General features: G+C 47.6%; 1 protein-coding gene across 1 annotated transcript; it reads left to right on the top strand.

The window, feature by feature from the left end:
* The first annotated feature begins 57053 nt into the window (after positions 1 to 57053).
* Positions 57054 to 71826, top strand: GPR26 (G protein-coupled receptor 26). The gene is made up of 3 exons (XM_073681350.1): positions 57054 to 58066; positions 61162 to 61275; positions 70972 to 71826. Exons 1-3 carry the CDS (start codon positions 57399 to 57401, stop codon positions 71309 to 71311), a joined length of 1122 nt encoding a protein of 373 aa, XP_073537451.1. The 5' UTR covers positions 57054 to 57398; the 3' UTR covers positions 71312 to 71826.
* The last annotated feature ends 263 nt before the right edge of the window (positions 71827 to 72089 follow it).

Below are 72089 nucleotides of genomic sequence, written 5' to 3'. Positions count from 1 at the left end.
CAACAAAGGGCATGCCACACCCTTAAATTGCACAGAATGCAAACAAGTCAAAAAACCAGACAATGTGAACTGAGGTCTAAGATGGCAGACATACAAGAAACAGAGGCATGTTCACACTAGCAAAAAAGAAGCAAGACAAAAATATATCTCATACCCTACCATAATTATATATAAATGTAAAGCAAAATTGCATAATAAATATAGGGTACTTAGTGAACTATTTTTGATCAAAAAAAGTATACAAGCCGTCCCACCAGCGGCAAGGTGACCCTAAATTGGGACGGTACCTATACTGCCTATATTAAAAACCTTACTGTATATCAAAGTTGAAGTAATGCATATAAAAGGGTAGACAAATAGGACCGGGTCCCAACTCCAGACCACCTAGGCCCGTGGTAAGCTACATATATACCAATCAGCTCAACAAAGGGCATGCCACACCCTTAAATTGCACAGAATGCAAACAAGTCAAAAAAACAGACAATGTGAACTGAGGTCTAAGATGGCAGACATACAAGAAACAGAGGCATGTTCACACTAGCAAAAAAGAAGCAAGACAAAAATATATCTCATACCCTACCATAATTATATATAAATGTAAAGCAAAATTGCATAATAAATATAGGGTACTTAGTGAACTATTTTTGATCAAAAAAAGTATACAAGCCGTCCCACCAGCGGCAAGGTGACCCTAAATTGGGACGGTACCTATACTGCCTATATTAAAAACCTTACTGTATATCAAAGTTGAAGTAATGCATATAAAAGGGTAGACAAATAGGACCGGGTCCCAACTCCAGACCACCTAGGCCCGTGGTAAGCTACATATATACCAATCAGCTCAACAAAGGGCATGCCACACCCTTAAATTGCACAGAATGCAAACAAGTCAAAAAACCAGACAATGTGAACTGAGGTCTAAGATGGCAGACATACAAGAAACAGAGGCATGTTCACACTAGCAAAAAAGAAGCAAGACAAAAATATATCTCATACCCTACCATAATTATATATAAATGTAAAGCAAAATTGCATAATAAATATAGGGTACTTAGTGAACTATTTTTGATCAAAAAAAGTATACAAGCCGTCCCACCAGCGGCAAGGTGACCCTAAATTGGGACGGTACCTATACTGCCTATATTAAAAACCTTACTGTATATCAAAGTTGAAGTAATGCATATAAAAGGGTAGACAAATAGGACCGGGTCCCAACTCCAGACCACCTAGGCCCGTGGTAAGCTACATATATACCAATCAGCTCAACAAAGGGCATGCCACACCCTTAAATTGCACAGAATGCAAACAAGTCAAAAAACCAGACAATGTGAACTGAGGTCTAAGATGGCAGACATACAAGAAACAGAGGCATGTTCACACTAGCAAAAAAGAAGCAAGACAAAAATATATCTCATACCCTACCATAATTATATATAAATGTAAAGCAAAATTGCATAATAAATATAGGGTACTTAGTGAACTATTTTTGATCAAAAAAAGTATACAAGCCGTCCCACCAGCGGCAAGGTGACCCTAAATTGGGACGGTACCTATACTGCCTATATTAAAAACCTTACTGTATATCAAAGTTGAAGTAATGCATATAAAAGGGTAGACAAATAGGACCGGGTCCCAACTCCAGACCACCTAGGCCCGTGGTAAGCTACATATATACCAATCAGCTCAACAAAGGGCATGCCACACCCTTAAATTGCACAGAATGCAAACAAGTCAAAAAACCAGACAATGTGAACTGAGGTCTAAGATGGCAGACATACAAGAAACAGAGGCATGTTCACACTAGCAAAAAAGAAGCAAGACAAAAATATATCTCATACCCTACCATAATTATATATAAATGTAAAGCAAAATTGCATAATAAATATAGGGTACTTAGTGAACTATTTTTGTTCAAAAAAGTATACAAGCCGTCCCACCAGCGGCAAGGTGACCCTAAATTGGGACGGTACCTATACTGCCTATATTAAAAACATTACTGTATATCAAAGTTGAAGTAATGCATATAAAAGGGTAGACAAATAGTTGAGCTGATTGGTATATATGTAGCTTACCACGGGCCTAGGTGGTCTGGAGTTGGGACCCGGTCCTATTTGTCTACCCTTTTATATGCATTACTTCAACTTTGATATACAGTAAGGTTTTTAATATAGGCAGTATAGGTACCGTCCCAATTTAGGGTCACCTTGCCGCTGGTGGGACGGCTTGTATACTTTTTTTGATCAAAAATAGTTCACTAAGTACCCTATATTTATTATGCAATTTTGCTTTACATTTATATATAATTATGGTAGGGTATGAGATATATTTTTGTCTTGCTTCTTTTTTGCTAGTGTGAACATGCCTCTGTTTCTTGTATGTCTGCCATCTTAGACCTCAGTTCACATTGTCTGGTTTTTTGACTTGTTTGCATTCTGTGCAATTTAAGGGTGTGGCATGCCCTTTGTTGAGCTGATTGGTATATATGTAGCTTACCACGGGCGTAGGTGGTCTGGAGTTGGGACCCGGTCCTATTTGTCTACCCTTTTATATGCATTACTTCAACTTTGATATACAGTAAGGTTTTTAATATAGGCAGTATAGGTACCGTCCCAATTTAGGGTCACCTTGCCGCTGGTGGGACGGCTTGTATACTTTTTTTGATCAAAAATAGTTCACTAAGTACCCTATATTTATTATGCAATTTTGCTTTACATTTATATATAATTATGGTAGGGTATGAGATATATTTTTGTCTTGCTTCTTTTTTGCTAGTGTGAACATGCCTCTGTTTCTTGTATGTCTGCCATCTTAGACCTCAGTTCACATTGTCTGGTTTTTTGCTCACACCATTCGCAGGACCATTACTCCCATCATTCACTCCACTACTTCTCCCACCATTTGCTGCATCACTACTCCCACCATTTGCTGCATCACTACCCCCAACATTTGCTACACCACTACTCCCACCATTCCCACTACTCCCAGCATTCATTCCACCACTACCCCCACCATTTGCTGCATCATCATTCACTGCACCACTACCCCCACCATTTGCTGCATCATCATTCACTGCACCACTACTTCCCCCATTCCTACTACTCTCACCATCTGCTCCACCATTACTCCCACCATCTGCTCCACCATTACTCCCATCATTCACTGCACCACTACTTCCATTCCCTTTACTTGTCACCCCATTACCTCTGCTGTTCTCTGCACCTTCCACAGTCACCTCCATTCCTTCCTCCCTTGTGTCTGGGGTCTCTGCACTCACACCTGCTGGGCTGGGGGAGGGGAGCACTTCCAGAGACTCCTTTCCCTGCAGCACCACACCCGTTTCCCTTTGGTTGCTGCTGGCTTTCTGCAGGTCGTCTCCTGGAGTGCCCCGCCCCCCTACTGGAGCATTTTGGTCCTTGTGCTGGGCAGACTGTTTGTTGGGCACGGCTGCCCGCCCTGCACCCACAGACTTTGGGGCCTTAGTGTCCTTTTTGGGCGCTGGGGCACACTGCCCCCCTGTCGCAGCAGTGAGCCCAGTGTTCCTCGCAGATGTGTTTTTCACATCCTTCCCTGCCCCCCCAGCCCCGGTGATAACCGGCTTAGCCGCAGAGAGCAGGGAGGGAAACTGCACAGAACTCCCTATGTCCGGCGCTGTGAGTACCTCCACAGCCTCGCCCCCTGCACTGTTCCCCGCACAGATGACAGCATCGCCAGACGTCCTTCTCCTCTCCCCACCTTGCCTCTGCCTCGAGCCCACTGCAGAGCCCGTGTGTTATGCACACGCCCGGACTGACTGGCGTGTGCGGGTGTTGTGGTTCCACTGGACCATGGACCGGAGAGTGCCTGGAGGGGCGTGACTAAGTATCTGGCCGATCCGACCAAGGTGGCACAACGGCATACGACGCCAGTGCACCAGGGAGAAACCGGGCAGAGGGACCAGGTGCTACTCCAGGTCAAACTCCGGACACGGGGGTTGACCCACACTGGAATTACTGGAACAGGCAGGTTAGGCTGGCACAGACTGGTGGATGTAAGCAAACACGGCAGGTATGCAGAGGGGTGGATACAGGCGAGTATGCAGGCAGGGAGGTACTGGCCGAAAGGACGGGCTGGAGCACAGAAAGGTTAAGACCCAGTACAGACTGGGTCACAGAACCGCAGATGCGGTAGACAACCACAGCAGAGAGGGAACGCCCAAAGCGGTGGGCAAGAACAGAGCAGGACGGGGCTGCAGGAGCAGCGAGCACAAGCAGGGCAGGACAGGACTGCCGGAGCAGCGGGCAGAAGCAGGGCAGGACAGGACTGCCGGAGCAGCGGGCAGAAGCAGGGCAGGACAGGACTGCCGGAGCAGCGGGCAGAAGCAGGGCAGGACAGGACTGCCGGAGCAGCGGGCAGAAGCAGGGCAGGACAGGACTGCCGGAGCAGCGGGCAGAAGCAGGGCAGGACAGGACTGCCGGAGCAGCGGGCAGAAGCAGGGCAGGACAGGACTGCCGGAGCAGCGGGCAGAAGCAGGGCAGGACAGGACTGCCGGAGCAGCGGGCAGAAGCAGGGCAGGACAGGACTGCCGGAGCAGTGAGCAAAAGGGTAAGAGCGGAGCAAGGCTGCCTGAGCAGTGAGCAAGGAGTCAGAGCAGGACGGACAGGGCTCTGTTCACACGGAACAGACAGGAAGGGAAAGGCAGAGCCAGATACCCACAGGGTACTTGCAGTGAAGTAGCGAGGGGACCACAAACTCACAAAAGGGAGTACAGAGACAACAAGCAGGAGTTAGGTACGAGTTCAGACTCTGCAGAAAAAGGAAAGGAACGGACATAGAGGCAAAACAGGTAAAGGATAGGAGAGAGTTCAGACTGGAACTGAGTGTACGGAAGAGACCGACACTGCAGCGGGATACAGGAGCGGGTCTGGGAATACGGCCCCCAGAGAGGCAGGACGAACAGGCAAGGAGCGTGTTCAGACAGGACAGACAAGATACAGGAACGGATCTAGGTAATCGGCCCCTAGAAGGCGGGAGGAACAGGCAAGAAGCGTGTTCACAAGAACAGACCACAGTTCAGACACAGAACTGGAAAACAGGCAGGAAAACAGGATAGGACCTGGCATGTCAGAGACAAAAAGCCGACTGACAGGACACAATGCTCAGGCCATCTTGAGGAAGAAGGTGGTATAAATACCCAAAGATGGACAGCAATAGGCTGAAGGTGCAACAGGGGCGTGTCCGCAGCAGGTACAAGAAACAGGAAGTTCAGCGGGCGTCGCCCTATGCAGCCAAAACAGACAAACAGACAGCAAAGAGGGAAGCCAGAGAGACATTCTGGACTGGAGATCAAGTGCGCGCTCTTGCACAGTGGGAGATGGACCACCATGCAAGGACGCCGCCAGGTATGTTACACCGTGCCTTTAGGTTTGGTGGGGTTTAAACAGAAGGTGGCAGGCGCAACATCAGACATTGGTACACACTTGTAACTCACCACCTCCTGTGCGGCTCCTCCGGTCTTCCTCTTCCTCCTCTTGGTCTCCTCCATTGGTTTGTCCTCACCGAAGGAAAACCGTGTCAGGTCCACTGGAGACTCCAGCAGTCGGATCTCCCTCAGCAGTCCTCCTTCCTCTTCCTCCCCCGACACTCCAGCCTCTGCTGTCGGAGTCCTCTGCCCTGCAGGGAGACCACTGGAACTCCGGCTCTGCCCCTCACTGGCTCCAGCACCTGGCACTCCAGTCACCTCTTCATCCCCCCCCCTCCTCTTCACTAAGGACGCCGGCTGGCGGTTCTCCTGAGGTGTTTAACCCCTTCATTTCTGAGAACCGCCGCTGGTTCTTAAACCTCTCCAGGAAGGGACCTGCGCTTTTCTCAATCCCCTCCCGGAGGAGCACTAACCTGACCACCTCGTCTCTGAGGGCTTTAAACCTCTGGGAGGTCGCAGGTCTTTCCTTGTTGGACGCCCGGGTGTTCAGGATCCGGGCCTCCCTCAGCTCCTCTTTCAGCTGGGTTAGTGCTTTGCCGGCATCCTCGTACTCTCGCAACGTGGCGACCACTCGGGAGGAGAAGGAACTTGTGGACTCGCTGGAGCTCATCTCTCCCCAGGATCTTGCTGAGCTCTTGTTCCTGGGGCCTGGGGTGCCCCGGTCTCCCTCTCTGGGCTGGCGGGGAACAGTCTCGGGGTTGGAGCAGGTGGATGTACTCTTCCTCACCCTTCCCGATCTCCTCACTCCCTCCTGGGCCGGTTGTTGAGGCTCCTTCTCCCCCGCCGGCATAGACTGGGGGATAGGAGGCTGGGAAGCCATGCCGGCCTCCCAGTAGGCCTGCCTCTCCCTGGGGAGAAGAGAGGCAGATGACGACCCTCCTCCTGGAAGTGCTTGAGCTCAGGAGGCAGGTGCTACTCTCAGCACCACTCCTCCTGTCCTGTGTGTATACACTGCACAGTACCACTCCTCCTGTCCTGTATATATACACTGCACAGTACCGCTTCTCCTATCTTGTATATATAAACTGCACAGTACAGCTTCTCCTGTTCTGTATATATACACTACACAGTACCGCTTCTCCTATCCTGTATATATACACTGCACAGTACCGCTTTTCCTCTCCTGTATATATACACTGCACAGTACCACGTCTCCTATCCTGTATATATAAACTGCACAGTACTGTTCTCTTCTCCTGTATATATACACTGCACAGTACTGCTTCGCCTCTCCTGTATACATACACTGTACAGTACTACTCCTCCTCTCCTGAATATATACATTGCACAGTACCTCTTCTCCTCTCCTGAATATATACATTGCACAGTACCACTTCTCCTCTCCTGTATATATACACTGCACAGTACCACTTCTCCTGTCCTGTATATACACACTGCACAGTACCGCTTCTCATATCCTGTATATATAAACTGCACAGTACAGCTTCTCCTGTCCTGTATATATACACTGCACAGTATCGCCTCTCCTATCCTGTATATATACACTGCACAGTACCGCTTCTCCTGTCCTCTATATATACACTGCACAGTTCCACTTCTCCTATCCTGTGTATATATACACACTGCATAGTACCACTTCTCATATCCTGTATAGATAAACTGCACAGTTCCGCTTCTCCTCTCCTGTATATATACTGCACAGTACCAATTCTCCTATCCTGTATATATACACTGCACAGTATCGCTTCTCCTATCCTGTATATATAAACTGCACAGTACTGTTCTCTTCTGCTGTATATATACACTGCACAGTACCACTCCTCCTCTCCTGAATATATACATTGCACAGTACTACTCCTTCTCTCCTGTATATATACACTGCACAGTACCGCTTCTCCTATCCTGTATACATACACTGCACAGTACCTCTTCTCCTATCTTGTATATATACACTGCACAGTACTGTTCTATTCTCCTGTATATATACACTCTACAGTACCACTTCTCCTCTCCTGTATACATACACTGCACAGTACTACTCCTTTTCTCCTGTATAAATACACTGCACAGTACCACTTCTCCTGTCCTGTATACAGTGCCTACAAGTAGTATTCAACCCCCTGCAGATTTAGCTGGTTGAATTAACTTGGCATTGTGACATTTGTACTGTAGATCAGCCTGGAAGTGGGAAATGCACTGCAGCAAATTTTTTTTTTTTTTTTTTTTTTTTTAAAACGTTAAAAGTTAATTCAGAGTGTCATTTATTATTCAACCCCTCAAACCACAAGAATTCTGTTTGGTCCCCCAAAAGTATTAAGAAGTAGTTCAGGCACCAAGAATAATGAGCTTCACATGTGTGGATTAAAGATCTCTTTTGCCAGCCTTTTCTGACTATTTAAGACCCTCCCCAAACTTGTGAACAGCACTCAGACATGGTCAACATGGGAAAGACAAAGGAGCATTCCAAGGCCATCAGAGACAAGATCGTGGAGGGTCACAAGGCTGGCAAGGGGTACAAAACCCTTTCCAAGGAGTTGGGCCTACCTGTCTCCACTGTTGGGAGCATCATCCGTAAGTGGAAGGCTTATGGAACTACTGTTAGCCTTCCACGGCCAGGACAGCCTTTGAAAGTGTCCTCCCGTGCCGAGGCCAGGCTTGTCCGAAGAGTCAAGGCTAACCCAAGGACAACAAGGAAGGAGCTCCGGGAAGATCTCATGGCAGTGGGGACATTGGTTTCAGTCAATACCATAAGTAACGTACTCCACCGCAATGGTCTCCTTTCCAGACGAGCCCGTAAGGTACCTTTACTTTCAAAGCGTCATGTCAAGGCTCGTCTACAGTTTGCTCATGATCACTTGGAGGACTCTGAGACAGACTGGTTCAAGGTTCTATGGTCTGATGAGACCAAGATCGAGATCTTTGGTGCCAACCACACACGTGACGTTTGGAGACTGGATGGCACTGCATACGACCCCAAGAATACCATCCCTACAGTCAAGCATGGTGGTGGCAGCATCATGCTGTGGGGCTGTTTCTCTGCCAAGGGGCCTGGCCATCTGGTCCGCATCCATGGGAAGATGGATAGCACGGCCTACCTGGAGATTTTGGCCAAGAACCTCCGCTCCTCCATCAAGGATCTTAAGATGGGTCGTAATTTCATCTTCCAACAAGACAACGACCCAAAGCACACAGCCAAGAAAACCAAGGCCTAGTTCAAGAGGGAAAAAGTCAAGGTGTTGGAGTGGCCTAGTCAGTCTCCTGACCTTAACCCAATTGAAAACTTGTGGAAGGAGCTCAAGAATAAAGTCCATGAGACACCCAAAGAACCTAGATAACTTGGAGAAGATCTGCATGGAGTAGTGGGCCAAGATAACTCCACAGACCTGTGCCGGCCTGATCAGGTCTTATAAAAGACGATTATTAGCTGTAATTGCAAACAAGGGTTATTCCACAAAATATTAAACATAGGGGTTGTATAATAATTGACCCCCACTTTTATGTTTAAAATTTAATAAAATTCAACTGAGCAACATAACTTTTTGGTTTGTAAGATTTATGCTTCTGTTCATAAAACCTACTCTCGTTTGCAGTTTGAAGGCTCTAACTCATTTGCATCTTATCAAACCAGCTAAATCTGCAGGGGGTTGAATACTACTTGTAGGCACTGTATATACACTGCACAGTACCACTTCTTCTCTCCTGTATATATATACTGCACAGTACCACTTCTCCTGTCCTGTATATATACATTGCACAGTACCACTTCTCCTCTCCTGTGTATATACACCGCACAGTACCACTTCTCCTCTCCTGTATATATACACTGCACAGTACCACTCCTCCACTCCTGTATATATATTGCACAGTACCACTTCTCCTGTCCTGTATATATACACTGCACAGTACCACTCCTCCTCTCCTGTATATATACATTGCACAGTACCACTTCTCCTCTCCTGTATACATACACTGCACAGTACCACTCCTCCTGTCCTTTATACTGGGTGTAATTCTCAGTATCTGTATATGCACACTGCACAGTATCTTGGAAATCCTGTTTAAATGGTTATTTCCTATCCTACGGATAAGGAATAAATTCCAATCGCTGGGGATCCCACCACTTGGGACACCACGATCCCGAGAACCAGAGCTCTGAAGAGCACCATGTAAATAGAGCTGTGGTGGATCATACGCACGGCCGCACCATTCACATGTGGCTCTTCAAATAACTCCTTTAAGACAGTGGTGTGGGCCATGACAAGGTATAGCAAAATTCATTGATCGTGGGGTGAGGAGTAGTATAGTATGTGGGCGGGTTTGTGTGGCAGGGCTGCTTTTTTGTCCCAGATTGTATCTCTAAAGCCTGGTATTTGCTAAAAAAATGTATAATAATTTCAAATTTGAATGCTTTTTCCTCTGAAACTTACCACTCCCAGCATGCCCTGTCAGATTCAAACCTTCAGGGCCTGCTGTGAGTTGTAGTTTTGTATCACCACTGCAGTAACGGGAACAGGTGTTGCATCTGAACCCGCAGCATTAATTCATTCATACTTTATGGCTACTTTTACACCTGCGTTGTGAAATCCGGCAGGCTCTTCTGTCTGGGAAAGGATGTCACAGGACCCGTCTGATGCAGCCAGACGCTCCCATTGACTATAATAGGAGGTCGGTTGAGAGCCAGCAAAACAGGTGGCCGGAAATCGCAGCATATTGATGTTTGATCTCCGGTCGTTTTGTCTGATCACTTCCAGATTCGGGTGGCCTGGCATCAGGCAGGTCCTGTGAAATTCGTCCGGCTCTTCCCATACAAAAGAGCTTGCCGGATTTACACAATGCAAATGTGAAAGTAGCCTATGACCTCTTTCACTGATCTGTGTTTCCAGTAAGTGTGGTGCCGCAAAACGTCCCACACGGATGACACACTGATGACACACTGATGACATTCGTGTGTTATCAGTGTGACACGTACCGGCGCCTGGGAATCAGCGGTACAGTTAGCGCTGTTCCCAAGCATCGGGTGCTGAAGGAATCTCTCATCATTGTCCCCTGCTTGCGCTGCGATCAGCTCTATCAAGGGACAATTTTGAGAGTAGTATTCACCTCCCATTATCTCCAAAACCTGTAAAAATAATAATAAAGTTAAAAATCCTTGTACTCACCTGGCTTGAGGTGACCACACATGCTGAAGAGCAGAGGAGAATGACTCGCTGCCCCTCAGGTGCCAGAACAGCAGAACCCCCCCATAAGTGACCCTATTTTACAAACTACACTTCTCAAAGAATTCATCTAAGGGTGCAGTGATCATATTGACACCAAGGGTGTGTCACAGAATTTTATACCAATTGGAAGTGAAGAAAAAATAATTACATTTTCACCACGAAAATTTTGTTTTAGCCCCAGGTTTTACATTTTCACAAGGGGAAATGGGTAAAAATGGCACCAAAATTTGTCACACAATTTCTGCTGAACGTGGAAATACCCCATATGTGGCTGTACAGTACTGCTTAGTCACACGGCGAGACTCAGGAGGGATGGAGCGCTATTTGCCTCCTGGAGCGCAGACTTTCCTAGAATAGTTTGTAGACTCCATATACAGAGCCCCTAAGTGCTAGAAGAGCAGAATCACTCCTCAAGTGACCTTATTTTGGAAATTATACCCCTTTGGGAATTTATCTACCAGTATAGTGATGATTTTGACTCCATGGGTGTTTTTCAAAAACAAGCAGCAGTGAAAGTTACTGTGTGAAAATTGCAAATCTGGCATTGTAGTGCCCATACATTGTAGTACCCAGTATGTTGTCGTGCCCAGTACCTTATGCCCAGCTCTTGCTTCTGGAGACATGCACCTCTTATCACTACCAAAATGCCAAACATGTGTTAACGGTAAATGTGGTTTAGGCACACTGTGAGGCTCAGAAGGGAGGGGGGAATTTGGATTTGGGAGTGCAGAATTCTCTGGATTTCATTTGGGGGCGAGGAGCCATAGTGCTTTTCCAGAGCCTTTGTGCTACCAGTAACATGGAAGGCCCCTCATTAACAGATCTGAATGGGGACTTGATTTTTTGTGTGGATTGAGTTGAATCTTTTATTGGGAACATTTTATATAACGCTTGGGATCACATTTATCCGACACTTTACTATGAGCCCTTATATCGGGGTTTCCATCTATAGCTCCAAATAACGTGATTCAGATGAACCCTCGAGGGATCCATTCACTATAATGAGACAGTAGAGTTACTCTGGACTCCGTCTGGCCTCTGTTCAGCGGTGTCTTTCTTTTAAGAGGTCCCCAAAACTGTGGCGGACCGCACTTTTATGCAAGCTGTGAAGAAACGGCACCAGGGGGGCCCCACAGAATCCTGCTGTCGCCGCTTCTTCCGATGGATCCAGACCCTGCCACCAGCCTGACGTCACACTACGCCAGACGGAGCACGTGATACGGATCTACCCTTTGCACCAACGTGACATTCTGCACCCCCTCAAGAATGCGTAAGGTCAGATCGGCACAGTTCTACACCGTCACCTCCTGTTCACACGGGTACAGAGAGGCACCAGGGAGTGGGACAAGGTGGTCCAATCAGATGCTGACATGGCTCCACACTCTCCCATACTCCTGACGGGCTGAGAGGCTCTTTCACTACTCCAGTGAAGCAGAGCGTTGTTGGCCTGGATAGAGCTGCCACCAGTTTCTATTTGATATAACAGACTTATATCGGGCTACAAACCAGCCAGGTAGCGCATCGTTGGATCGAACAACAGACGTGATGTTCGTGGTTCGAGATAAAAGACCAGCCCAAGATTAAATTATATATTTAATCGCCATAAGGGCTCACTAAACAATCTACTATATACATCAGGGTCATATATACAGTGGTCAGAGTTACAAATACGAAAGCATGCTACATCAAGCATAACTGATCTTAAAGTCAATTACCAGTTAGATGCAAAGCATGGCTCGGGGATTGGATGACCACATGGGGAAGAATGTGTGCCCTGCTTGGTTGCTGGACTTGTCCCTCACGTCTGCATGTCAGGAGCTTCCCCAGGGAAAAGACAATAGGCTTTTGCTACACAGACCTTCCAACTCTCTGGGAATTCCCACTACCTGCCCCCTGTTCAGCCCTAGTCTCCACCCCCTGTTCCTTCGTGGCTAAGAGACTCCCAGAACTAACGTGGCCCATACCTCCTTATTGGATGGTCCCAGGGAACCGGTTCTGGTGTCAACAGACCCGGCCGAGCCCCTGCTACATACCAAACACAGCAGTTGTAGGAGGTTCCAAAAGGCTGGGAAGTGTATCTCCTCATCCCTACACGCTAGAGTGGGCTAGGATGCAGTCTGGCATTTGCTATCTTCCCCTGAGCTAGAAAATCCATTTTGTAAAGAGCTGGGACATACAGTTCTTCCACAGCTCGGTATTGAAGTATAGTACCTTAAACAACATAGCACATGTTGAGAACAACGAGAGGATCTCAGCAGGTGGCTTGCCTGTCAGCTCAGCTCACACTGCAGAGGGACACTTATACTGAAGCCCCCCTCCCTTCACTCTTACAGCTGGGAGTCGGGTTACACTGTGCCTGGAGACCTGACAACCAGGGAACATGTGATTATTCTAGAATATCCTTCACACCTACCCCCTTTAGAGGGTGATAGGGGCAGCAGCACTCGGCGTTCCCCCACGCGCCCATCCGCAATTTCCCCTTGTCGGGACAAGCCGTCAGCATTGCCATGCTCGCGGCCCTTTCTGTGGTGAATGTCGAAGTGGTACTGCTGGAGCGCGAGGCTCCATCGCAGCAACCTCCCATTCGTTCCGGACACGGTGTGTAACCAGCTGAGGGGATTGTGGTCTGTTTCCGTGGTGAATTGGCATCTATACAAGTATGGCTGCAGACGCTGCAGGGCCCACACAATTGCCAGACATTCCTTTTCCATCGTGGAATAGGCCACCTCCCTCGGAAGGAGCTTCCGGCTCAGGTACAAAACGGGGTGTTCATGGCCTGTTGTGTCGACCTGGCTGAGCACCATGTGGCACCTCAGGTCTGGTCGCCACAGTGGCAGCAATGTCATGTCTGAGAGCAGGTGGGAGGTTCCCTGGTTGGGGACAATTAGCTTTCAGCACCTCTTGCCTCAGTCCAGGGAGGGGAGAAATCTGCCCTTTATAAACTGGATCTGGGGCGGGGTTAGAGAGACAAGTTCGAGAGAAGTTCCAGACAAGTTCCAGTGAAGTTGCAGATAGGGACAGGTCAGCAGCAGGCTGAGGAGTCCCTTTAGGCAGAGGAGGGTTATAAGCCCAGCAGCAGAAAACCACCACGCAGGGGACTTCAAGTCCTCTGGCCCAAGGAAGCCCGGAGGCTCAGCCACATGAGAGGGGCCACTACTGCCCCGGAGGGGTGAGAAGTACGGAAGGCCCGAGTCGCCAGTCATACGGGTGAGAACAACACGGTACACTCAGAGACGTGGGCTACCACTACACTACAGCAGGATAGCCAAGAAAGAGTGAAGTCAGCACGGTAGGCCTACAAACTCCCCCTGACCAGCGGGATTTCCCAGGTGCTCTCAGACTGACCAGGCCTCCATTGTTAACCTGTATTCCGGACGGGTCCCTTAATACCACCAACAGTAAAGACCCTGAATTGCATGACAGACTCCGTGTGGTTACTGCTGCTCCCGCGCACCATCACCACCAACATCCCTATTTACTGCCCTGAGGCTATACTCCTCCCGTGGGGAGTTATACTATCCTCTGCTGCACCCACAACACCAGCCTCAGCGGTCTGCCCTGCAGCGGCGGTTCACTCTGACCTCAATCCACGGGTGGCGTAGTCGGACATTCAGCATATAGACTGCCATTTGGTTTGACCGTCCTGAGACACGGGACCGGGTCCCCGCCACGCAAGGACTACAACCCCCAGCATCCACAACGGGTCCGGTTCCAGGTATCCCCACACTCACACGGCCCAGGGGGCGAGTCAACCGCACCGAGGCCAAAGTCACTGGCGTCAGTCTGCACTACAAACGGTCGCGTGAAGTCGGCTGCCTGTAGTACAGGGGAGCTAGAAAGGGCGGTCTTCAGCGCCCGGAAGGCCGTCTCACAGTTATTTGTCCAATCGACTGCGGAGGGCAGCTTCTTCTTGGTGAGGTCCGTCAGGGGCTTCTCCAGGCTGCTATAGTGAGGGACGAACCTCCTATAGTACCTGGCGGTGCCTAGGAAGGACATTACCTGTTTCTTTGTCCTGGGGATGGGCCAGGAAACGATGGCATCCACCTTCCCGGGCTCTGGCTTCAGATCTCCCCAACCTACTCGGTGTCCCAGGTAGTGGACCTCACTCATACCCAGCTGGCACTTTTCCGGCTTAATGGTCAAGCCTGCCCATTGGATCCGCCCGAGCACCTGCGCCAGATGCTCTAGGTGATCCTCCCAGGTGGGACTGAAGATAGCAATGTCATTCAGGTACGCGGCCGCATATCCTTTGAGTCCCTTGAGCAGCGTGTTGACCGTCTGCTGAAAAGTGTCAGGGGCATTCTTCACCGTGGACTCGTACAGTCTGAATGGGATGATAAAGGCAGAGCATTCCCATGCCTCGGGGGTCAGGGGAATCTGCCAATACCCCCTGCTCAGATCCATGATGGTCAGGTACTTAGCCCCGGCCAGCTGATTGAGCAGGTCATCGATGCGCGGCAATGGGTACACATCGGTGACCGTGACAGCGTTGAGCCTCCTGTAGTCCACGCAGAACTGGGTTGTCCTGTCCTTCTTTGGGACGGGGGCCACAGGCGAGGCCCAAGCACTGCTGGAGGGTTGGATGACCCCCAGCTTCAGCATCTCGTCAATCTCCTGGTGCATGTGCTGCTGCACTTCCAGGGAGACCTGATATGCTGAGCACCAGTTTGGGGGGTGATCCCCAGTGCCCACTTGATGGACAGCCGACTCTGTCCTTCTGAGCTTGTTGCTGAACAAATTCCAGAAGGGTTGCAGGGTTACCCACAGCTGGGACCGTTGGTCCGACAACAGCTGGTGGCAAACCTCCACGTCCTCGATGGTCGTACCCGCCCTGGCTTGGGCGAGAATGTCCGGGAGGGTCTGTGCCTCTCCCTCCTCTGGCAGGTTGCACATGGGAAGGGCACAGGCTCCCGTTCATGATGTGCCTTCATCATGTTCACGTGGAAGGCCTTCCGCTTTCCCCGGGCGTGGTCCAGGGTGACCAGGTACGTCACGGCATTGAGCTGCTGGTGCACGAAGTACGGGCCTTCCAGGCCGCTTGAAGCTTGACCTGGGGTACAGGGACCAGTACCCACACCTTTAGACCCACTTGGTAGGTCCTCTCACAAGCATTCTGGTAGTACCATCGCTTCTGGTCGGCCTGGGCTCGTGTCAAAATGAGCCAAGGCCTGCATTTTGTCACGGAAGTGCACGATATATTTGATGACCGACCCTCCAGGGGTGGCAAAGTCCCCTTCCCAGACCTCCTTCACCAGAGCCAGAGGGCCCCGCGCATACCGGCCGTACAGGAACTCAAAGGGGGAGAACCCCGTTGAGGCCTGTGGAACCTCCCGGTAGGCAAATAGCAGGTGCGGGAGGTATCGCTCGCAGTCGCGCCCGTTGGAGTCGACCAACATCTTAAGCATCTGCTTCAGGATGCCATTGAACTGTTCGCACAGGCCATTGGTCTGTGGATGGTACGGGCTGGTCACCAGATGTGGCACCTGTATTTGCTTACAGAGGGACTCCATCAGCTGCGACATGAACTGGATCCCCTGGTCGGTGAGCATTTCCTGGGGAAAACGCACTCGGGAGAAAATCTCCGGTAAGGAGGTGGCCACCTTGTCGGCCAGAATGGACGACAAGGCTACCGCTTCCGGGTACCGGGTGGCATAGTCTATTACCGTCAGTATGAAGCGTTTCCCGGAGCTGCTGGGAGTAGCCACTGGGCCAATCAAATCCACAGCCACCCTCCTGAAAGGCTCTTCAATGATGGGCAGAGTTACCAGTGGGGCTTTGGGGCGCCACCCCACCTTCCCCATCCTCTGACAGGTGTCACACGACAGGCAGTAAGCAGCCACCTCGACCCCCATCCTCGGCCAGTAGAAATGCTGGGCTAACCTGGCTTTGGTCTTATGGACCCCTAGATGTCCGGCCATCCGCAACAACTCTGCCCTGAACGGATAAGGTACCACTAGCTGTCGGTCCCTGGGCCACACCTCCGGTGAACCTTGCTGGACCGTCTGACCCGGCAGCCACTTGGTCGGAAGGGGAGAAGCCGTCAGACTCCCGAAGGGCCCCTGGGACCCGGGTGCCACCACTGCGCATCACAGCGACCACGGCCGCTTCTCCTCTACTTCTGACCAAGCCTCCAGTCTAAACGGACTACTCTGACCCTCTCACATCCTGGTTGTGGGGGAACCCTGCCATGCAGCCTTACCTGGGAGCCCTATCACTCCTGGGACTGCCCGCCCTCCATGGCATGCTCCTCTTCCTCCGCTGTTTGTCCCCCTAAAAAGTTGGACACTGCCGGATCACAAGCCAGACGGCGTCCACAGTGCCTCCATCTGCCTCCATCGGGCTTCTGCCTGAATCACATATTTCAGAGATTTGCACGGAAACCCCGGTGTAAGCGCTCAGCACAGAGCACAGCATAAATGTGAGCCGAGCCGTACTGCAATCTTTGGGAGGCAGAATGAACAAATGCACAGCAGGTAAAGAATTGGTTTTATTTAATTTTTATGCCATTCCTCATGCTGCGATAAACGATTTTATTCTTCAGGTCGGTGCGATTATAGCGATACCAGATTTATATCGGGTTTTTTATGTTTGGCAGCTATCACACACTAAAAAACACTTTTTTGCAAAAACAAGTTTTTGCATCATCATATTTTGAGAGCTATAATTTTTTCATATTTCTGCCGACGGAGTCATGTAAGAGCTTGTTTTTTGCAGGACGAGTTCATGTTTTTATTGGTAGTATTTTCGGGCACATGACATTTTTTGATCACTTTCAATTCCAATTTTTGGGAGGCAGAATGAACAAAAACCAACAATTCAGGAATTGTTTTTTTGGTTTTTTTTATACCGTTCCGCATGTGGTAAAATTGATAAGGCTGCTTTTTTCTTTGGATCAGTATGATTACAGTGATACAGTACCACATTTATATACTTTTTTTATGTTTTGGCACTTTTACACAATAAAAACTATTTTGTAGAAAAAAATCATTATTTTTGCATTACTTATTTCTGAGAGTTATAACTTTTTTATTTTTCGTCTGATGGAGCTGTATGGCGGCTTGTTTTTTGCGGGACAACGTGATGTTTTCAGCGATACCATTTTTATTTACATTCGTCTTTTTTATCGCGTTTTATTCCACTTTTTGTTCGGTGATATGATGAAAAAAGCATAGGTTTTTGCCCCTTTTTTGTTTTTTTTTATGTTGTTTTTATGGTGTTCAGTGAAGCGATTAACTAATGAGACAGTTTTATAGGTTGGTTTGTTCCGGATTCGGCAATACCAATTTTGTGTACTTTTTTTGTTTTTTGTCATAAGAATATTTATTTATGGGTACAATAGATTTTTTTTTTTTTTTATCATTTTGTGATTTGTTAAAAAAAAATTTAAATGTATTTTTTAATTTTTTTACTTTTTTACTTTGTCGCACTATGGGACTTTCACTTTTTGCAGTTTGACCGCTGTTATAAAGCATAGCAATGTAGGAGCATTAAAACCTTTATAATGATCTAACTAACTTACTAGAGCCTGGTGACCCGGATGTCGTCATGATGACATCGTGTCACGATGGCAAAGATCGGGTTCCTGCGATGATGTTGTGGGGGCACTGATCAGAAAGCAGAGGGAGCCTCAAACCTCTGCATGCCTTCAAAATGCTGCGATCGATATTGATTGCAGCATTTAAAGGGTTAAACTGACGGGAATTGTCATGTCAGTTGTACACCTGGTGGCGATCGCGCAAAAGGGCGTATCCATACATCCAAGGTCAGTAAGTACTTACCATCCTGGACGTATGGATGCGTCCAAGGTCGTGAAGGGGTTTAAGAGTAAATGTCCTTTTATTTATTTGTTTGTTTTTTCATAAATCAATAGAACACATGAAAATAAGAAACTTTGTAATATATCATATTTGACAAATCTTCTTTCTTTCTCCTCCTGGACTGATCATTCATTCTCAAAATTCACAATTCATGGGTAAAATGTGTCTTCAGTGAATACAGATTTTACCATTACTGAAAAAGGAAATAAGAGTTTGTGTTCATAAAATTCTATGGAGAACTGTAACTATGGTTTCAGAAGAACTTGTAGCAGAATATCTGTGACGACCTCTATCTCCTCCCCTCTCCATAGAATTTTAAAAGCACCAACTGTCATCTTATATGTCTGCAATGGGAAGATCTGTCTTCACTGAATACAGATTTTATAGATTTTATCCAAGAATTGAGAATGAATGATCAGTCCAGGAGGAGAAAGAAGCAGATTTCTTTGATAAGATACAGTTGAAACCAGAAGTTTACATATACTATATAAAAAGACACATGTGCATGTTTTTCTCAATATCTGATATGAAATCAGAATAAACCTTTCCCGTTTTAGGTCAATTAGGATTACCATAATTTTTAATATTTGCCAAATGCTAGAATAGTGAGAGAGAGAGGATGTTTAAGACATTTTTATTACTTACTGCAAAGTCAAAAGTTTACATACATTTCATCAGTATTTGGTATCATTGCCCTTAAACTGAATGACTTGGGTCAAACAATTGGGATATCCTTCCACAAGCTTCTCACAATAGTTGGTCGGAATTTGGGCCCATTCCTCCTGACACAACTGGTGTAACTGATCCAGGTTTGTAGGTCACCTTGATCGCACCTGCCTTTTCAGCTTTGACCATAAATTTTCAATAGGATTGAGATCAGGGCTTTGTGATGGCCACTCCAAAACATTGACTTTGTTATCGTTAAGCCACTTTGTTACCATTTTGGCAGTAGGCTTCGGGTCATTGTCCATTTGGAAGACCCATTTCCGCCCAAGCTTTAACTTCCTGGCTGATGTCTTGAGATGTTGCTTCAGTATTGCCACATAATCCTCTTTTCTCATGACGCCATCTATTTTGTGAAGTGCACCAGTCCTTCCTGCTGCAAAACAACCTCACAACATGATGCTGCCACCCCCATGTTTCACAGTTGGGATGGTGTTCTTATGCTACCAAGCTTCTCCCTTTTTCCTCCAAACGTAACGATGGTCATTATGCCCAAAAAGTTCAATTTTAGTTTCATCAGACCACAGTACATGTCTCCAAAAATTAAGGTCTTTGTTCCTGTGTGCATTTGCAAAAATTAATCTGGTTTTTTTATGTTTCTTTTGGAGTAACGGCTTCTTCCTGGCACAGTGACCTTTCGGCCCATGTTGATACAGTACTCGTTTCACTGTGGATATTGACACAATCTTACCAGCTTCTGCCATCATCTTCACAAGGTCTTTTGCTTTTGTCCTTAGGTTGATATGCACATGTCGGACCAAAGCACGTTCATCTCTGGGACACAGAACCCATCTCCTTCCTGAGTGGTATGATGGCTGGACATTCCCATCTTGTTTGTACTTGCATATAATTGTTTGTACAGATGAACGAGGCACCTTCAGGTATCTTGAAATTGTACCCAAGGATGAGCCAGACTTGTGCAAGTCCACAATTCTCTTCCTGATATCTTGGCTGATTTCTTTAGACTTTCCCATGATGCTACACAAATAAGCAGTGTGTTTCAAGGGTGCATTAAAATACATTCACAGGTGTGTCTTTAATTAACTCAGATGTTGCCCCAAAAAACTATCAGAAGCTTCCAAACACATGCCATCATCATATGGGCAGTCCAGAATTGTTTAGAGGCATAGTAATCTTAGTGTATGTAAACTTTTGACTTTGCAGTAAGTAATAAAAATGTCTTAAAACATAATCTCTCTCTCATTATTCTGGCAATTGGCAAATATTAAAAATTATGGTAATCCTAATTGACCTAAAAAGGGGAAAACGGAAATGGTTTATTCTGATTTCATGTCAGATATGAAGAAAAACATGTATATGTGTCTTTTTATATAGCGTATGTAAACTTCTGGTTTCAACTGCACACTACAAAGTTTTCACGTGTACTACTGATTTATGTAACGTAAATTAAAACGACTTGAAAGCTCCCGATATGAGGCATATTATGGATGTGTATAGATATTTACAAAGCAGCATGTTTATACAATGTCGCATCACACGGATGATTTCCTGACACAACATGGTCGTATTTTAAGCAAACAGAAACGACCTTATTAATTAACTGTGTTGATCGTAGGCAGGACTTTATATTACAGAACAGTTTAGTCACTGCGCTCGCAGGCATAAACCACATTAGAACATAATAATTGGGCCGCTGGGAAGGGATGATAACGTTCTGGTAATGCCACATGGAGGAAACGATTGGTCTCCCCATTAGTGTGTGCGTGAGTAGGATGTCCTCACCTCCTGGAGAGCGCGGGGGCCCTGGCACGCTGCTTCTCGGAGAGCATTTGCTTCTGTTCTCTCCCTGGACGGATTCTGGTTGGTTTCAGCTCTGCTCTGAGCGATCATTATTCTCTCTTCACTGGGTAATTGGGAGATTTCAGGAACTTGGAAACAGCGGCGTTCTGACAGGTCTGTGGAAAGCATAGACAGAGCAGAAACTGCTGTAATTAGCAACTGTGCACCCACGCACCGCCAACCCCTCCCACGACGAATCCTTCAGGATACACAGCGCCTCAGCCGATGTGACACTTACCCCCACCCCGTCTTCCTCTGCAGTCACTTACAATCCTTTCTTATAATGCATGACCGCAGGCTTCACTTTATACACAGAGTTAATGGAATATTAGTCGGAATGATCAGCTGTCGCAGAATTACAGATGTTATCGTTTAATCACAGCTCAAATACACCTGAGGGACGGATATATATGTATACCTGATTGCGCTCCCCACCCCCAATAGTGACACACTTGCCTAAGCTGATATATATATATGGGAAATAAACGTTTAACTCTTCGTGCCGTGCCATTTATAGAAGACGGTGAAAATCTGATAATGAAAAATACATTATAAGCAAATATTCATCACAAAGCTGGAAAAATCTATCCATTGATTTCCCCATCTACAGACCCAATGACGCAACATTTTTTTATTTTTTTTCCAAATGCTATTTATATTTTGCAATTTAAATCATTCTGCTTCCTCAAGTGTATGTCTGCACGGCTGCATGACTCTGCCATTGATTCCCATAGGTTCACACGGGGTGGATACGCTGCAGATCGGAAGTGCATGGATTTGCAATTACAGTTGCAGCAAAGTGCATGAGACTTTACCAAATCTCGTTCACACGTTGCATAAAAAATCTCAAAAGAAATTGACCAGGATTGCATATTTTTAATCCGCATTATGTCCAATCATATTATACATTTTTACTGCCAGTTTTACTCTGTGCAAATTATAGAGTGAAATCTACTGCAAAATAGTTTTCATTTTAATCACATAAATCAATAATATACATGAAAATAAGAAACTTTGTGATATACCGTCATGGCCGCAAGTGTTGGCACCCTTGAAACTGTTCCAGAAGATGGAGTATTTTTCCCAGAAAATTATTGCAATTACACATTTTGTTATACACATGTTTATTTCCTTTGTGTGTATTGGAACAACACAAAAAAACAGAGAAAAAAAGGCAAACTGGACATAATTTCACACAAAACAACAAAAATGGGCTGACAAAATTGTTGGCACCTTCAATTAAATATATGGTTGCACACCCTTTGGAATAAATAACAGCAATACTTCTATGGAGACACGGGGGTCTCCCGTGGGCGTAATACTACTCAGACAACACAGGGTGAGTGGCAATAATTTATTGAACCACCAAACAGACAATAACATATAGAACAGTCCCAGCAAATACCCAAGATGGTGCAAAACTACACAGTCTCTCCCTTCCGCTGGCCCACTGGGAATAGAGCAGCTGCGACTTTGGGACTTCCTGGGCCAAGTACCTCAACCAGTGGCACCGCACTTTGGACGGGCATCCACATAGAGGAGGTAGCGGCAAGCTTAGGAAGCTAACAGTCCATCAAGGTACAAGGCCAGGAGACCCTAGGGTCCCACCCTGGCTTCTCCAAACATATCCATGGAACCAGGTGACCGGTGGGTCCCAACCTGGCTTTCTCCGAGCGTTTCCATGGGTTCCAGGTGACCGGTGGGTCCCCACCTGGCTACCCCAAACATCTCCATGGGACCAGGTGCCCTGATTGTTGCAACCTGGTTTCCCCAAATGTATCCATGGGTTCTATGATAGTCAATGAAGCGGATCTGTATTCCTTGTGCCAGGGCCTGGTCTCTTAAGCTGGCATCCTGTAGAATCCAAATCTGTGTCCTACTGTATGGAGCCATGTGTCCTAGCTGCTGTTCTGAAGAGTTACTCTGAATCTAAAAGTCTCTCTTGGCTGTGATTTTGTAAAGGTCTTTCTCATCATTCACAGGGCAGGGGGGAAGGTGGCAGAGCTCATGTCTCATTGTTTGAGCATTTAATCAATTTGCATAGTTTGTCTTCCTGTTTTGCGAGTCAACAAGCTAGCTGGCCTGGGACAATATATAATCAGCATATTAGCAGACATCATTGTTCCATGACCCTGCGTCCCTGTCATCCAGAGATAACAGACAATAAACTATAGGAGCTGATATAAGATGTAAATAACAGCCATTCATCAATTAAAAAATATCAACTCAACCAACAAGAAGGGTCAACATTCAGACTTATACAAATAACAGCTCTGTCCTTCTTGACCAACGAAAGAAAAACACATAAATTCAAAAGTTAACATAAAGATAATAGCATATTTCTCCTGACCTACTGAATTTACGTCTGGATAATTAAGAAGAAAAGCTGTGTTGTCAAAGCTTCATATAACCATCAACAACCTTCTTACACCTCTCAACTGGAATTTTGGACCACTCTTCTTTTGCAACTGCTCCAGGTGTCTCATATTCAAAGGGGGCCTTCTCCCAACAGCAATTTTAAAGGGAACCTGTCACCAGTGTTTTCCGATATAACCTAACACCACCACCTTTCAGCCCCATGTGACAGCATTCTATAATGCTGCACATATGACTCCAATTCGCCCTGCAAAGCAAAAAAAAGATGCTTTATTATACTCCTCTACGGGGCGGTCCGGTCCGATGGGCATCACTGGTCTTGGATTGGTGCCTCCTCTCTTCTTGCGATGCCATCCTCCTCCTATGCTTCATGTGGATGACGCGTCCTATGTCATCCATACAGTGCTCCCCTTTGTGCTTCTTCACAGGTGCACTTCTCTCTGCCCTGCTGAAAGACCCATGATCTAGGAAGCAAACACATCTTTCTAACACTGGGCACTACATTGAGACCCAAAATCCTTTGGTAATCTTCAGAATTCATGATGCCTAGCACACAGTCAAGGAACCCAATGCCACAGGCAGCAAAACAACCCAAAAACATCATTAACGTTCACCATATTTGACTGTAGGTGCTATGTTTTTTTCTTTGTAGAATAATATGCTTTACCAAAAAGCTCTATCTTGGTCTCATCTGTCCACAAGATGTCTTCGCAGAAGGAGTTTAACTTACTCACGTACATTTTGGCAAACTGCAGTCTATCTTGTTTATGTCTCTGTGTCAGCATTGGGGTCCTCCTGGGTCTCCTGCTATAGCGCTTCATTTTAAGTCCACAGACAGTTCTCTTCTCTTTCTGTTCTCCATGCTTAGTGTGGCACACACAGACACACAATGCAAAGATTGAGTCAACTTCTCCCCTTTTTATCTGGTTTCAAGTGTGATTTTCATATTGCCCACACCTGTTACTTGCGATAGGTGAGTTTGAATGAGCATCACATGCTTGAAACAAAGTTGTTTACCCACAATTTTGTCCTGCCCATTTTTGCGGCTTTATGTGAAATGATGTCCAATTTGCCTTTTTTTTCAGTTTTATTGTGTTGTTCCAATACACATAAAGGAAATAAACATGTATATAACAAAACATACATATGTAATTGCAAAAATTTTCTGTGAGAAATACTTCATTTTCTTGAACAATTTCAAGGGTGCCAACTAGTGATGAGCGAGTGTGCTCGCTTAACCCTTTAAACGTGCTCGGGTGGTTACGAGTATCTTCGGCGTGCTTGTATATTATGTTCAAGTCCCTGTGTCTGCATGATTTGCGGCTGTTAGACAGCCTCAACACATAGAGGGATTGCTTGTTTCTTAGACAGCCTCAACACATGCAGAGATTCCCTAACAGCCATAAATCATGCAAACGCAGGGACTCAAACGTGATATATACGAGCACGCCAAATATATTCGGTAAGCACCCGAGCATGCTTGGTTAAAGGATTAAACGAGCACGCTCGCTCATCACTAGTGCCAACACTTTCGGCAATGACTGTATCTCATCAGAGAAATTTGCTACTTTCTCCGCAAGGACTGATCATTCAGTCTCAATATGCAGTGAAGACAGAATGTTATATTACTGAGATAGGAGATGACAGTTGGTGCTAATAAGATTCTATGTAGATGGGGAGGAGCACTCTCTAGCTCCTCCCACTTACATAGACTCTTATCTCTAATGTAACATTCTGTCTTCACTGAATACAGGTGTTATCTGTGAATTGAGAACTTTGAAAATGAAAGCTCAGTCCTGGCGGAGAAAGAAGCAGATTTTACTGATGAGATATATTACAAAGTTTCTTATTTTCATTTGAATTATTCATTTAAGAAACAAAAATTAAAACAAAGGATACTCTTTAAATGTCAAAAGGATTCCCTGGAGTTTACTCCAAATCTAGAGCACAAATGTACCCCTAGCCTGAGCTCTAATACTTTGCAGAACTGGGACCTTTTATCATATATAATAAAGCCGACATGTACAGGAGCTTGTATTTGGGACAAGGGGTGATACGTTCAGCATTTGCTCCATATATTTTGTCCCCTTACTGCGGTTGTCCATTGGAGAAGGAACTTAAATTTATCATTCTACCAATCAATAGGGGTCAAAAGTGTCATACAAATTCCCATCTGGCATTATGTCCTGAAGATAGAGGTTAATGTCATTTTTGTCAACTTTTAGGGGTGACCTTTTGGGAGGACATTGGTGAATGAAACATAAAGACAGAAAATTCTTCTCTCATTAGTCACACACCTTCCATGCCCTGTGACCCACCTGCAAAATGCACCGAGCGTTCATGTAATGAACTAAGCTTTACTAAACTTTTCGCACTGTTTTCCAATTTCAGCAGCACTCTTGAGATCTGCCAACTCTTTCATGAGCTGTCCCATTATTTCAAGAACCTTCTGTATATTTCGGAAAGAGTTGGCAAGTAAGGCATTAGTGTGACAACAGATGTGTGAATACGTCTTTTCTTCTTTTCTTTGGTTGAGTAAATGTTCAACTGCTGAGATCTACATCATGGTTGACTTCCAGTTGCGGTGGCTGGACTCCAGTAGAACCTACAATAAGCACATACTGTATATAAAGGGATCAAAATTTAGTTTCTTCCTTTTATTTTCAAAGAAGAAATTGGATGTCGTGACCTGACATGTCACATGGAGAGGTGCTGTGAGGAAAACCTCAGATGTCGCATCTCTAATGCCTGCCAAATACATTAGGTAATTTCCAACCAAAAGAACTCATTGCCGGCAATCATCTCTTCCAATCCTCCATTCACCTGCACATTTGGTTTAGTAAAAAATCCATTTTAATTCCTATGTAGGCAAGAGGGGTGAGCAGCTGCCAGACGACACTGGCGCCTCTTATCTATGGTGAAAAACAATATGAATCGTTCCCTGATAGAGGCCCCCAGAATATGTACGCCCGCCTTTGTGCACATTTTATGGTTGCTGAATTCTACTGAAAATATTGGAATCTAAGAAGAGTTTACTCTGCTTCTTCTGCAATTTATTACACATCAGTTTATATATATATATATATATATATATATATATACAGTACAGACCAAAAGTTTGGACACACCTTCTCATTTAAAGATTTTTCTGTATTTTCATGACTATGAAAATTGTACATTCACACTGAAGGCATCAAAACTATGAATTAACACATGTGGAATTATATACTTAACAAAAAAGTGTGAAACAACTGAAAATATGTCTTATATTCTAGGTTCTTCAAAGTAGCCACCTTTTGCTTTGATGACTGCTTTGCACACTCTTGGCATTCTCTTGATAAACTTCAAGACGTAGTCACCGGAAATGGTTTTCACTTCACAGGTGTGCCCTGTCAGGTTTAATAAGTGGGATTTCTTGCCTTATAAATGGGGTTGGGACCATCAGTTGTGTTGTAAAGAAGTCAGGTGGATACACAGCTGATAGTCCTACTGAATAGACTGTTAGAATTTGTATTATGGCAAGAAAAAAGCAGCTAAGTAAAGAAAAACGAGTGCCCATCATTACTTTAAGAAATGAAGGTCAGTCAGTCCGAAAAATTGGGCAAACTTTGAAAGTGTCCCCAAGTGCAGTTGCAAAAACCATCAAGCGCTACAAAGAAACTGGCTCACATGAGGACCGTCCCAGGAAAGGAAGACCAAGAGTAACCTCTGCTTCTGAGGATAAGTTTATCCGAGCCACAGAAATCGCAGGTTAACAGCAGCTCAGATTAGAGACCAGGTCAATGCCACACAGAGTTCTAGCAGCAGACACATCTCTACAACTGTTAAGAGGAGACTTTGTGCAGCAGGCCTTCATGGTAAATTAGCTGCTAGGAAACCACTGCTAAGGACAGGCAACAAGCAGAAGAGACTTGTTTGGGCTAAAGAACACAAGGAATGGACATTAGACCAGTGGAAATCTGTGCTTTGGTCTGATGAGTCCAAATTTGAGATCTTTGGTTCCAACCACCGTGTCTTTGTGCGACGCAGAAAAGGTGAACGGATGCCTGGTTCCCACCGTGAAGCATGGAGGAGAAGATGTAATGGTGTGGGGGTGCTTTGCTGGTGACACTGTTGGGAATTTATTCAAAATTGAAGGCATACTGAACCAGTATTGCTGCGACAGCATCTTGCAGCGGCATGCTATTCTATCCGGTTTGCGTTTAGTTGGACCACCATTTATTTTTCAACAGGAAAATGTCCCCAAACACACCTCCAGGCTGTGTAAGGGCTATTTGACCAAGAGGGAGAGTGATGGGGTGCTACGCCAGATTACCTGGCCTCCACAGTCACCAGACCTGAACCCAATTGAGATGGTTTGGGGTGAGCTGGACCGCAGAGTGAAGGCAAAAGGGCCAACAAGTGCTAAGCATCTCTGGGAACTCCTTCAAGATTGTTGGAAGACCATTTCCAGTGACTACCTCTTGAAGCTCATCAAGAGAATGCCAAGAGTCTGCAAAGCAGTCATCAAAGCAAAAGGTGGCTACTTTGAAGAACCTAGAATATAAGAAATATTTTCAGTTGTGTCACACTTTTTTGTTAAGTATATAATCCCACATGTGTTAATTCATAGTTTTGATGCCTTCAGTGTGAATGTAATGAAAATACAGAAAAATCTTTAAATGAGAAGGTGTGTCCAAACTTTTGGTCTGTACTGTATATATATATATATATATATATATATATATATATATATATACACTGCTCAAAAAAGTAAAGGGAACACTTAAACAACAGAATATAGATCCAAGTAAATCAACCTTCTGTGAAATCAAACTGTCCACTTAGGAAGCAACACTGATTGACAATCAATTTCACATGCTGTTGTGCAAATGGAATAGACAATAAATGGAAATTATTGGCAATTATCAAGACACCCTCAATAAAGGAGTGGTTCTGCAGGTGGGGACCACAGACCACATCTCAGTACCAATGCTTTCTGGCTGATGTTTGGGTCATTTTTGAATGTTGGTTGTGCTTTCACACTCGTGGTAGCATGAGACTGACTCTACAACCCACAGAAGTTGCTCAGGTAGTGCAGCTCGTCCAGGATGGCACATGAATGTGATGCGCCCCCTGGGCCGTGGGGTACTCGGTAGCAGGGCCGGTCGTTGCTGGGGGATGTCATAGTGGCAGTGACCCGGGCCGTGACCCAGGGCGGTCAATAAAAAGGGGATATTGAAAGGGGATTATAGTTTTTATGTTTAATGTTCGTGACGCCACCTGTGGTATGCAGCTAAAGGAAGCTGCCGCTGCGGAGCAGGTCCTCTGGAGCTGTTGGTAATGCAGCAGAGTTGGTTCAGCTCTCCACAGGTAGAGCTAAGCTCCAGGCCGTTGCTGTGGTGATTATAGATGAGGTAGATGTTGTTGTGCAGTGTGGTGCAGGGGATGATGGCGTAGCAATAATTCACAGAGACAGTGGGGTGCAGTCTTCAGGGTTTACTCACGATTATCACATTGCTCCTGGTTACAATTGCAGATTATAACCACCCACGTCGTCCTGCGTTCACCAGGGGAGGGGTTCAGCAATCCCTCAGGTAATTCAAGAGCACTTAACATGACCTCTTTCTGTGTGCCTTTCTAAGAGGTCTTCCTGCGCTGGCTCTCATCCTGCTGCCCTGCGCCTCGCAATCAGTGTCCCAAGTCTTTAACCTCATCTTGGCGGGCAACCTGGAGTTCCCTGGATCCTGTGTGGCTATCTTTTTTGGCGATTAATTGCGACTGTGGCAACTACACCCTGGAAATGTAGAAGCCTCCGATTTCTAGCTGAATATTGCAATTCTCACTTGTTAGGGGCCGGTCCCCTCTGCGGCTTGATCCCTCCACGTTCTGGTAGATTTGGGCATACGGGTGGCCTCCAGCACTTCCTGTACCCCTAGGATCCCCTCTTTCCTTCTAGAGCCTTCCTTCCTGCTCCTCTCCTCTCTTCAGTCAGTCTCACCTCCTGGACCTCTCTCACTCTGGCCCGCTCCTCCCGAGCAGAGCTCCTGCGGAGCTCCTGCTCCACTCACTGTCCTCCTCTGACTGAACTGAACACACACCCAAGATGCTTCCCCTTTTTATATCCTCCTTCTCGAGTACTCCCCTGAGCTGCTTCCTCCACCCACACTCACTACATGGTTCCCCCTCTCTTGGTTCCCCCCACTCCAGCCAGGGACAGGGATCAGCAGCGCAGCAATGCATCTTGCCCCTCCTGCTGGTCTGGAGTAGTGTAGTATTGGATGCAGGAGTTTGGGTCCCGGGCAGTACTCCATCCTTACCTGAGAGTGGGATACCACACCTCTGGGTGAGATGCAGTACCTCTGTGGCGACTGAACCCACAGGGGAGCCACAAATGCGAGCTGTGGCAAGGAGGTTTGCTGTGTCTGTCAGCGTAGTGTTCAGAGGATGGAGGCGCTACCATTAGACAGGCCAATACACCAGGAGACGTGAAGGGGGCCGTCGGAGGGCAACAACCCAGCAGCAGGACCGCTACCTCCGCCTTTGTGCAAGGAGGAACAGGAGGAGCACTTCCAGAGCCCTGCAAAATGACCTCCAGCAGGCCACAAATGTGCATGTGTCTGCACAAATGGTTAGAAACCGACTCCATGAGGGTGGTATGAGGGCCCGATGTCCACAGATGGGGGTTGTGCTTGTGGCACTCTGCTGTTCACAGGTACCACTGGACCCAGGGTGCATGGATGGACTTCTCCACAAGAGGCCCTCATTACATACAAACACCTCCACCCTTCCGCGTCATACCCCAGGGGGAGCCCGTTAGGGATATATATATGGAGGGTGGAGCCAGGCAGTCAGAGTCAGTCAGTCAGACAGAGTCAGAGAGTCTGAGAGCATGCTGACGCTGAGAGCAGCGAAGATGCAGCACGTCTGCTGCTCTGTTATGAGGGCCCCGAGTGTGGCCGACGGCAAGGAGGAGAGGAGAGAGGAGTTGAAAGTGGCAAAGGAGCATCCTAGGCTCACCCCGAAGATACAAACCGGACACCGGGTCTGCGCGTACAGGGTCCTTTATACCCAGTAGGGACCACTGGCATTCCAGGAGGACTACAAGTCCCTGGCCGACCTGAAGCTAAACCCTTAACAGGATCAGGAATCACGAAGGCCCCAGCGTTACCAGGGATAGTGGTTGCCAGCTGAAGGTCCTACTACCAAGCGACAGGAGAAGGAACAGCACGACACATAAGTTAGGCCCAGTTGCAGGCTGGCCAGGAGCATACAGAGAGGCAGACACGGACCAGGAGGCCTTATACCCGCTCACTGGGGAGAAGTCCTGAAGTGCACCCATCCTACTGAGTACCCTGGACCTGACATCCGCACCAGTAAAGGTATTGAAGTGAATCTCCTGTCTCTGTCAGTTACCCCTGCTGCGCCATTCCACCTGCACTACAGGTCCCAGCATCACCACCCACCATCAAACTCTACCCTGCCCTGAGGCCCGCTCCACCTGTGGGGAGCTGTTCCATCCCAGCTGCCTTATCAACTGCCTCAGAGGTCTACAACAGCGCTGGTACAAATTACCAGAAACCACAGGTGGCGTCACGATCGAACTATAAACCCCCTATGAACTTTCCCCCCTTTTAGTTGACTGCCCTGGGCCACGGACCGGGCCAGCCACTGTGACTTATCCCTTTCCCCCAGCATCTATCGGCCCGGACTCCGAGCACCCCATTGCCCTGGGGGCGCGACAACTTCTGGCGTCACGAACAGGATTTCGTGCCCGTTGCCACCGGGTACTGTGTGACATATTGAACTGTGTTTTAACTGTGGTGAACATCGCCGGTATTACCGCGTCGCCGCGCGGGAAGAAGAGGGGCGTAACCGCGGGAATAGGAGAGGCATGACTGCTAGAAGCGCGCAAAGCTCAAGCCCCGCCTCGCGCTCTGACGCAGCACAAGGAAGCGTCAAGTCCTGGAAGGAGACCGTCGTCTGCGGAGCTGCGGCCTACTCGATTAAAGAAACAGGAGGTAGGCTACGGTTCACTAGGGGGGGCACAACCATGGCCAACGACCAGAAAAATGCCGGAGCACCGGTTAACGCTCCTGATGCTCAGCTCGCACCCGGCGCTGCTCAGGCCGGAGAGGCCGCCCCACCAGCAGGGGTCGTGACTCCGTTGATACCCATGGCCCTGCCGTATATCCCTGGAGCAAAATGGCTTTCCCAGTATAACGGCAAACCAGACACCCTGTCTGGATTCAAAAGGAAAATATGCGGTGTACTGGATATGTACTCAATGACTGGTAAATAGAGAGCCGCTGTTGTGCTGGGACAATTGACTGGTGCCGCAGAGCGGGAAGTTGAAACCGGGCCAGCCGCAGACCAAGAATCAGTATCCATTATCTTTAAGAGACTGCAAACTGTCTTTGAAAACCGCACTGAGACAGATCTTCGGATGAGGTTCTACCACTTTACCCAGGAACCTGAGGACAGTATCCGGGACTACGCCTGGCGCTTACAGGAAGCCTTGCGGACCCTGAAACATGCTGACAGAACAGTTCATCTGGGGGTTGAGGTCCCAGGAGGAGAGCAGAACCGTACGGTGGTGGGCCTTAGATCATCCAAATGCCACCTTTGACGCCCTGAAGGACATGGCTATTAAGGGTCTGCAGCCCCTGGAACCAACAGATACTGCTATCCAGCATTACCAGGGTGGGGCCACCCCAGTGCCCGCAGCACCCTCTGCTCCTTCATTAACGGCTGAAACAAAGATGCAAACAGTGCCCCCTAGCGAGCTGGACAGCCTGCGCTCTGAAGTGTGTCAGCTAAGTAAAACGCTGACCACTGTCCTGAGCACCCTGCAGCTACAGACGGAGCCCGAGCCGGAAGGAAGGATCCTACTCGCCGACAGTCCTGAGGATGTCCCCTGGATGAGGAGAAGGAGGAGGACAACACCACCCCGTAGGAGGATAACGCCACCCCGTGGGAGGACCAACGACCAAAGTTGCCCTCCAGGAGACTTCATCTGCTACCACTGCCACAAAGGCAGGCCACACCGCGCGGAACTGTCCTTTAAACGGGCAAACACTGGGGCCGAGGGCCGACACCCAGGAGTAAATCAACCAGGCCCATCAAGCTGGTACCACCGGTTCGTAGGAGGAAGGCCTTTCCTGTCCATCGTGCTGGACAGCATAGCAACACCTGCGTTACTGGACACCGGTTCACAGGAAACCATCATACCTGATGTCCTCTACAAAAGGTACTGGTCCATAGATGAACTCCACCCGCCAGCCCCGAACCTCTCTGTGTATGCCTCTAACGGCCTTCCTCTTAACCTAGTAGGGGTTAAGGACGTGACAGTGAAGGTGGGGAGAGTGGAACTAAAGGACCAAGGACTAATTGTCATAGAATCTAACCCTGGTGATACAAACTTGTATAGGATACTTGGTACAAATATTGTTGGTAACTGTTTGGGAGAAGTGTTGTTATTACTCCAATAGATTGCTGACACTGCCAAACCAGGGCAGAGGAAGGTGCTCCAGAGAGAGATTCGATCCCTCCTGTACCAGCAGCAGGTAAAGCTAACAGGTGGTGAGATTGGTAATGTACGGGTGACAGACCCGATACCCATTGTGATTCCCCCAATGAATGAGATGCTGATTTGGTGTAGGGCAGCAATAGGTCTCAAGGGACAGAACTACCAGGCAGTAGTGGAGCCCATTAGCTCAGAGCAGAGACCTACACTCTTAACTGCTAGAGGGGTAGTTGATGTACGCAATGGAAGGGTACCTGTACGTCTCCTAAATTGTGGGGAGGATGAAGTTAAATTGCCACGATACGCCACTGTTGCCAGATTGTATACTGTAAATAATGAAGCCATACACACAGTGGAATACTTGACCCCACCAGATACAGTGGAGGACAATGACTCCGAAGCTCAGCTGGAGGATTGGTGTCAACAGCTCTATGTTGGGACTGACGCCACTCCTGTCCATCAGAAACACAGTGTTTACAGAGTGGTTCAGGAATATGAACAAGTGTTTAGTAAACACCCACTTGATTTTGTAAGGGTTAAAGGGGTACAACACCACATACCCACCGGTAACCATCCACCCATTAAGGAGCGTTACCGACCCATACCACCAGCACATTATCAGAAAGCCAAGGAAATGTTGCGTGACATGAAAAAGCCAGGGGTAGTAATGGATAGCTGTAGCCCCTGGGCAGCTCCCCTGGTCCTGGTCAGGAAAAAGGACGGTAGCATGAGGATGTGTGTAGATTATAGACAGATTAATCGCATAACACATAAAGATGCATACCCTTTGCCCCGCATAGAAGAATCCCTGGCTGCACTAAAATCTTTCAATTACTTCTCTACACTGGATCTCACTAGCGGGTACTGGCAAGTCTCTGTTGCTGAGGAAGACCGGGAGAAGAGACCTTCACCACCCCGATGGGACTGAGCGAGTTCAACAGTATGCCGTTTGGGCTCTGCAACACACCCGGAACGTTCCAGAGGCTGATGGAGTGTTGCTTAGGACACCGGTACTTTGAGACAGTTCTGCTGTACCTGGATGACGTTATCGTGTACTCGAGGACGTATGAGGACCATCTGAAGCGCCTGGCGGAGGTATTTGAAGCATTGTCCCAGTATGGGATGAAACTAAAGCTTTCTAAATGCCACTTGCTCAAACAGAAGGTTCAGTACCTGGGGCACGTAGTCAGCTCGGAGGGAGTAGTGTGGCACCCCAGGGGTCTGGTTGCCACAGTAATAGGAATATTACGTCTGAGAGCAAGTGGGAGGTTTCTCTGGTCAGGAGCCCTAAGCATGCAACACCGCCCACCCAGACCTGGGAGGGGAGGAATCTGCCCGCGCACCATCACTCCCATCATCCACATTCCCTGCCCTGAGGCTATACTCCTCCCGTGGGGAGTTATCCCATCTTTTGCTGCGCACACCACACCAGCCTCAGCGGACTGCCTCGCAGCGGCGGTACACCCTGACCGCAATCCACGGGTGGCGTAGTCAGACAATTAACCTAAAACCCCTAAAAGACTGCCATCGGCCTGACCACCCTGAGCCATGGGACCGGGTCGCCGCCACGGAGACTACAACCCCCAGAGACCCGGCTCCGGGTAACCCACACACGTCCACACTAGGCCCAGGGGGCGCGTCAGTAGCACCAGACCCGGAGAAGGTCACTGCCATCCAGAAGTAGCCTGAACCGAGAAGCATCAAAGAGGTACGGCAATTCCTGGGACTGGTCGGGTACTACAGGAGGTTCATAAAGGACTATACCAAAAAGGTAGCACCTCTAAAAGACCTCCTGGTAGGACAGTCCAAAAGAGGAAAGAGTCCCCCATTCCAGTGGGGCAAAGAGCAGGCTGAATCCTTTGCAGTAATGAAGGAAATCCTGACTGGTGAAGAAATCCTGGCTTACCCTGACTACAGCCAGCCTTTTCTGCTGTACACCGATGCCAGCAACGAGGGACTGGGAGCTGTGTTGTCCCAGAAGCAAAATGGCAGAAAGAAGGTAATTGCGTATGCCAGTAGGAAGCTTCGCCCTACTGAGAGGAACCAAGAGAATTACAGCTCCTTCAAGCTGGAGTTCCTGGCCTTGGTCTGGGCTATCACTGAACGATTAAAGCATTACCTAGCCTCAACTAAGTTTACAGCTTTTACTGACAACAATCCCTTGACACACCTGGAAACAGACAGGTTGGGAGCCATGGAACAGCGTTGGGTGGCCAGACTGTGAAATTATCACCATCGAGTATCGGGAAGGTCACAAGAACACCAATGCTGATGCCCTGTCAAGGATGCCTCACCAGTCAGACACCGAGGATGAAGTGGATGATTTAGAAGAAGTTGAATTACCGGCTTTCCACCGAAGCGGAGTGGTCCGTGAGCAACACGTCACCAGAAGACGTCAGGGAAGGATGCTGAATCCTCTACCCCACCACAGTTGGAAGGAGACCGAGGACAGTGACCCGGTTGTCAGCCTTATCAAAAGACTGATCACCCAAGAAGGTTCTCACCTGGAGAAGGATGCTCCTCCACAAGCCAAGCAACTGTGGAATGAAAGAAGCCAGCTGTTCATCTACAGAGAGAAGCTGTGCAGAAGATATGTCAATCCCAAGACCCATGAAATGGTGTGGCAGATTGTTGTACCCAGGACAGATATCCAGATGGTGTTAGAGGCCTACCACGATCAAGCAGGTCACTTTGGCTGGAAGAAGCTGGAAACCCTGCTGAAGGACCGGTTCTACTGGTTTGGAATGCGGAGTTCCATAGAGAGGTGGTGCCGGAATTGTGGGCCTCAGAAGGAAAGACTACGGCAGCCAGAAAGCACCCTTGCAGTCCATCAAAACAACCCAGCCCCTGGAGATTGTCACTCTGGATCACGTCAAGCTGTCACCCAGCAGGTCAGGCTATTCCTATGCCCTGACCATGGTGGATCACTATTCCCGGTTCCTGGTGGTAGCCCCTGTCAAGGATCTGACAGCAGAAACTGCAGCAAGAACATTCCAAGCATACTTCTGCAGGCCCCATGGATACCCGGACAAAGTGCTGATGGATCAAGGCCCTGCCTTTGAAGCCGAGCTGTTTAAAGAATTCTGTCATCTGTACGGATGCAAAAAGATCCGGACTACGCCGTATCACCCTCAGACCAATGGTTTGTGTGAGAAGATGAACAACATCGTCATAGACCTGCTGAAAACCTTACCCTTGGAAGAAAGAAATCAGTGGCCAGACAAACTACCTGACCTGATAGATCTGTACAATCACATACCTGTGAGTTCCACAAATTGTACCCCAGCGTACCTCATGAGAGCAAGACCTGGGAAATTGTCCATGGACCTGGAACTCGGAGTGGTAGAACCAGAAGCAGATATGTCCACTGAAGACTGGGATACAAATCGGCAAGAGCAGTACAGGAGAGTACAGGCCTGTGTCGAAGACAGTCTGAACAAGGTGAGGGAAAGACAGGAAGAACAGTACAATAAACATGCACCAGCAGAACCCTTGGCACCTGGAGAGATAGTGCTAAAGCGGAAAAGAAGAAGTCACAAGCGATGACCAGTGGGAAAGAGAGCCCTACACAGTACTGAACTCCAATTTTGACAACAGTAAAACCTGCCTGATTAGCAAAGATGGCGGTAAAACAACTGCAACAGTCTCAAGAGACCATCTGAAAGTGTTCCCAAGTCTACTGAAGACAACGGAAGAATAAGTACCTCCTATAGCACCGGAAGAACCCAAGGAAGACGTGCTTCACACAGTTCTAGGAGATTTCCCTGCGGACTGGCCTCAACTTGATGGAGCAGTGATTATACCTGTAATACACTTCTATCAGCCACAAGAAGAACCTGTGAGCGCTCTGGAAGAACCTGCTCAGGAACAAGAAGAGTCCCCAATCAGAGGAGGATCACCCATTGAGACAGAGCCTGAAGGCCCAGTGGACAGTGTACTTGCCAGTCCCATAGAGAGATTAAAGCAGTTTTATAATCTACCAGGACGTACACCTGCAAGATTTACAAAGAGGGCATGCATAGACACTAGTGACACCCCAGTGCTACGAAGGTCCACACGCAGCACACAAGGACAAATCCCTGCCAGGTTTAGGGTATAAGCACGAAGTGTCTACCATGTAAATAGTTACCCAGTTGGGTATTGCCTATTGTTTGCTTTGTAAACTGTCAATAATATGTGTGCATTTAGTTACCCGTCAGGGTACAAAGACTTGTAGGCTGAGGACTGTGAGCAGCCAAAAACTGTCCTTGTATATAGTTTGCACTTATCAAAGTGCCCCTTATTTGGCCACAGAACAAAAACCCGTTTGGCGTGGCCGAAGACGTGGGGTAGCACCTGGATCACTTATGCCCTGTAGCCACGCCCAGGGCCTACGTTGAGGGTTTTAAGGTGGGTCCCTCATGTTACACTTGTTGCACTTTCATCGGTGAAATGGACACCTGGTTACGGGACATACTGTAACTCTATTATTATTATTGTTGTTATTGTTGTTAACCTATTTTACAAAATGCTTCAGTCTGGGAGTACTGAATTGTACTAGGGGGGAATGTGGCAACCTGCTGTTCACAGGTACCACAGGACCCAGGGTGCATGGATGGACATCTCCACAAGAGGCCCTCATTACATACAAACACCTCCACCCTTCCACCTCATACCACCAGAGGGAGACCATTAGGGATAAATGTGGCACCCCAGGTCTGGTCGCCCCAGTGGCAGCAATGTCATGTCTGAGAGCAGGTGGGAGGTTCCCTGGTTGGGGACTATTAGCATGCAGCACCTCCTGCCTCAGTCCAGGGAGGGGAGAAACCTGCCCTTTATAAACTGGATCTGGGGCGGGGTTAGAGAGACCAGTTAGAGACCAGCCAGAGACAAGTTCCAGACAAGTTGCAGATAGGGGCAGGTCTGCCTGTAGGCAGAGGATGAACACAAGGCCAGGAGGGGAGCTAGAAGAGCTCATCCTGGCTAGAGACTTAGAAAGCCGGACACTGGAGTCCGAGGCTGTGAGGGTTATAAGCCCAGCAGCAGAAAACCACCACGCAGGGGACTTCAAGTTCTCTGGCCCAAGGAAGCCCGGAGGCTCAGCCACATGAGAGGGACCACTACTGCCCCGGAGGGGTGAGAAGTACAGAAGGCCCGAGTCGCCAGTCATACGGGTGAGAACAACACGGTACACTCAGGGACGTGGGCTACCACTACACTACAGCGGGATAGCCAAGAAAGAGTGAAGTCAGCACGGTAGGATTACAAACTCCCCCTGACCATCGGGATTTCCCAGTTGCTCTCAGACTGACCAGGCTTCCATTGTTAACTTGTATTCCGGACGGGTCCCTTAATACCACCAACAGTAAAGACCCTGAATTGCATGACAGACTCCGTGTGGTTACTGCTGCTCCCACGCAACATCACCACCAACATCCCTATTTACTGCCCTGAGGCTATACTCCTCCCGTGGGGAGTTATACTTCCCTCTGCTGCACCCACAACACCTGCCTCAGCAGTCTGCCCTGCTGCGGCGGTTCACTCTGACCGCAATCCACGGGTGGCGTAGTCGGACATTTAATCACAAAACCCTATAAATAGACTGCCATTTGGTTTGACCGCCCTGGGCACGGACCGGGTCACCGCCACGGAGACTACAACCCCCAGCATCCACAAAAGGTCCATTTCCGGGTATCCCCACACACACACGGCCCAGGGGGCGCGTCAACTTTGGCGTAGTCGGCAGGATTTCGTGCCCGCCACCAACGGGTACTGCGTGCCTGAAGAAAGACTGTAAAACTTACTTTGGTGGAGTTTCCCGCCATCCGCAGCCGTTTCCCGCCATCCGCGGCCATTTTCCCGCCATCGGGCGCCATCTTCGGGAGGCCGCGCGGGAAGAAGAGGGGCGTGGACGATGAAAGCGCACGAGAACTGGAGCCCCGCCTTACGCACGGACGCTGCGCAAGGTCCTGAATGGAGACAAGCGTACGCTGACATCACCAGGACGATACGCAAGGTCCTCAACCCCGACGGTCACCTGCGGAGCCGCGGCCTAGAGAAGAAAAGCAACGGAAGGTAGGCCACGGTTGGCTAGGGGGGAAGAAGATGACGGAAGCGGAGGGAACTGCCACAGGTAAACTGGCAATAGGGAACTGGCAACAGGTAGAACTGTCTGGTGGTGAGATTGGTAGCGTTAGGATGAGTGACCCATTTCCTATCGCCATGCCCCCAAAAAGCGAAATGATGATCTGGTGCCGGACTGCAATCGGGTTAAGAGGTAGAGACTACCAAGCTATGGTAGAACCCGTTTACTCAGACAGTAGGCCCACCAGTTTGACAGCACGGGGGGTGGTTGATGTCAGCCATGGGAGGGTGCCAGTCCGCATCCTAAATATTGGGGAAAGAGAGGTACACTTGCCCCGGTAAGCCACTCTGGCCAAATTGTTCACCGTTAACCAAAACTCTGTAACGGCCGTGGAGCCCTTGCCTCCATCTCCCCCAGAGGAAGGTAACGGCTCTAAAAAACAAATGGAGGACTGGTGCCAGAAGCTGCACGTGGGGACTGACTCCACTCCCCCACACCAGAAACAGGGAGTCTACCGGGTGGTACGAAAGAGTCTTTAGCAAACATCCGCTAGACTTTGGGCAAGTAAAGGAGGTAGAACACCAAATCCCCACAGGAGACCATCCACCCATAAAAGAGAGATACCGGCCTGTACCCCCTGCACACTATCAGAATGCCAAGAGTATGTTGCGAGAGATGAAGGAGGCTGGGGTGATCAGGGAGAGCTGTAGCCCCTGGGCAGCTCCTCTAGTTCTTGTAAAAAAGAAGGATGGCACGATGAGGATGTGTGTAGATTATAGAAAGGTCAACAGAATAACACACAAAGATGCGTACCCGTTACCTAGGATAGAGGAGTCTTTGGCTGCATTAAAATCTGCTAACTTCTTCTCTACTTTGGATCTCACTAGCGGGTACTGGCAGGTTCCTGTAGCAGAGTCAGACAAGGAGAAGACCGCCTTCACCACCCCGATGGGTCTCAATGAATTCAACTGTATGCCGTTCGGACTCCGCAACGCACCAGGGAACTTCCAGAGGCTGATGGAGTGCTGTCTGGGGCACAGAAATTTCGAGATGGTCCTACTCTACCTGGACGATGTCATCGTGTATTCCAAGACCTATGAGGACTATCTAAAGCACCTGGCAGAGGTGTTCGATGCCCTGGCAGGCTTTGGCCTAAAGGTGAAACCCTCCAAGTGTCATCTACTGAAGCCAAAAGTGCAGTACCTGGGACACGTGGTGAGTGCTGACGGAGTAGCCCCAGACCCTGACAAGATCACGGTGATTAAGGACTGGCCAAGACCCTCCAGCATAAAGGAAGTGCGGAAGTTCCTCGGGTTGGTAGGCTACTACCGAAGATTCATCTCCGGGTTCACCAAAATGGCAGCCCCTATGCAGGACCTCCTGTTAGGTCAGTCAAAGACTAAAAGTCAGAAGCCGCCCTTTAAGTGGGACAAGCTGGAGGAGGAGTCTTTCCGCCAGCTGAAGATGGTCCTCACGGGGGATGAGATCCTGGCCTACCCTGATTACGGCCAGCCTTTTATCCTCCACACCGACGCCAGTAAAGTGGGGCTAGGAGCCGTACTGTCCCAGATCCAGCAGGGCAGAGAACGGGTAATTGCGTATGCTAGCAGAAAGCTGAGGCCCACAGAGAGAAACCCTGAGAATTATAGCTCCTTCAAGCTAGAGTTCCTGGCAGTGTTGTGGGCAGTCACCGAACGCTTCAAGCATTACCTGGCTTCTTCTAAGTTCACTGTTTACACGGACAACAACCCGTTGACACACCTGGACACTGCAAGACTTGGTGCCCTAGAGCAGAGATGAATGGCCCGGCTGTCCAATTATGAATTTACTATCAAATACCGGACAGGGCGCGTACATGCCAATGCAGATGCATTGTCCAGAATGCCTCACTTGCAGGACGGGGGAGAGGATCCAGAAGAACTGGAAGAAATTGAACTCCCTGCATTCCACCGTCATGGGATCGCCCAGTGTTCCCACTGCGTAAAGGAGAGGTGCTCTGCTACCGCTACGTTCAATCCCTTACCCCACCACGGCTGGGCAGAGACACAAGATAGTGACCCCGCAGTCCGCCTGGTAAAAGAGATGTTGACCCAGGCTCATGGCCACCTTGATTATGGATGCTCCAGAAGAGACCAAACAGCTGTGGAAGGAGAGGAGCAAGCTGTTTCTCTACGAGGGGAGGCTGTGCCGCAGAACCGTCAACTCTCAAACACATGAGCTGATCTGGCAGGTAGTGGTCCCAAGGCGGGATGCGGCTATGGTCCTAGAAGCATACCATGACGGAGCAGGGCACTTTGGATGGAAGAAGCTGGAGTTCCTGTTGCGTGAGCGGTTCTTCTGGGTAGGCATGAGAGGGGGTATAGAGAGATGGTGCAGAGACTGTGGCCCGTGCAACCTAAGGAGGAAAGACCGTGCCAGCCAGAAGACTCCCCTGCGGCCCATCATCACAAAGCAGCCCCTTGAGCTGGTGGCCCTGGACCACGTAAAGCTGGCTCCAAGCAGATCAGGATACGTCTACGCCCTCACAATCGTAGATCACTACTCCCGGTTCCTATTGGTGGTCCCTGTCAAAGACTTAACAGCTAAGACGGCCGCCAGAGCCTTTCAGCAGCATTTCTGCCGTCCACACGGGTATCCAGAGCAAGTGTTGACTGATCAAGGCCCAGCATTCGAGGCTGAAGTCTTCCAGGAATTCTGCAACCTGTATGGCTGCAAGAAGATAAGGACAACGCCTTACCACCCCCAAACCAACGGGATGTGTGAGAAAATGAACCAGGTAGTAATAGACCTGCTCAAGACTTTGCCCCTGGAGGAACGCAGCCTGTGGCCGGAGAAACTGCCAGATCTGGTGGACTTGTATAACCATATCCAAGTGGGTTCTACCAACTGCACCCCGGCTTACCTAATGAGAGAAAAACCTGGTAAGCTGCCAATTGACCTGGAGATGGGAGTCCTGACACCTGAGGACACCTCACCAGAAGCAGACTGGGATACAGAACGACAGCAGCAGTACCGGAAAGTACAGGAGAGCGTGGAGCGAAGTCTGTCTCAAGCAAGAGAGAGGCAAGAGAGGAACTACAACCAGCATGCTCCTGCTGCTCCCCTGGCACCTGGAGAGCAGGTCTTGAAGAGGAAGAGACGGCTCCACAAGTTGGATGACCAGTGGGAGAAAGACCCGTATACCGTACTGCCCTCAAGCCATGAAGACCCAAAGGTGTGTGTTATCAGTAAGGATGGAGGAGAGACCACAGCCACTGTCTCCAGAGACCACCTGAAAAAGTGTCCCGAGCAGCTGCAAAGCGCTGATGAAGACCAAGATAGCCCTCAACCCGCAGAGGAAAGGGAAGAAATGGTCAGTACAGTGCTCGGAGAATTTCCCCGGTCCTGGACACAAATCAACAACGCTATCGTGGTACCCGTCCTTACATTCCTCCAGCCAGCCCCTCAAGGGCCTGCAGAAGAGCAAGTAGTGTTGGAAGAGCAAGTGGCCCCGGAGGCAGAAGAGTACGTACCAGCAGCTCAGGAGAATCAACCCTCTGCTAGTAGTGAACCTGCCATGCCCGTGGTGAGCCAAAGAGTACGCAGAAAGCTGCCCAACCTACCCGTAACATCTGCAAACACCTCTAGTGCAGACACGAGCACACCCAGTACACAGGGGGTGGAAACAGGGGACCCGAACAGAGTACCACCAGACAGTGGGTTACGTAGGTCCACCAGGAGCACTAGGGGTCAAATGCCCGCTCGCTGGAGAATTTAAAAAGGTGATATAAATGCCTGTACATTGCAAATGTTAAACTGTTTGTTGCCTGTATATTAATTATGTTTTTCTAGTTACCCGACAGGGTTCATGGACTAACAGGTTATGGACAATGAATAACTGGAACTGTACCTTGTACATAGTTGCACCTGGTAAGGTGCCCTCTTTTGAAGACGACCACAGAACACAAAACCCGTGGAGGTGGCTGAAGACGTGGTCCAACTCCGGATCATCAAAGCCCTGTAGCCACCCCAGGGCCTACGTGGAGGGTTTGGGACGGGTCCCTCAAACTGCATCATGGGTGACGAGGACACCTGGTTACGGGAGCGCCGTGACCTAAAAAGATGAAACTTCTTGTACATATGTTATTGTATTGTTATTACCTGTTGTGTTTTTGCAAAATGTGTTTAGTCCCGGAGTACTAAATTTCACTAGGGGGGAATGTGGCACCCCAGGTCTGGTCGCCACAGTGGCAGCAATGTCATGTCTGAGAGCAGGTGGGAGGTTCTCTGGTTGGGGACAATTAGCAGGCAGCACCTCCTGCCTCAGTCCAGGGAGGGCAGAAACCTGCCCTTTATAAACTGGATCTGGGGCGGGGTTAGAGAGACCAGTTAGAGACCAGCCAGAGACAAGTTCCAGACAAGTTGCAGATAGGGACAGGTCAGCAGCAAGCTGAGGAGTCCCTGTAGGCAGAGGAGGAACACAAGGCCAGGAGGGGAGCTAGAAGAGCTCATCCTGGCTAGAGACTTAGAAAGCCGGACACTGGAGTCCGAGGCTGTGAGGGTTATAAGCCCAGCAGCAGAAAACCACCACGCAGGGGACTTCAAGTTCTCTGGCCCAAGGAAGCCCGGAGGCTCAACCACACGAGGGCAGAGGGGTGAGAAGTACAGAAGGCCCGAGTCGCCAGTCATACGGGTGAGAACAACACGGTAAACTCAGGGACGTGGGCTACCACTACACTACAGCGGGATAGCCAAGAAAGAGTGAAGTCAGCACGGTAGGCCTACAAACTCCCCCTGACCAGCGGGATTTCCCAGTTGCTCTCAGACTGACCAGGCCTCCATTGTTAACTTGTATTCCGGACGGGTCCCTTAATACCACCAACAGTAAAGACCCTGAATTGCATGACAGACTCCGTGTGGTTACTGCTGCTCCCGCGCACCATCACCACCAACATCCCTATTTACTGCCCTGAGGCTATACTCCTCCCGTGGGTAGTTATACTTCCCTCTGCTGCACCCACAACACCAGCCTCAGCGGTCTGCCCTGCAGCGGCGGTTCACTCTGACCGCAATCCACGGGTGGCGTAGTCGGACATTTAATCACAAAACCCTATAAATAGACTGCCGTTTGGTTTGTCCGCCCTGGGCACGGACCGGGTCACCGCCACGGAGACTACAACCCCCAGCATCTACAAAAGGTCCGGTTCCGGGTATCCCCACACACACACACACAGCCCAGGGGGCGCATCATATATATATGGAGGGTGGAGCCAGGCAGTCAGAGTCAGTCAGTCAGAGTCAGAGAGTCTGAGAGCATGCTGACGCTGAGAGCAGCGAAGACGCAGCACGTCTGCTGCTCTGTTCTGAGGGCCCCGAGTGTGGCTGACGGCAAGGAGGAAAGGAGAGAGGAGTTGAAAAGGGCAGAGGAGCATCCTAGGCTCACCCCGAAGATACAAACCGGACACCGGGTCCGCGCGTACAGGGTCCTTTATACCCAGTAGGGACCACTGGCATTCCAGGAGGACTACAAGTCCCTGGCCGACCTGAAGCTAAACCCTTAACAGGATCAGGAACCACGAAGGCCCCAGCGTTACCAGGGACAGTGGTTGCCAGCAGAAGGTCCTACTACCAAGCGACAGGTGAAGGAACAGCACGACACATAAGCTAGGCCCAGTTGCAGGCTGGCCAGGAGCATACAGAGAGGCAGACACGGACCAGGAGGCCTTATACCCGCTCACTGGGGAGAAGTCCTGAAGTGCAGCCATCCTACTGAGTACCCTGGACCGTACCTGACATCTGCACCAGTAAAGGTATTGAAGCGAATCCCCTGTCTCTGTCAGTTACCCCTGCTGCGCCATTCCGCCTGTACTACAGGTCCCAGCATCACCACCCACCATCAAACTCTACCCTGCCCTGAGGCCCGCTCCACCTGTGGGGAGCCGTTCCATCCCAGCTGCCTTATCAACTGCCTCAGAGGTCTGCAGCAGCGCTAGTACAAATTACCAGAAACCACAGGTGGCGTCATGATCGAACTATAAGCCCCCTATAAACTTTCCCCCCTTTTAGTTGACCGCCCTGGGCCACAGACCGGGCCAGCCACTGTGACATATCCCTTTCCCCCAGCATCTATCGGCCCGGACTCCGAGTACCCCATTGCCCTGTGGGCGCGACATGCTCACAGCCCAACACCGTGCAGGACGCTTGGCATTTGCCACAGAACACCAGGATTGGCAAAGTCGCCACTGGCGCCCTGTGCTCTTCACAGATGAAAGCAGGTTCACACTGACCACATGTGACAGACTTGACAGTCTGGAGACGCCGTGGAAAGTGATCTGCTGCCTGCAACATCCTTCAGCATGACCGGTTTGGCAGTGGGTCAGTAATGGTGTGGGGTGGCATTTCTTTGGAGGGCCGCTCAGCCCTCCATGTGCTCGCCAGAGGTAGCCTGACTTCCATTAGGTATCGAGATGAGATCATCAGACCCCTTGTGAGACCATATGCTGGTGCGGTTGGCCCTGGGTTCCTCCTAATGCCAGACCTCATGTGGCTGGAGTGTGTCAGCAGTTCCTGCAAGATGAAGGCATTGAAGCTATGGACAGGTCCGCCCGTTCCCCAGACCTGAATCTGATTGAGCACATCTGGGACATCATGTCTCGCTCCATTCACCAACGTCACATTGCACCACAGACTGTCCAGGAGTTGGCGGATGCTTTAATCATGGTCTGGGAGGAGATCCCACAGGAGACCATCCACAACCTCATCAGGAGCATGCCCAGGCGTTGTAGGGAGGTCGTACAGGCACGTGGAGGCCACACACAATACTGAGCCTCATTTTGACTTGTTTTAAGGACATTTACATCAAAGTTGGATCAGCCTGTAGTGTGTTTTTACACTTTAATTTTGGGGGTGACTCCAAATCCAGGCCTCCATTGGTTAATAAATTAGATTTCCATTGATGATTTTTGTGTGATTTTGTTGTCAGCACATTCAACTTTGTACAGAACAAAGTATTCAATGAGAATATTTCATTCATTCAGATCTAGGATGTGTTATCTCAGTGTTCCCTTTATTTTTTTGAGCAGTGTATATATACATATATGTTCCTTAGCTTTGTATATTTCTAACATCTGTGACCTAAATATTGAGTTACTGTTTCGTGTATATTTGTTTGTTCCGGTCATAAAGAGCTTGTCCACTACTTTAACACTGATGTCTGATCAATGGGGGTGCGACATCCCGCACCCGCAGCGATCAGCTCTTCTTGGTGCTGGCAGCGACTGGAAGTGCACAGTTACAGAGCTGCACAGTACAGTTCTGTCTACTGACAGTGGCCGCGGCTGGGTACTGCACAGTACAGCTCCAACTACTGATAGTGGCCGCGGCTGGGTACTGCACATCCACCCTCTTCTCAACAATAGGGGGCAGATGTGTGGTACCCGGCTGTGGCCACTATCGGTAGACGGAGAGACTTTGTAATGGAGCACTTCTGGCTGCCGCTGGCACCGAGACCAGCAGATCGGTGCGGAGGCCAGGTGTCATACCTAGAGTTGAGCTAGTAGGTTTCATTAACCCTCTCAGCGAGCAGGCTTGGGTGCTCGCCGAGTATTTTGGCGTGCTCTGCATTTCTTTTACTGTCGCCGCGGCTGCAAGTGTCACGGCTGTTAGACAGCTGTGACACATGCAGAGATAGACCGTCGAACAGTCAATCTCTGCATGTGTCACAGCTGTCTAACAGCTGTGACAGTTGCAGCCGCAGCGACAGTAAAAGAAATGTAGAGCACGCCAAAATAAAAAAATAGTCAGCAAGCTCCCGAGCATACTAGCCGAAAGGGTTAATGAAACTTACTCGTTCAACACTAGTCATACTCCCACCGATCAGACATTGATGACCTATCCTATGGATAGATTATCAATGTTTAAGTAGTGGACAACCTCTTTAACTTATTATTAGTGTTTACCCTATCTTGCAATATAAGTCTACTCAACTTCTGGGGAAATTAAGTTTAGTTTAAATTAAGTTCTTAAAAATTAAGCTTAGTTTAAAATTGAATGGCAACTCCATTCTGGAACCGTGCACCTGGAGAACATGCCCCGCCAGCCCTCTATTTACACCCCTAGATTATGCTGTTTGATTTTTTCAGGACTGTCACCAGTTTCTATATTTCCATTCTGCACATTAGAAACAAATAGAAACTAGAAGCTTTCATCTTCCGTCTTGTAATGAAGTGTTGTCAGCCCTGTTTGCTGGGAGAGGTGTGTGCGCTCCGCTGTCAGGTGTCTGCTCTTGGTCGATGCCGAGAAAACAAATATGAGTGGGAGGCAGGTCCCGGTGCGAGGTGTATAGTATGGGGTCTGGTGGAGGGAAAATAATAATACTCACTTCCTTTGTTTTTAGAGTTTGTGCTATATGAATGCAAACATCAGATACATATCTGCGTCATCTCTACTACCAATATTGATATAGGGGCATGAAGGTTAGTTAATTATACAGTACTGTGCAAAAGTTATAGGCAGATGTGGAAAAAATGCTACAGAGTAAGAATGCTTTAAAAAATAGAAATGATAATAGTTTATTTTTATCAATTAATAAAATGCAAAATGAATGAACAAAAGAGAAATCTAAATCAAATCAATATTTGGTATGACCAGCCTTTGCCTTCAAAACAGCTTCTAGGTACACTTGTACACAGTTTTTGAAGGAACTTGGCAGGAGGTTGCACTACATTTCCTTCTGCGACCACTGATTCTACAGTCCTAAATGTTGCCATATGTTTGTTGTTCTCAATGCTGAAAAACACCAGCAAATGTTTATCCACCATGTAAAGACATCAGGGAGGTGTCTGATTGGCTGCAGCAGCAGGACAACCACCCCAAACATACAACCAATGTCATTAACAAAAGAAGTCATAGAAGTGATCATTTAAACCCCACAGAGCCCTGATCTCAATATCAGGGATCACATGAAGAGACAGAAGGATTTGCACATGCGACATCTACAGAAGATCTGTGGTTAGTTCTTCAAGATGTTTGTTACAACCTCCCAGCTGAGTTCCATTAAAAATTGTGTGTCTACCTAGTCTACCTAGAAGAACTGATGTTGTTTTTAAGGCAAAGAGTGGTCACACCAAATACTGATATGATTTATATTTCTCTTATGTTCATTCTCTTTGCATTTGTTAATTGATAAAAATAAACTATTAACACTTCTATTTTTGAAAGCATTATTACATGGCAGCATTTTTTCCACACTTGCTAAAACTTTTTCTCAGTATTGCACATTTTGGAAGAAATCAATCAATCATGACTTGCCTTGGTTTAACACATCGTACAAAGAGAGCAATCACTGAAGGAGATCATGGTCAGAAGAATAGAAGAACTAAGGCGAAGAGAAAGATCAGCAACCCGATGGCTTGATACTATCAAGATAACAGTGGAAAAGACCTTGGTGGACCTATCTAGGCTTGTACAAGATCAATCTTCCTACAGAGCATTCATCCATCAAGTTGCCATGGCCATTAAAAAAGCAAGCAAAAACTGTATGTTTAGGATTTAAAAGCTTTTTCTTCTATAAGAGTTTTAAAAAGTAGTTATTAGAGATGAGCAAGCATGCTCGTTACTCGAGATTTGCGGGTGTTTTCCGAGTATCTTCCGCGCACGGAGTGACTGAAATATAACACCTGAGCACGCCGAAGATACTCGGCGAGCACCCGAGCATGCTCGCCAAAAGGGTTAACAGAACATACTCGCTCATCACTAGTAGTTATTGCCTAATACAGAAATAACATATTCACTGATCAGCCATAAGGTTGAAGCCACTGACAGGTGAAATAAAAATCAACACCTAAATCTTGAGACTTTGACTGTTTGATGATTAATACTCTCTTGTAATTTCATTCCATGTAGCTTTATGTTTTCGTCTTGTATTTTATGACATGCGATTTAATACATGAGTTCACCTGATATGTATCAATTCATACCTATCTGACAGTTTATCATTCCCTTTTTTTTTTGCATAGTGCATGTTTGACAAAGGTCTGATTGACCGAAATGTCACATTATATGCACAGTGTTACGTTTATATGTGTGATGACACAACTTTTAATCTTAATTATCCAGACGTCTAAATTCAGTAGGCCAGGAGAAATACACTATTATGTTTATGTTGACTATTGAATTTATGTGATTTTCTTTGGTTGATCAAGAAGGACAGACTGTTGTTTGTATAGACCTGAATGTTGACACGAGTTGATATTTACTGCAACTTATTGTCTGGAGGACAGGGACTGAGTGTCAGGGAACAATGATGTTTGCTAATATGCTAATTACAAATTGTACTAGGCCAGCTAGTTTGTTGATCTGCAGAGCAGTGTGATACAAACTATGCAAATTGATTAAATGCTTAAACAATGTGACTTGAGCCCCTGCCACCTTCCCCTTTGACCTGTGAATGATAACCTGAGCCACAGATGTAAATATAAAAAGGGATTTTTATCGTGCTGCAAGTAGAATCAGAGAGGCTATTCAGGACAGCAGCCAGGAGACATGGCTCCATCAAGAGGGATACAGATGTGACTCTAGAGGATGTCAGCTTAGGGGACCCCGTCCCCAGCTGAAGGAATATATATCTGCGTAGTTGACTGTCACAGAACCCATTGATACATTTGGGGAAACTAGGTTGGGACGATGAGGTCACCAGGTCTCATGGATATGTTGTTTGGAGCTGCCAGGTGGGACCCTATGGTTATTTGAAACCCATGGATACAGTCGGAGAAAGCCAGGTTGGGACCATCCGGTCACCTGGTTCCATGGTTATGTTCGGAGAAGCCAGGGTGAGACCCTCGGGTCTTGTGGTCACGTACCTCAATGGACTGTCAGCTTCCTAAGCTTGCCGCTACCGCCTCTCTGTGGATGTCCATCCAAAGCAGGGTGCTACTCGTTGGCCGTGGAAGTCCCAAAGTTGCAGCTGCTCTATTCCCGGCGGGCCAGCGGAAGGGTGAAACTGTGTAGTTTTGCACCATCTTGGGTATTTGCTGGGACTGTTCTATATGTTTATTGTTTTTTTGGTGGTTCAATAAAGTATTACCACGCTGTTTTACCCTCACCCTGTGTTGTCTAAGTAGTATTATGCCCACAGAAGACCCCATGTCTTCACAATATGCATAGCGTTGAATTTTCTGGATTTTACTAAATAAAAATTCAAGATTTTCTTTCATTTTGGAGTGCCAGATTATTTTTTACATATATTAAGGGGTTGGACCCTATCTGAGCACCCACCGGATTCTGGAGTGCTGTACTTCTCTGTACTTTTTATATTCACAGATCAGCCATAAGGTTAAGACCACTGACAGGAGAAATAACTATTGATTTTCTGTTGTCAATGATGCCTGACATGGGTGGAATTTATTAGGCAGCAAGTGAACAGTCAATGAAGTTGAAGTTTATGTGTTGGAAGTTGGAAAAATGGACAAATTTAAGGATGTGAGAGACAAGGGAAAATTGTGATGATTCAGTCATCTCTGAAATAGCAGAACTTTGGGGTTTGACCTATATTTAGTGGTTAGTACTTACACAAAGTGATTCAAGGAAGAACAATCAGAGAAATAGCAACAGGGTTAAAGAAGCACTCCTCCTCCTCCCATCAAAACTTTTATCCTCTTAATGTATTGCAAACATCATATTATATAGCACTGTGTACTTACAATTACTAATTTTGCCCTTCTACCCAGCTAATTCTTCTCTTTTACATTAGGTCAATAACCTCATGTGATTATAAACAGATGAGCAGAATCCATCTAAGCTCCATGTAGATGCAGGAAGTATATTTTTCCTGCATGAGTCATGAGTCAATGCAAAAGTCCCTGACAGGGGGAGATGGGAGCAGCTGGGTCAGGAGGTGAAGAGGGGAATGATAAATGCAGGGACAAGACACTTCCTGTTTCTACATAGAGCAGAGAAAAGAGAAGAATTATCTGGGTAGTAAGGGAAAATGAGCAATTGTAAGTACACAGTGCTATATAATATGATGATTCCAACATAATAAGAGGATAAAAACTTTGATGGGAGCGCTTCTTTAAGACTCACTGATACTTGTAGGAGGAAAGACTAGCCCATTTGGTCCAGTGCCACAGAAGAGCTACAATAGCACAAATCTCTGGAAAAGTTTATAATAGAGAAGTGTCAGAACACACAGAACATCGCTGCCTGCTGTGTATTTGGCTGTGTAGAGCATCGGACCTGAACCACGGAGCAATGGAAGAATATGGATTGGTAAGATGCATCATGTTTTCTTTTACATCATGTGGACGGCCAGGTGGGTCACCTATCTGGAGAAGAGTTGGCATCAGGATGCACAATGGAAAGAAAGCGGAGGCAGAGTGATACTCCAGACAACATTACACAGGGGAACTTTTGGTCCTAAATTAATATTAAAGGAGTTGTCCAGTACTTTTTTCAATTGCCCCAATGTATTAACCCTGAGATTATAAGACTTTTTGTAATTACCTTTGGTAGTCTTTATTGCCTGTGAGTGGCGCCATCACTGGCCGCTCACAGGCATCACGTGATCCCCGGCTGCAGCTGGCTCTGACATCCGCTGATGTCACGTCAAGTTTCGGCTGCAGCCGGGGGTCTCTCTCTTCTGCGTTTCACGGTGAGTTATGGGCTGTGGGCAGGGATACCCTGCGCGTTACACCCAGCACCCACCGCGCGCTCTCCCTCTCCTCATTCATTGGGAAAGCGCGCAATGGATGCAACCCTGCCCACAACCCAGCGTCCACCGCAGGGACCCCGTCACTGATGTCATGCCTCACTTGACGTGACATCAGCGGAAGAAAAGGCCGGGGGTCACGTGATGCCTGTGAGCGGCTAGCGATAGCGCCGCTCACAGGCAATACATACAGCTAAAGGTATTTACTAAAAAACTTATGGGCACATTCTAGATACATTGGGACAGTTCAAAAAAGTAGTGGACAACTTCTTTGAACAGAATAATGCCCTTGCCAAACAGCAAAAATTGCTACGGAGTGGTTTGAAGAACATGCCAAAGAATTTCAGGTGATGACAAATTTCCAGAATCTCAATTGGATCGATCATCTGTGGGATTTACTGGAAAAACAACTCTGCTATGGCGCATCCATGGAGCAACTTACAGCACTGGTCTTTCTCCTGAGGCTCCATGGTCCATGGTGGGCAACAGACTGCAATGGGCTGATGGTTCAGCCTTAAGCAAAGCCTAGGTGGAGTCCATAGGACACTAAATGTCCAGTGTCTTCCTACCATTGCTAACATCTCATTCTAGTAATTTGTGGGGATCCCAGAATTAAAATCCTTAATAATCACACACTATATGCCATAATGTTCTTCTGAGGCAATCCTTACAATGTGCCAGGTTTACCTGCAGTCCTAACTATCAATTATGTTTCTGTTGATAAATGAAATGTTTTTATGTGACTTTGGGATTTGATGACTGCAGAGTTGAATGATTATAAAATTTACATCAGTTATTTATTGGAAATACCAAACTGCAAAGTCAACTAATTAGGATGTGACAGGAAACATTCTCCGCAGAGACAGCCATGCATCATCCAATCTGTTTCATCAGTGCGGGGATTTTTTACTTCTTGCTTTCTACCATCTGCATCACACAGTTGGCATTATACCGGGCAGCATGGCTCCAACTTGCCTCTGCATGTTGTTAATGCCAACTAGCTAAATCATCAAATAGCAGAATTCAGAGGAATCCATGGTGGCTTCGTGTAATAAGACAGCACGACATTATACGGATCGGTGTCACAAGCGGAATTTTTTTGTAATAATAATTTATTTTGCAGACATCAAACTTCTCATTGACTTGATTCGAATGTATAAATCTGATGAGATGGATCATTTATTTTTGATGGATGCTGGGGCAATGCTGATTAATTTTATTATACAGTACAGACCAAAAGTTTGGACACACCTTCTCATTTAAAGATTTTTCTGTATTTTCATGACTATGAAAATTGTACATTCACACTGAAGGCATCAAAACTATGAATTAACACATGTGGAATTATATACTTAACAAAAAAGTGTGAAACAACTGAAAATATGTCTTATATTCTAGGTTCTTCAAAGTAGCCACCTTTTGCTTTGATGACTGCTTTGCACACTCTTGGCATTCTCTTGATGAGCTTCAAGAGGTAGTCACCGGAAATTGTTTTCACTTCACAGGTGTGCCCTATCAGGTTTAATAAGTGGGATTTCTTGCCTTATAAATGGGGTTGGGACCATCAGTTGTGTTGTGCAGAAGTCTGGTGGATACACAGCTGATAGTCCTACTGAATAGACTGTTAGAATTTGTATTATGGCAAGAAAAAAGCAGCTAAGTAAAGAAAAACGAGTGGCCATCATTGCTTAAAGAAATGAAGGTCAGTCAGTGCGAAAAATTGGGAAAACTTTGAAAGTGTCTACAAGTGCAGTTGCAAAAACCATCAAGCGCTACAAAGAAACTGGCTCACATGAGGACCGCCCCAGGAAAGGAAGACCAAGAGTCACCTCTGCTTCTGAGGATAAGTTTATCCGAGTCACCAGCCTCAGAAATCGCAGGTTAACAGCAGCTCAGATTAGAGACCAGGTCAATGCCACACAGAGTTCTAGCAGCAGACACATCTCTACAACAACTGTTAAGAGGAGACTTTGTGCAGCAGGCCTTCATGGTAAAATAGCTGCTAGGAAACCACTGCTAAGGACAGGCAACAAGCAGAAGAGACTTGTTTGGGCTAAAGAACACAAGGAATGGACATTAAACCAGTGGAAATCTGTGCTTTGGTCTGATGAGTCCAAATTTGAGATCTTTGGTTCCAACCACCGTGTCTTTGTACGACGCAGAAAGGGTGAACGGATGGACTCTACATGCCTGGTTCCCACTGTGAAGCATGGAGGAGGAGGTGTGATGGTGTGGGGGTGCTTTGCTGGTGACACTGTTGGGGATTTATTCAAAATTGAAGGCATACTGAACCAGCATGGCTACCACAGCATCTTGCAGCGGCATGCTATTCCATCCGGTTTGCGTTTAGTTGGACCATCATTTATTTTTCAACAGGATAATGACCCCAAACACACCTCCAGGCTGTGTAAGGGCTATTTGACCAAGTAGGAGAGTGATGGGGTGCTACGCCAGATGACCTGGGCTCCACAGTCACCAGACCTGAACCCAATCGAGATGGTTTGGGGTGAGCTGGACCGCAGAGTGAAGGTAAAAGGGCCAACAAGTGCTAAGCATCTCTGGGAACTCCTTCAAGATTGCTGGAAGACCATTTCCGGTGACTACCTCTTGAAGCTCATCAAGAGAATGCCAAGAGTGTGCAAAGCAGTCATCAAAGCAAAAGGTGGCTACTTTGAAGAACCTAGAATGTAAGACATATTTTCAGTTGTTTCACACTTTTTTGTTAAGTATATAATTCCACACGTGTTAATTCATAGTTTTGATGCCTTCAGTGTGAATGTACAATTTTCATAGTCATGAAAATACAGAAAAATCTTTAAATGAGAAAGTGTGTCCAAACTTTTGGTCTGTACTGTATGTCTTTATCATGGTCAGCTCTCCAAATTCCCTACTTTCCTTCATAAATTGTAGCCAAGGAATATATTTGTGGCTTCCTACAGACACCAGTTAGTCCCTTTGCTCAGTTCCAGCATTGGTCCCCATTGGCTGTGGTGCCAGAGCTGACATCCATCCACCTCTGCTGCTCCTGCAATGGTCTCTGTCTTCTGCTTTCTGCCTTCTATCACTGAGCTCCCTGGCTCTGGATACAGGTCAGTCTTCAATTGCAAGTTTAGCAGAGAAGTAACCATGCATTTTGTCGATTGTGCTTTATTACTTTTCCTTGTTCTTTAAAATATTGCCCTGCCTTGGGGTACAAGTCTGCAGTCGCATAGAGTGACTGCGGACTTGTGAATCCTCACATCGCCTACACTGTGGCTGTGTGGATTCTCCGACCCCAGGAGTGGTGGGCACGTGACTGCAAGTATGAGATTTGCATGCAGACACATGTCAACTAGACGTGCACAGCCTCACTCAATGCATGAGTATTGAATGAGGCTGGACGTAGTCTAGTTGGAATGTGGCCGGAAGTATGTAAATTGCATACTTCCGGTCCCATTACTGCCTGTTCCCAGTGCCGGCACCAGGGAATCCTCACAGCTCATAGTTACATAGAGTGACTTCAGACTTGTGAATCCTCACATCGCCTGCACTGTGCGCTGTGAGGATTCTCCGACCCCAAGGAGTGGTGGGCACGTGATTGCAAGTATGTGATTTGCATGCAGACACATGTCAACTAGACGTGCACAGCCTCGCTCAATGCAAGTGTATTGAGTGAGGCCAACCACAGTCTAGTCAGAATGTGCCCGGAAGCATATAAATTGCTTACTTCCGGTCCCATTACTGCCTGCTCCCAGCGCCGGCACCAGAGAATCCTCACAGCGCATAGTTACATAGTGACTGCAGACTTGTATTGTAAGAGCAGACAACCCCTTTAATCCATGTTTTTTTATCCCTGATATTACTCTTGGCCTTGTTCCTGAATAGCCTTGCCTTTGAGATAGTTCTACATCTGGCTTTGACCCTTGGATTCCCTTCTGACTACAGGAAAATTGTTTCCCCACAGATTACAGCTCAATGAACAAAAACAAAAAACATAGAGACCATGAGAAAATAACTTTACAGTTGTATATCATTGGCTTCCATTGACTCTCAAGTAGTTGTAGAACTTTGCAGATTTTATTAAAGGGATTGTTTCACTCCTGTATCACTCCTCTGCTTCCCGACTTACGGTTTGCCGGAGGCGGTGTCCTTTTTATGATTGACAGTTGGGGCTGGTGACATAGCTGTGTGCTCTCTGATGCTGCTAGCAGAGGCATCTGTGTCTCTGTAGCATTGGAGGAGCGCAGGAACACTGAAGTTGACCAGATCTGCTTGCAAACATGCCTTCTGAGGTGGCCGGTAACCTTGGCAATCAGTTGTAGAATACAGAATAGAAAGTTTTTTACAAAACACTTTGCAATTTTACCATTTTAATAAGATGAGACAAGAACTTTACCAAAGGTAACAGTCCCCGATCATTTCCTACCTAAACATGTATTACTACAGCTGTTGACCGAACGCAGGAGCCAAGATGCCTATTGTCTATCCGGGTTATATACTTTGAAAGAACCATCATATTGAGGTGTTTTGAGTGTTATTATGTATTGAGTTAAGTATTTATTTTATTCACTTATATGGCGCCATTAACTCCACAGCGCTTTACAGACATCAGCATCGCTGTCCCCATCAGGGCTCACAATCTACATTCCCTATCAGGGTGTCTTTGTAGTGTGAGAGGAAACTGGAGAACCTGGTGGAAACCCACGCAATCACAGGGAGAACATACAAACTCCTTGCAGATGTTGTCCTTGGTGGGATTTGGCACCAGGACCTAAGAGCTGCAAGGCTGCAGTGATAACCACTGAGCCACTATACAGTGCTAACCACTGAGCCACTGTGCTCCCTAAGTATCAAAATATTGTGCTGATGAGAAAAAAGAAAGAAGGGTAGTTTAGCAAAATGGATCCTTGGCAGGGGCGGACGTAAAATTGGATAATCTGTGCAGCCACAGAGGGGCCCAAGAGGTAAGGGGTCCAATATCCACCTACAAAGAAGGTGGAATTGTACATTATGAGGAGCTAATGGACTGCAAAGGACCTATATACTGTTCTTGCACAGGGGCCTCTTCTGTCTGTGTCTACCAATGATCCTTGGATAAGTTTATATTTCACTACTCTGAAAGAATAAGCCATAGGATAGTCCATCTGACCATTTTATTTGCAAAAGTCTCCTGTATCTCTGGTGGCAAACTCTAGAATCTTTTGAGAACATAGATGTGCCAAAATAGGAACCTTTTCTCTTATATTTGTAGTTCACAAAAAGCCAGGTATGTCCTAAGCAGAAAAAAACTGAAGAACGAGGTGAAATGAGGGGATTTGGGGAAGAGATTTAGCGTTTTAATTTCTATTTTTGCATTTTAGTGTAAGTATAGGTATTGGATAATATCTTGCACTCGCTGAGTATCTTGATCAATAGCTGATTGTATTAGTGCTCAGTCTTGAGATGGTCTGTCTGGTCAGTGCACTTTTAAGGTGGCATCTAGCTGGGAAGGCTCCTCTGCTGGATTCATGCTCAGAGGGATGCTCATCTTGCTTTGGATAAACCCTCCCCTACCCGTGCAAGCTCTTTTTTTTTTACACAATAGGCTCCATGTCTAGTTCTGCTGGGAGGGAGTGAGATGAAATGAATATTACATAAACCATCGCACCTGTGCTGCTGATGCGTCTTATGGACTGGCTACTTCTAGGAGCCTCATTAGTGCCTTCATCACAAGAAGAACTTCTAGGAAAGAAGGCAGAAGCTGCTGTGCAAGCAGGCAGGATGGGATCAGGCTCTGGATACAAGCATGTCTGATCTGGGAGAGCTCCAGCAATGGAGCTGTGGGGGATTTTTGGCTGCTCCCTGATGATTGCGCTTATAGTGGCTGCTGCGCTGTCCAACCTGATGGTGCTGATCTGCTTCCTGGGCTGCGCTGACATCCGAGGACAGGTGCCAGGACTCTTCACCCTCAACCTCACCCTGTGTAACCTGCTGCTCATTGCAATCAACATGCCCCTGACACTGGTGGGAGCTGTCAGGGGTCACCAGCTCGGAGAAGAGGGTCTCTGCAGGGCAGTGGGCTTCTTGGAAACTTTCTTGACCAGTAACTCCATGCTGAGCATGGCAGCCCTAAGCATTGACCGCTGGGTGGCTGTAGTATTCCCTCTGAGCTATCAATCTAAGATGAGGTATAGGGATGCTGCTGTCATCCTCCTTTACTCCTGGATCCACTCATTATCTTTCCCAACTGTAGCCCTGTGTCTGTCCTGGGTGGGCTTCCACCACACCTATGGTTCCTGCACCCTCCTCAACAAGAACCCCGAAGAGGGAGCTTCCTTCTTGGCTTTCATGGTCCTCTTCCACCTGCTGAGCTTCTTTGTGTCTTTCCTGGTGCTATGTGTCACTTACCTGCAGGTGCTGAAGGTCGCTCGTTCCCATTGCAGAAGGATCGATGTTATCACAATGCAAACTCTGGTCCTGCTGGTAGATCTACACCCCAGGTATTACTCACTGCCTGCTTTTATATTGTGCAGTTGGTAATAGAAAAATATAGAACAGATGTCAAGAGTGAAGGATTTCTCCTTATTCCATGTCAAGGTATACAGGAAATAATCTAAGTAGAAAAGATTTGGCAGAACACAATCCTGGATGCATGGACCCAACATGAAATAAAAAAAAGTAGTTATGCATGACAGCATTGTGTCAGGGATACATTGTCTTATATAATAAATGGCTGCTGGGTCAGGGCATAAGAAAACAGGATGAAGATTGGAAGATATAAATAACATTCAGATAAATACATGGGGTTTGCTGATGTTCTGGGTTATGTAAGAGGTGCATGTGGGCTGCATGACATCAGTGGTTAAAACAGTGGAAATACTGCTTGTCAATCACAGAGGATCAGCAGTGTGTGTGTATTATATCTGTGTATGGTGAAACTTCATCTCTAGTTAACTTTACTGAATAATGGATGGTGGGTTTGTGTAAGTAAATGTAGCAGAATATTGATTTGCTGTGAGAATATATGAAAAATAAACTATGGCTACAATAATAGTAATAGCTTAGTATAATTTGTTATATCATATCATTTATCTTTCTATCTATTTATCTATCATTTATCTATCTTTTATCTATCTATAGTTTTATCTATCATCTATCTATTGTTTATCTATCATTTATCTATCTATCTACATGTATCTATGTTTTTTTATTTAATTTATTATTTATTAATTTTTAATTTATGTTTGTATTATTAAATAGATTGTGCTACCAGTTCCTTGAGACTATAATCATCCACAGTGTTTCTTTCTTTCTTTCTTTCTTTCTTTCTTTCTTTCTTTCTTTCTTTCATCTCTCTATATGTTATTATATTGGATGAAAGTTTCAGGAGGCTGCACCCATCATACTTATATATGTTTTTTGGACATACAGTGGTGGCCGAAAGTATTGGCACCCCTGCAATTCTGTCAGATAATACTCAGTTTCTTCCTGAAAATGATTGCAATCACAAATTCTTTGGTATTATTCTCTTCATTTAATTTGCTTGCAAGGAAAAAACACAAAAGAGAATGAAGCAAAAATCAAATCATTGATCATTTCACACAAAACTCCAAAAATGGGCCAGACAAAAGTATTGGCACCCTCAGCCTAATACTCGGTTGCACAACCTTTAGCCAAAATAACTGCGAACAACTGCTTCCGGTAACCATCAATGAGTTTCTTACAATGCTCTGCTGGAATTGTAGACCATTCTTCTTTGGCAAACTGCTCCAGGTCCCTGATATTTGAAGGGTGCCTTCTCCAAACTGCCATTTGAGATCTCTCCACAGGTGTTCTATGGGATTCAGGTCTGGACTCATTGCTGGCCACCTTAGAAGTCTCCAGTGCTTTCTCTAAAACCATTTTATAGTGCTTTTGGAAGTGTGTTTTGGGTCATTGTCCTGCTGGAAGACCCACGACCTCTGAGGGAGACCCAGCTTTCTCACACTGGGCCCTACATTATGCTGCAAAATTTGTTAGTAGTCTTCAGACTTCATAATGTCATGCACACGGTCAAGCAGTCCAGTGCCAGAGGCAGCAAAGCAACCCCAAAACATCAGGGAACCTCCGCCATGTTTGACTGTAGGGACCGTATTCTTTTCTTTGAATGCCTCTTTTTTTTTCTGTACACTCTATGTTGACGCTTTTTCCCAAAAAGCTCTACTTTTGTCTCATCTGACCAGAGAACATTCTTCCAAAACGTTTTATGCTTTCTCAGGTAAGTTTTGGCAAACTCCAGCCTGGCTTTTTTATGTCTCGGGGTAAGAAGTGGGGTCTCCCTGGGTATCCTACCATACAGTCCCTTTTCATTCAGATGCCGACGGATAGTACGGGTTGACACTGTTGTACCCTCGGACTGCAGGGCAGCTTGAACTTGTTTGGATGTGAGTCGAGGTTCTTTATCCACCATCCGCACAATCTTGCGTTGAAATCTCTCGTCAATTTTTCTTTTCCGTCCACATCTAGGGAGGTTAGCCACAGTGCCATGGGCTTTAAACTTCTTGATGACACTGCGCACGGAAGACACAGGAACATTCAGGTCTTTGGAGATGGACTTGTAGCCTTGAGATTGCTCATGCTTCCTCACAATTTGGTTTCTCAAGTCCTCAGACAGTTCTTTGGTCTTCTTTCTTTTCTCCATGCTCAATGTGGTACACACAAGGACACAGGACAGAGGTTGAGTCAACTTTAATCCATGTTAACTGGCTGCAAGTGTGATTTAGTTATTGCCAACACCTGTTAGGTGCCACAGGTAAGTTACAGGAGCTGTTAATTACACGAATTAGAGAAGCATCACATGATTTTTCAAACAGTGCCAATACTTTTGTCCACCCCCTTTTTTAGGTTTGGTGTGGAATTATATCCAATTTGGCTTTAGGACAATTCTTTTTGTGTTTTTTCATTGAAGACAAATTAAATGAAGATAATAATACCAAAGAATTTGTGACTGCAATCATTTTCAGGAAGAAACTGAGTATTATCTGACAGAATTGCAGGGGTGCCAATACTTTTGGCCACCACTGTACTCATAAGCTGAAATGAGAAACAAAAATATTTGCATATTACCTGTAAAGGGGTTTTTCCTTCTCCGAACACCTGACATAGGAGGAAATGGTAATTTGGAATGGCAGAACTGGTCCTGACCACAGGATGATTTTAAATCACATTTAGTACAAGAGAATTGTGATGTTTTATATAAACTTAAAATATTTTCTATCATCATGCACATGATTCTCACCTCATCCTTTTAGGTCCATCCAGTTCTAGCATTCCCATATTTTTGCACCTTGAACCCACTCTGCCACTTTTGTGTTTTACTTTTCCATATAGTTGACAGAAATAAGTAGTATATCAAGTTCTCCTATATTAAGCATTAGACCCTTTCTAAATGGGAGATGCTATCTGAAATTTAATTTTACTCTCTGATTTGGGACCATGAAAAGAACTTTGCTAAACTCTGTATTTCTTTGATAAAGGCCAAGTTTAAATAATTTAGTTTTGCTTCTTCTCTTTTGCTCTAGAAAAGCTTCTCTTACTGACTGTTGTTTTCTCTTAGTGTGAGACAAAGATGCCTGGAGGAACAGAAGAGGAGGAGGCAACGAGCAACCAAAAAAATCATCACATTCAGAGGAACATTCCTGCTTTGCTTCACTCCATATGTAATAACCAGGTAAATGTGAAAAGCAAATCCACTGCCCCAAGAGATTCTTCATTTTATTATTAACCATGATAAATACTGCAGTGGGGGCTGTCCAGTTTAGTAAATCTGTTATCACATAAATTAGTAGACAATTCTGGGAAGATTGAGGGGGTCCCCAATTCTGGAGCTTTATTGATTAGCATCTCTAACTGTAGAGGACCCAGCATGTTCTTGCCAGTGGTGTAAATAGAGTCTGACGAGCCTCAGTGCAAAATTCGGACAAGGGCCCTCCACCTGCATGTTGGTCAAATGTATGGGCCCTTGTAGCATTCTAGATCCTCTAAAGACATGAGTTTTCACCCCCATGTAATAATGTCTCCCATCCTGGCCCCTTCCTGGGCCCTTTATTTAATACGGTCCCCATCTTGGGCACCTTGTTCCTATAATAATTTTCTCCATCCTGGGCAACCTTCAGTAATAATCTCCCATTCTGGCCCCATTCAGTAATAATGCACCCCCCCCCCATCCTAGGCCCTTCCAGTAATTATGTCCCCCATCCTGGACCCCATCCTATAACAATGTCCCTCTTCATGGGCCCCCTTCCTTGGAAAATATCCCCCATCCTGGTATAGTGTTTCCCATCCTGATACAATGCCCCCATTGAGGGCCCCTTCCTGGCATAATGCCCTCCCGTCCTGGTATAATGCCCCCATCCAGAGCCCCTTCCTGGTATAATGCCCCCCATCCTGGGCCCCTTCCTGGTATAATGCCCCCCATCCTGGTATAATGCCCCCCATCCTGGGCTCCTTCCTTATATAATGCCCCCCATTCGGGGCCCGATACTGGTATAATGCATTCTTCTCCTTGTAATTTTAATAAAAAAAAAAAGATTATTCTTACCTCCCCTCACTCCCATGATGTATGGCATCCTCCTTTATAGTCAGTACGGAAGCTGGCAGCTGACTTCAGCATGACGGCACGAGCAGCCCATGACGTCACTGCCATTCGCCGCCCGTCACTGGCAAGCCGACGAATGTTGCTGGCCTCTGATTGGCCAGCAGGATGTATTGCAGTGCAGGGAGCCGGCAAGTCTCAGCAAAGCAATGCAATTCAGCTGAATCTGCATCCGATGACACACATCCAAGTGAAATTTGCGCTGGTGTCGGTAAGCCCCCCTTCACTGGCAGGCCCGTTTGTGATCGCACCCTCTGCGATCCTCGATAGTTACACCCCTGGTTCTTGCATTACACAGACAGCAAATTTATTTTATTGGTAACTGTGCGGGGTTCTGATTTTGGAAAAATTCCAATTACATGGCTACAGCTTGTATTAAAAACCAAAGAAACAGAGCTTTGCTTGACCACCCCAGGTTAAATGCTTAGTCTCTGTATCTATTTTTATCTGCAGCAGTGATGTCACTTCAGCATTACTGCAGCCAATCAGTGAGCTCAGTGGCTCTAAGTGGCCCGTTAATTTTGGCAGAGCCGCTAAGCTCACTGATTTGCTACAGCGCTGTTGACAGCAGACAATATCAGACACCAGGAGCAGCAGAGCAGACTCAATGCTGAACCTAGGGAGGAAGAGTAAAGCACAGGGTTTTTTTTAATACAAACTATAACCTGTTGATAGGGGTTTTGCAAACCCACAATCCTACATCATCCACACATGTCCCCCAATTGCACCCTCTTGTGCAGCTGTACTTCACTCTGCACTTCTGAGGGCAGAGCAAAGTACTATAGTACACATGCGCCGGCTTTATCTCCAGTCATCAGTGCTCTTTGGCCTCCCCAGTGCACCGGCTTTACCTCCAGTCATCTGTGCTATTTGGCCTCTCTAGTGCGCTGTCTTTACCTCCAGTCATCAGCACTCTTTGGCCTCCCCAGTGTGCCGGCTTTACCTTTAGTCACCAGCACTCTTTGGCTTCCCCGATGCCCCGGCTTTACCTCCAGTCATCAGTGCTCTTTGGCCTCCCCGGTGCGCCGGCTTTACCTTCAGTCATCAGCACTCTTTGGCCTCCCCAATGCCCCGGCTTTACCTCCAGTCATCAGCACTCTTTGGCCTCCCCAGTGTGCCGGCTTTACCTTCAGTCATCAGCACTCTTTGGCCTCCCCGATGCCCCGGCTTTACCTCCAGTCATCAGTGCTCCTTGGCCTCCCCGGTGCGCCGGCTTTAACTTCAGTCATCAGCACTCTTTGGCCTCCCCGATGCCCCGGCTTTACCTCCAGTCATCAGCACTCTTTGGCCTCCCCAGTGTGCCGGCTTTACCTTCAGTCATCAGCACTCTTTGGCCTCCCCGATGCCCCGGCTTTACCTCCAGTCATCAGTGCTCCTTGGCCTCCCCGGTGCGCCGGCTTTAACTTCAGTCACCAGCACTCTTTGGCCTCCCCGATGCCCCGGCTTTACCTCCAGTCATCAGCGCTCTTTGGCCTCCCCGGTGCGCCGGCTTTACCTTCAGTCATCAGCACTCTTTGGCCTCCCCGATGCCCTGGCTTTACTTCCAGTCATCAGCGCTCTTTGGTCTCCCCGTGCACCAACTTTACCTCCAGTCATCAGTACTCTTTGGCCTCCCCGGTGTGCTGGCTTTACCTCGAGTCACCAGCACTCTTTGGCCTCCCCAGTGGGCCGGATTTACCTCCAGTCATCAGTGCTATTTGGCCTCCCCGGTGCACCGGTTTTATCTCTAGTCATCAGCGCTTTTTGGCCTCCCCGATGTGCTGGCTTTACCTCCAGTCATCAGTGCTCTTTGGTCTCCATAGTTAGCCGGTTTTATCTCTAGTCATCAGGGCTCTTTGGCCTCCCCAATGTGCCAGCTCTACCTCCAGTCATCAGCAGTCTTTGGCCTCCCCGGTGCGCCGGCTTTACCTCAAGTCATCAGCACTCTTTGGCCTTCCAGACGCGCCTGCTTTACCTCCAGTCATCAATGCTCTTTGGCCTCCCCGGTGGGCCAGCTTTACCTCCATTCATCAGAGCTATTTGGCTTCCTTGGTGCCTCAGCTTTACCTCCAGTCATAAGAGCTATTTGACCTCCCCGGTGTGCCAGCTTTACCTCCAGTCATCATCACTCTTTGTCCTCCCCAATGCGCTGGCTTTACCTCCAATCATCAGCACTCTTTGGCCTCCCCAGTGCGTCGGCTTTACCTCCGGTCATCAGTGCTATTTTGCCTCCCCGGTGCGCAAATTTTACCTCCAATCATCAATGCTCTTTGGCCTCCCCGGTGCGAAGGCTTTACCTCCTGTCATCAGCGCTCTTTGGCCTCCCCGGTGAGCCGGCTTTACCTCCAGTCATCAGTGCTCTTTGGCCTCCCTGGTGTGACGGCTTTACCTCTAGTCATCAGCGCTCTTTGGCCTCCCTGGTGGGCCGGCTTTACCGCCATTCATTAGTGCTCTTTGGCCTCCTCAGTGCGCCGCCTTTACTTCCAGTCATCAGCACTCTTTGGCCTCCCTGGTGCGCTGGTTTTACCTCCAGTCATCAATGCTCTTTGGCCTCCCTGGTGTGCCGGCTTTACCTCCAGTCATCAGCACTCTTTGGCCTTACCTAAAGTCATCAGCACTATTTGGCCTCTCCGGTGCGCCAGCTTTACCTCCAGTCATCACCGCTGTTTGGCCTCCCCGGTGGGCCAGCTTTACCTCCAATCATCAGCACTCTTTGGCCTCCCCAATGCGCCGGCTTTACCTCCAGTCATCAGTGGTATTTGGCCTCCCTGGTGCTCCCACTATACCTCCAGTCATCAGTGCTATTTCGCCTCCCCGGTGTGCCAGCTTTACCTCCAGTCACCATCACTCTTTGACCTCCCCGATGCGCTGGCTTTACCTCCAATCATCAGCACTCTTTGGCCTCCCCAATGCGCTGGCTTTACCTCCAGTCATCAGTGCTATTTGGCCTCCCTGGTGCGCCAACTTTACATCCAGTCATCAATGTTCTTTGGCCTCCCTGGTGCGCCGGCTTTACCTCCAGTCATTAGTGCTCTTTGGCCTCCCTCGTGCGCCGGATTTACCTCCAGCCATCAGCACTCTTTTGCCTCCCCGGTGAGCCGGCTTTACCTTCTGTCATCAGCGCTCTTTGGCCTCCCCGATGCCCCGGCTTTAAACTCCAGTCATCAGTGCTCTTTGGCCTCCCCAGTGTGCCGGCTTTACCTTCTGTCATCAGCGCTCTTTGGCGTCCCCGATGCCCCGGCTTTAAACTCCAGTCATCAGCGCTCTTTGGCCTCCCTCGTGTGCCGTCTTTACCTCCTGTTATCAGTGCTCTTTGGCCTCCTCAGTGCACCGGCTTTACCTCCAGTCATCAGCATTCTTTGGCCTCCCTGGTGCGCCGGCTTTACCTCCAGTCATCAATGATCTTTGGCCTCACTGGTGTGCCAACTTTACTTCCAGTCATCAATGATCTTCTTGGCCTCCCCGGTGCACCGGCTTTACCTCCAGTCATCAGTGCTCTTTGGCCTCCCTGGTGCGCCGGCCTTACCTCCAGTCACCAGCACTCTTTGGCCTCCCCAGTGGGCTGGCTTTACCTCCAGTCATCTGTGCTATTTGGCCTCCCCGGTGCACCGACTTTATCTCCAGTCATCAGCGCTTTTTGGCCTCCCCGATGTGCTGGCTTTACCTCCAGTCATCAGTGCTCTTTGGTCTCCATATTGAGCCGGTTTTACCTCCAGTCATCAGGGCTCTTTGGCCTCCCCAATGCGCCAGCTTTACCTCCAGCCATCAGCACACTTTGGCCTCCCCGGTGAGCCGGCTTTACCTTCTGTCATCAGCGCTCTTTGGCCTCCCCGATGCCCCGGCTTTAAACTCCAGTCATCAGTGCTCTTTGGCCTCCCCAGTGTGCCGGCTTTACCTTCTGTCATCAGCGCTCTTTGGAGTCCCCGATGCCCCGGCTCTAAACTCCAGTCATCAGCGCTCTTTGGCCTCCCTCGTGTGCCGGCTTTACCTCCAGTCATCAGTGCTCTTTGGCCTCCCTGATGCGCCGGCTTTACCTCCAGTCATCAATGCTCTTTGGCCTCCCCAGTGCGCCGGCTTTACCTCCAGTCATCAGTGCTATATGGCCTCCCCGGTGTGTAAATTTTACCTCCAATCATCAATGCTCTTTGGCCTCCCTGGTGCGCCTGCTTTACCTCCAGTCATCAGTCCTCTTTGTCCTCCCTGGTGTGCCGGCTTTACCTCCAGTCATCAATGCTCTTTGTCCTCCCTGGTGTGCCGGCTTTACCTCCAGTCATCAGCGCTCTTTGGCCTCTCCGATGAGCCGGCTTTACCTCCAGTCATCAGTGCTCTTTGGCCTCCCCGGTGCGCCAGTTTTACCTCCAGTCATCAGCGCTCTTTGGCCTCCCTGGTGAGCCGGCTTTACCTCTAGTCATCAGTGCTTTTTGGCCTCCCGGGTGTGCCAGTTTTACCTTCAGTCATCAGCGCACTTTGGCCTCCCCGATGCCCTGGCTTTACCTCCAGTCATCAGCGCTCTTTGGCCTCCCTGGTGTGCCGGCTTTACCTCCAGTCATCAGTGCACTTTGGCCTCCTCAGTGCGTCGGCTTTACCTCCAGTCATCAGAACTCTTTGGCCTCCCTGGTGCGCCGGTTTTACCTCCAGTCATCAATGGTCTTTGGCCTCTCCGATGCCCCGGCTTCACCTTCAGTCATCAGCGCTCTTTGGCCTCCCTGGTTTGCCGGCTTTACCTCCAGTTATCAGCACTCTTTGGCCTCCCCGGTGCACCGCCTTTACCTCCAGTCATCAGTGCTATTTGGCCTCCCAGGTGTGCCAGCTTTACCTCCAGTCATCATTACTCTTTGGCCCCCCCTGATGCGCTGGATTTTCCTCCAATCATCAGCACTCTTTGGCCTCCCCAATGCTCCGGCTTTACCTCCAGTCATCAGAGCTATTTGGCCTCCCCTGTGAGCCGGCTTTACCTCCAATCATCAGTGCTCTTTGGCCTCCCCGAGGAGCCGGCTTTACCTCCAGTCATCAGCGCTCTTTGGCCGCCCCGATGCCCCGGCTTTACCTCCAGTCATCAGCACTCTTTGGCCTCCCTCGTGTGCTGGCTTTACCTCCAGTCATCAGTGCCCTTTGGCCTCCTCAGTGTGCCGGCTTTACCTCCAGTCATCAGCACTCTTTGGCTTCCCTGGTGCACCGGCTTTACCTCCAGTCATCAATGCTCTTTGGCCTCACCGGTGTGCCAACTTTACTTCCAGTCATCAGTGCTCTTCTTGGCCTCCCCGGTGCACCAGCTTTACCTCCAGTCATCATTGCTCTTTGGCCTACCTGGTATACCGGCTTTATCTCCAGTCATCAGCGCTCTTTGGCCTCCCCGGTGAACCAGCTTTACCTCCAGTCATCAGTGCTCTTTGGCCTCCCCATTGTGCTGGCTTTACCTTCAGTCATCAGCGCGCTTTAGCCTCCCCGATGCCCCAGCTTTACCTCCAGTCATCAGTGCTCTTTGGCCTCCCCAGTGTGCCGGCTTTATCTCCAGTCATCAGAGCTCTTTGGCCTCCCCAATGCGCCAGCTTTACCAGCAGTCATAAGCACTCTTTGGCCTCCCTGGTGTGCCAGCTTTACCTTGAGTCATCAATGCTCTTTGGCCTCACCGGTGCGCCGGCTTTTCCTCCAGTCATCAGTGCTATTTGGCCTCCTCGGTGCCCCGGCTTTTACATCCAGCCATCAGTGCTATTTGGCCTCCCCGGTGTACCGGCTTTACCTGCAGTCATCAGCGCTCTTTGGCCGCCCCGATGCCCCGTCTTTACCTCCAGTCATCAGCACTCTTTGGCCTCCCTCGTGTGCTGGCTTTACCTCCAGTCATCAGTGCCCTTTGGCCTCCTCAGTGTGCTGGCTTTACCTCCAGTCATCAGCACTCTTTGGCCTCCCTGGTGCACTGGCTTTACCTCCAGTCATCAATGCTCTTTGGCCTCACCGGTGTGCCAACTTTACTTCCAGTCATCAGTGCTCTTCTTGGCCTCCCCGGTGCACCAGCTTTACCTCCAGTCATCAGTGCTTTTTGGCCTCCCTGGTATACCGGCTTTACCTCCAGTCATCAGCGCTCTTTGGCCTCCCCGGTGAGCCAGCTTTACCTCCAGTCATCAGTGCTCTTTGGCCTCCCCATTGTGCCGGCTTTACCTTCTGTCATCAGCGCTCTTTGGCCTCCCCGATGCCCCAGCTTTACCTTCTGTCATCAGCGCTCTTTGGCCTCCCTGTTGTGCCGGCTTTACCTCCAGTCATCAGTGCTCTTTGGCCTCCCCAGTGTGCCGGCTTTACCTCCAGTCATCAGCGCTCTTTGGCCTCCCCAATGCGCCAGCTTTACCTGCAGTCATCAGCACTCTTTGGCCTCCCTGGTGTGCCAGCTTTACCTTGAGTCATCAATGCTCTTTGGCCTCACCGGTGCGCCGGCATTACCTCCTGTCATCAGTGCTATTTGGCCTCCTCAGTGCCCCAGCTTTTACACCCAGTCATCAGTGCTATTTGGCCTCCCCGGTGTGCCGACTTTACCTCCAGTCATCAGCACTCTTTGGCCTCCCCGATGCGCCAACTTTACCTCCAGTCATCAGCACTCTTTGGCCTCCCCGGTGCGCCGGCTTTACCTCCAGTCACCAGTGCTATTTGGCCTCCCCGATGAGCCAACTTTACTTCTAGTCATCAGTGCTCTTTGGCCTCTCCAGTGCATCGGTTTTACCTCCAGTCATCAGTGCTCTTTGGCCTGCCTGTTGCGCCGGCTTTACCTCCAGTCATCAGTGCTCTTTGGCCTGCCTGATGCGCCGGTTTTACCTCCAGTCATCAGCGCTATTTGGCCTCCCCGGTGTGCTGGCTTTTCCTCTAGTCATTAGCGCTTTTTGGCCTCCCCGGTGCATGCACACTATAGCACTTTGCTCTTCCTTCAACAGGGCATAGCAAAGTACGCCTGCGCAGATGCACGATTGGGGAACACTACATGGATGATGTAGAATGAGACATCCATATGAAGCAAGCAGGAGGATGGTGATTGCAGGGATAAAAGTTATTTTTTGAGCTATACAGGGAGGGTTGGGGACTTACATTCTGGCAAGATGTGATAAAAGAGGCATTAAAGCTGGTGGGCGTAGTTCATATTGGGTAAACCTGGTGACAGGTTCCCTTTAAAAAAAAAGATAAATTCTGGCTGCCTGCAGACACCACTAGAGGGAGCTTAGGATATTTTTGCTTACTGTTTTTACATTGTTTTTCCAAGAGCTTCATTTTATTGTTATTAACCTGATAAACACTGCAGTGGGAGTTGACCAGTTTAGTAAACCGGTTTTTAAATAAATTGATAGAGAATTCTGGAAAGAAATTGAGGGGTTCACCATTTATGGACCCTAGTTTATTAGCCAATGGAGAGCAGCTACAAATGCATCTGTAACTGTGGAGAATCCAGCATGTTCTTGCACTACACAGACAGCATATTTATTTTATTGGCAACTGTGTAGTACTGAATTCCCCCTGTGGTGGCGCTGCAGGACAAGTGGACGCTTACTGCCAGCTTTGTCATAGATTACAGCTGATCACTGAGGGACATAACATGAACTTAAATGGAATCTGTCACAAAGTTTTTGTAACCTTATCTAAGAGCAGCATAATGTAGAGACGAGACCCTGATTACAGAAATGTATCACTTACTGGTCTGCCTGCTGTAGTTCTGATAAAATCACTATTTTATCAGCAGATTATAACCAGAGGACTAGTAAACTTGCTGCCATGTAGTCCTCCATATTCATGAGCTCTGTATAACCCCGCCTTTACCACTGATTGGCAGCTTTCTGCCTATGAACAGTGTACACAGAAAGTAGTTAATTAGTGGTATAAATGGGTTATTCAGAGAACTGGTAGAACTGCAGCAGATTTTATAAAAACTGAGGCAAGCAGCCCAATAAGTGATACATCACTGGAGTCAGGGTCTCTGCCTCTACATCAGGCTGCTCTCAGATTATATAGCAAAAACTTGCTGGCAGATTCCCTATAATAATACAGTATGCGCTTCAGCTCCCCCTAGTGGTGGCTACAGGTAGCCAAAATTATATTGCTTAGTTCTATGTTAATGCAGTGAATTTGACGCTGTGTGTCAGTAAAAATGGAGCTCCAATCACTATATTATTAGATTAGGAAATTAATCAGCATGGGAAGTAGGGCTTAACATTATCAAGACTTCAAAAGATGGACATTCACTTTAAAAGTAGTATGGACATAGATACACATTTTGCACATACAGTATGTTTTATAAGAATAAGTCATTAAATTGATCTATTGAATTAAATGACCTCATTGATTGCATCTGCATAGTGTTAGTCCAAGGGGTTGGGTGGAGGCTTGGAAAAAAACTTGACAAAAACTTGCTGTGTGTATGATTGCTACATTGAGTAAATCAAAAATCAGTTTAGAATCCCTGCAAATGAGCAGGTAATACTACTTTATTAATTGCTACATGGTGGGATTTTTGATCCCTCTAGGTCAAAGTTATGAATCACTTGTTGTCCAGGGTAGAATATAGATGGCCGTATATTTCCATTTCTTTGGCCACTTTTGGAAAAAAATGCAATGTTACCTGCCTGCCAATCAAATGGATTCCACCAGGGTAATATCCACTCCTGGCAGGGTTTTCAGATTTAGGTAATAGGAGGGAATGTCCTAAGCAGGATTTAACATTTGAATGACTTTTAAATGAAGTTTAAAAAACTTTTTTTAAGTTTAGTGTCTTTGGTTATAATAACTGTATCTACTGTATCCATGTGTTTTGTTCACTCTTAGGTTGGTTGAGATCTCCTCTTCCACCACCATCAGCGCTCAGTGGGGTATCTTCAGCCGGTATTTCGCCTACAGCAAAGCTTTGTCAGATCCATTTGTATACTGCCTGACAAGGAACCAATATAAGAACTGTTGTCGGGACATGGTCAACAAACTGCTGAAACGTAGTTCTGGCAACTCTGTGCAAAGGGCCAATTCTTATATGGGAAACATGGTACCAAATTCTGGCAACTCTGTGCAAAGGGCCAATTCTTATATGGGAAACATGGTACCAAATTCTGGCAACTCTGTGCAAAGGGCCAATTCTTATATGGGAAACATGGTACCAACAACCTCTGGATAACGACACAAAAAACTATGAAAAACCAAAATCAGCCGGGACCAATATCTATCTACAGATATGAGATCTGTTACAAAGAAAGGACGGCTTCTGATGTCTACCTGCCGTCATTTATTGCCTTAACTTATTACGAGGGTTTCGCCCTTAAAGCCTCGAGATGGCTCTTAATAATAAAGAGTTGCCTGAATCCCATTTCCGGAGATCTCTACAATTCCAGCTTAAAACTAATTTCTAAGTCAAAAAGTGAAAAAATAATAACAATTTGCAGGACAAAATTGCATAAAAATGGCTAACTGGACATCGGTCACCAGAAGGGCGGCGCACCGTCAAGAGATGTGATTGCCCAGTCGTGGATATGATGATCGTTTTGACAATCATGTGTATAAATTGATGTCACATATCTGAAATATGTGTCATTATAAATTTTAATATCGAAACTTCAACTTATCAATGGAAAATATAAATATTTCACTTTTTTTTTTAAAGTAAAATATTAAAAATATTTGTCTGAAACTAAACCTGTCCCCTATAAACAAGGCAGGAAGCTTACTGAATTTTTGTGCAGGATAACTAAGATAATACCTTTATATTTAAAGAATATGGAGTCTTTGGGAAAGTTTTTTTCTCTTATATTGGGCTCAATACATTTTTGCATTTGGGTTTCATTTAAAATTTTGCCTTTTGCTGCATTATGTTGTGCCATCTATTGCCTGCTTCAAAATGAGTTAACTGAGCATCTATCAGTGAGCGCCTTCTAATGGAGAGTTTGTAACTCTTCTGT

The sequence above is a fragment of the Phyllobates terribilis genome, unplaced genomic scaffold (assembly GCF_046119375.1).
Source record: "Phyllobates terribilis strain yellow unplaced genomic scaffold, ASM4611937v1 Scaffold_5__5_contigs__length_657084704, whole genome shotgun sequence".
Classification (NCBI taxonomy): Eukaryota; Metazoa; Chordata; class Amphibia; order Anura; family Dendrobatidae; genus Phyllobates; species Phyllobates terribilis.
The sequence above is the reverse complement of the archived record's forward strand: the minus strand, read 5'-3'. Positions and strand labels throughout refer to the sequence as shown.

Bases quoted from the DNA above. Each gene is read 5' to 3' on its own strand.
- GPR26 (XM_073681350.1), top strand. From the start codon at position 57,399: ATGGAGCTGTGGGGGATTTTTGGCTGCTCCCTGATGATTGCGCTTATA. The intron at 58,067-61,161 runs GTATTACTCACT...GTTTTCTCTTAG, and splicing joins CTGGTAGATCTACACCCCAG to TGTGAGACAAAGATGCCTGG. The intron at 61,276-70,971 runs GTAAATGTGAAA...GTTCACTCTTAG, and splicing joins ACTCCATATGTAATAACCAG to GTTGGTTGAGATCTCCTCTT.